This window comes from Microcaecilia unicolor, unplaced genomic scaffold (assembly GCF_901765095.1).
Source record: "Microcaecilia unicolor unplaced genomic scaffold, aMicUni1.1, whole genome shotgun sequence".
NCBI lineage: Eukaryota > Metazoa > Chordata > Amphibia > Gymnophiona > Siphonopidae > Microcaecilia > Microcaecilia unicolor.
This window is the reverse complement of record NW_021963277.1, coordinates 1-72,089: the sequence shown is the minus strand read 5'-3', so window position 1 is coordinate 72,089 and position 72,089 is coordinate 1. Positions and strand designations below refer to the sequence as shown.

General features: G+C 44.9%; 1 protein-coding gene across 1 annotated transcript; it reads right to left on the bottom strand.

Moving 5' to 3' along the window:
• Positions 1 to 28,014: 28,014 nt before the first annotated feature.
• Positions 28,015 to 71,074, bottom strand: LOC115459134 (thymus-specific serine protease-like; the record flags this gene model as incomplete). The annotated part of the gene is made up of 12 exons (XM_030189007.1): positions 28,015 to 28,833; positions 30,203 to 30,348; positions 30,536 to 30,715; positions 35,884 to 36,025; positions 47,809 to 48,078; positions 51,297 to 51,344; positions 54,728 to 54,805; positions 55,280 to 55,403; positions 63,025 to 63,154; positions 63,858 to 63,957; positions 64,361 to 64,548; positions 71,012 to 71,074. Coding segments are annotated over 12 exons (1,532 nt in total), but the record flags the coding sequence as incomplete, so codon positions are not given.
• Between the last annotated feature and the right edge of the window lie 1,015 nt (positions 71,075 to 72,089).

Genomic DNA, 72,089 nt, shown 5'->3' with positions numbered 1-72,089 from the left:
GTGGCAGCTGTTGAAGCAGCTTTGAAGTAATGGTGGGAATTGGGTGACCACATTTATGCACGAACAGCAAAGGTAAGACTGATGGAACCAACGTCTAGGGTGAGAATGTCCATCACTAATATGGGGGGGGGGAATACTCTATTAGTAAAATCTGTATAGCCAGTCTACCACCTTTAAACCTTATTTGCTGTTAAGTTGGCTCAGGACCCCTGAGGATACAGGAAGAAGGTGGGGTCTCCCCACCCCCGAGGCAGAACCAGTGCATGGCGACCAGACACTGTCCTATGCATCATAGCCTGAGGGCTATTCCAGCACAGAGGGGCAGGAGCACATCACAGCACTATGCCTCTGCAGCAGTACTGTTGGGGCCACAAGTTTGCTTGGGAAAGCACTGGAACGTCTTATAATAAATGGCAGATAGACTGGCGTGGCTCAACCAGTCTGCCCAGAAAGGCAGCCAGGGGTTGTACAGTCCTTGCCGTTGCGAGGCCCAATTGACCAATGTTTGTTGTTTTGGTGAGCCTGGATGCTAGGGATTTCCCACTTGTGAGAATAAGCAAGTCTTCTTGTCAGGGGCATAGCCAGACACCCAATTTTGGGTGGGCCTGGGCCCAGGATCGGTGGGCAGAATAACTTTGCCCTGTCCCACAAGTAATTTGGTCTCTCCCTCTCTCGCCTGCATGCCATTTGGTCTCTCAAACATCCTCCCTCCCTCGCATGCAGCAACTAATACACACTGCTCATGTTGGCCCCACAGCCTTCCCTCTGATGCAACTTCCTGTTTCCGCATAGGTGGGAATACATCAGAGGGAAGGCTGTGGGGCTGGTGTGAATAGTATGTATCAGTCGCTGCTCGCTGCAGGTGAAGATCTGGTATTTATAAGGTATGCAGGAGGGACAGTTGTTGGGAGTTTTTGGCTGGTGAGGCTTAGGGATCCCTGCCCCCCTGCCAGCCACATCATAGGTGTGCCGCTACTGGGTGGGCCTGGGCCCATCCAGGCCCACCCTTGGCTACGCCACTGCTTCTTGTCCTCTACTTGATTTTCTGGCTTTTCCTTTAGATTGTAAGCCGCCCTGAAGGCCTCCCATAGGGCAGGATAGCAGAACTATAAAGCGAAGATAACTTATCTGTAGCAGGTATTCTCTAAGTACAGCAGGCTTCTTATTCTCACAGTCCCACCCACCTCCCCTTGGAGTTGTCTATTTGCATGTTTTTAGTTGTTTTTTTTTTGCTTTAGTATTAAACTAAGGCAGGCAGGAATGCACTGGAGTGTGACTCGTGCTCCTAAAAGCTCTAGTTTTTTCTGTGGCAAATTTGCTGGGCCGGACGGCGTCTACCCACTTGTGAGAATAAGAAGCCTGCTGTCCTCGGAGAATACCTGCTACAGGTAAGTATCTTTGCTTTATAGTTCTGCTATCCTGCCCTATGGCAGGCCTTCAGGGTGGCTTACATTCTAAAAATAAAGGAAAAGACAGAAAATCAAGTAGAGGGGGACAGGACCTGACCCACTATAGGGTAGAACTACAATATTAGATAGGATGGGGGGGGGGGGGTCAGAGGAGCAAAGAGTGGTACAAATATCTCCATTCTTCCTACCCCTAGATCCTTCATCTGTCCCTCTCCACCCAGATGTATTATATCTTTCTTTCCAGGGGTCCATTATCTTTCTCTCTTCCTTCCTTCCTTCCTTCCTCTTGTTGTCCATCTCTCCCTCCCTCCCATCACCATGGAATCGCAGGTGGGGGGGGGGGGGGAGATGCTGGATAGCGCTGGGGACAGGGTTTGGGAGTGGAAGAGAGCAGAAGAGATGTTTGGAGGAGACGGGAAATGCTGCACTATGATTCATTTTTTAATTCATGATTAATAATGCATTAATTGCAGTTAGCTGCGATTAACTTACAGCCCTATTAATTCTTACCAAGTACAGGAGGCTCAAATTGCAGGCTTGGGATTTTCTGCAGGTGTTGGGGTCCATGTCAGCAACCCTGGAGGTGTTTCCGTGGGCTTGAACTCATATTCAACCTCTGCAGTGGGTGCTTCTGACCCGTTGGTCTCCACAACCAGATGTGGTGGAGAAAGGAGTTCCTCTGATGGGAGAGGCCTGCACCAGTCTCTAGTGGTGGTTGGAAACCGCCAACTTGATATCAGGTGTGCCTTTAGAAACTCCAGAGGGGGACCATCATGACAACGGATGCCAGTCTCACCAGCTGGGGGACCCATTGTCTGGTGGTTCAGGGGCAGTGGTCGTCTCAAGAGATGCTGTGGTCCATCAGTCACTTTTTAGAGACCAAAGTCTTGCTCTGGCAGCCTTTCAGCCCTTGCTAGTCAGAAAAGCAGTGCGGGTGCTGTCCGACAATGCAACAGTGGTGATGTATGTCAGCAAGGTGGGACTCGTAGTCGGCCGTGGTCGCTTTTGCGCTGGGCAGAACGTCATTTGTCAATGCTGTCTGTAGCCCATGCGCTGTCTGCAGCCCATGTGGCTGGGATAGGCAACATTCAAGCGGACTTTCTGAGCAGGTGTTGGATCCAGGGGTGTGGTCTCTAGCTATGGAGGCCTTCCAGGCAGTGGTCAGTCGCTAGGGGTGCCTGGCGTTTGATCTGATGGCAGCGGTGCGCAATGAGCAAGTTCTGCGGTTTTTCAGTTGGTGGCGGGATTGGAAGTCGGAGGGGATCGATGCTCTGATTCTTCTTTGGCCGTCCGACTGCCTGCTATACATGTTTCTCTATGGCCATTGATCGGTCATGTAATACAATATGTGGAGGCTCATGCTTGCCGGGTGATCCTGATAGCACCAAATTGTCCCCGGGGGCCATGGGATGGGAAAAATGTTCTTCTTCTGGTAGACAATTTCCTTCTTTTGTGGGAGTTCCCCTTCCTTCTGAGTTGAGAGCCCGTGGTGATGCCGGATCCGTCTCCCTTCTCACTTGCCTCATGGCTCTTGAATGGGCGCGGTTGAGGAAGAAAGGGTACTTTGTGCAGATGATTTCTACTATTTTAGGCTCGCTGAAGCGGTCCACATCCTTGGCATATATTAGAGTGTGACGCATGTTTGAGGCTTGGTTTGCGCAGGTGGTTTTGTCACCTCTTCTGGCTTCAGTTCCAGCCATCTTGGATTTTCTCCAGGCGGGCATGGAGAGGGGATTGTCCCTAGCATCTTTAAATGAACAGTTAGTGGCGTTGGCGTGTTTCTGCAGCAAGGTGCAGGTTACGTCCTTGGCTGCTATTCCAGATGTAGTCCATTTTCTCAGTGGGGTTAAGCTGTTGTAGCTCCCACATCACCCACTGGTGCTTCCTTGGGATTTGAATTTGGTCTGGATATAATGGTCTCTACGTTCTTTGAGCCTTTTTCCTCAGCTACCTTGAAGGATATGACTTTGAGCGGTTTTCTTGGTCGCCATATCTTTGGTTCTGAGAATTTCAAAGTTACAGGCTTTGTCATGTGGGTCTCCCTTTGTGGAGTTTTTTGCAGAGAAGGTTACTTTGCGGACTGATCCGTCCTTTGTGTCTAAGGTGGTGCCCGTGTTTCATATGAAGCAGGTCATTTCCTTGTCTGTCTCAGGAGATGTTTCAGAGGACAGAGAGCAGAGGTATCTGGCTCATCTGATTTTAAGTGGGCACTGCAATTCTACTTTCAGAGAATGAAAGAGTTTCATAGATCATAAGTACATAAGTAATGGCACATTGAGAAAAGAACAAGGGTCCATCGAGCCCAGCATCCTGTCCACGACAGCGGCCAATCCAGGCCAAGGGCACCTGGCAAGCTTCCCAAACGTACAAACATTCTATACATGTTAGTCCCGGAATTGTGGATTTTTCCCAAGTCCATTTAGTAGCGGTTTATGGACTTGTCCTTTAGGAAACCGTCTAACCTTTTTTTAAACTCTGCCAAGCTAACCGCCTTCACCATGTTCTCCGGCAACGAATTCCAGAGTTTAATTACGCGTTGGGTGAAGAAACATTTTCTCCGATTTGTTTTAAATTTACTACACTGTAGTTTCATCGCATGCCCCACTGTCTGTGCAGTGTGGTGATCCTAAGAAAGGGGCGGCAGCCTCGAAGACTTCTATTGCTAAATGGATTAAGAAAGGAATTGCCTCCGCCTGCGTGCTGAAAGGCCAGAGCGTGCTGCCGGTGCTGAAGGCTCATTCTACCAGAGGCACGGCAGCTTATTGGGTGGTGAATAGTTTTATTCCCTCTCAGGACCATATGTCAAGCTGCGGTGTGGTCTTCATTGCATTCTTTTGTGAAGCATACAGGTTAGATGCACAGGCATTGCAAGATGCGGTTTTTGGGAGGTACTGATGTTGGGCCTTTTGATGTCCCCACCCTTAGAATTACTGCTTTGGTACTTCCCAAGCATCTTGACCTGTTTGAATTGCTGCCTAAGGATGGAGAAATTAGGTCTTACCTGCTAATTTTCTTTCCTTCAGACATCCACACCGGTCAAGAACCCACCCTCTGTCTTTGTCTTTCAGGTGTGAGAATTTGCTTTTATGGTATGAAGCTACCTTTTCTACTCGAGCCTTTTGGGGTCAATGTTTTTCGCTTTGATCCATTGCTGTGATTTGTGGTTCTTTTTGTAAAGAAAAAAAAACCTGAAAACAGTAACATGCAAGCAGTGAGCCAAGATGTGGAGGATCACCTCAGCATTTTATTTTTCCTGTTCCATAGACTGTAACCAGGTACCTCTCTTGTGCAGCCAAGGATAGAACAATCTCCTCCAGCCACAGGCTCCCAGTACAATGAATAAATAGATGTCCACCAGTAACTTCAATCTAAAGGACTTTTATTCCATGCAGGTTTTTAGTACACAGTTCCAACAGCAGTATAGCACATACCAGGATTCAATACAGGCTTCAGTCTGGGCTCTTTATCCAGTGCACAATAAACAATAATTCAATTCCCCAGACAAACAGTTCTTTCAGTTCAGTCACCAAGCAGCATTTTCTACCTTCTATCCTCTTTACCTTCAGGAGAGTTCAATATTTTAGGGACTCCTTCTACCCAAGGGTTTTCCCCTGCATCACAGTGAATTCAATACTTTTGGGACTTTCTCTCACCCAAGGAATCTCAGCCTGCTTCAGTACTTTAGGGACCTCCCTGCCCAAGGATTTTCAGCCTGTAACTGCCAGTACTTTAGGGACCTCCTTGCCTAAGGGTTTTCAGCCTGCAACTCCTTCTCACCTTCTGCTTCTCTCTCCTGAACTGAACTGACTCCACTCTCCTGGGACTCCTTCCCACCTGCCTAATCAATCCCTGGCTTCAGCTACCACAACCAATCATTCTCCTTCCCTTAGCTTCCTCACACCCAAACCAGCTGAGTTAAGCATTAGACTAATGAGACCAATGATGAGCTCCTGCACACAGGGTTTCCTCACTCTCTTTCCGCCCAGTGGCAGCCACTCTACACAACCTGCCAGCTTACACCCATGTCTTCCCTGATTGCAGCTAAGAGTCCAGTCCGGGTTCTTCATCTCCCCCTCTGGCTCCTTGCCTGCAATGCCTTCTGGGATTTATATTTCAGACTGAAACTGCCTTAACCCAACTATCCTGGAGGTGACTTTATCACAAGACTTGTCACAGGATTGGAGTCTTGTTGTGGCATTTGGAAGTGGCATTCATTTTTGCCTCTTCTGGTGCCTTTCATGTAGCTCCACGGTGTGGAGTGCTGTTTGGGATGAGACAGAGGGGTGGTGAATTTGGGTGTCTTTCATCTGCTTTATTAGTGAAAATAGTGGTTGCCTGGCTGGAAACTGCATATACAATTCTCAGTCATTGTTCTCAGTCTCCATCTGCTGGTAGATGTGCATAACCCAAGCGTCATGACCGGTTTGGATGCCTAAAGGAAAGGAAATGACCAGTTAAGACCTAATTTCTCCTTTACTTTCAAGCAAAATAGCCTCCACACACATGGGACGCAGCTCAGGAAAACTGAAAGGAAAAGCCACAGTGCTTGTACAGTGGCTGACTTTGTGCCACAATCAGAGTGACTTCTGACAACATAACACTGCTTGTAATACTATTATCATGTCTTATCATTATCATGTCACCAAAGATTCTTCTGTAACACTAAATGTCTATTTCTTAATATATTTCCATCACTCATGATGTATTGTAAGCCACATTGAGCCTGCAAAGAGGTGGGAAAATGTGGGATACAAATGCAATAAATAAATAAATAAAAATAACTCCACAGAGAGGCTAATTCCTAAGGAACTTATCATCCCAAATTTAAAGCCTTAATTATTGCTGACATTTTTTTTATCATAAACATTTATTTGGAGCACTCTTTTTACCATATAAACTATTGTGCAAGATCATAACTGCATTACTTTTATTTAGTATTTATTTATTTACTAGACTTTGAGCCCGTAAAAACGGGCTATTATAGGAAGGGGGGGTTGAAAGGCCCGCCCCCACCGCCGAGTTCGCCGCTGCCCCTCCCCCTCCGAGTTCACGCCCCCCCCACCGAGCCGTCACCACCCACCTTCCACCCGGCCGGGCCCTCGCTCCGCTATTGAAACAGCGAGGGTCCGGGAACGCAGCACTGAGCTCTGCTGAGCTGTCGACGTCAGCCTTCGTTCTTCTTCTCTGCCTGTCCCGCCCTCGTGTGACGTAACGTCGTCGAGGGCGGGACAGAGGCAGAGAAGAAGAAGGAAGGGCGATGTCGGCAGCTCAGCAGAGCTCAGTGCTGCGTTCCCGGACCCTCGCTGTTTCAATAGCGGAGTGAGGGCCCGACCGGGTAGATGGTGGGTGGCGGCGGCGACTCGGGTGGGGGAGCGTTAGATGGCGGTGTCCCTCCCTCAGCATTAATGCGCAGTACAGACCCTCTGTGTTTCGCCTCCCGTCATCACGTATTGACGTGGGGGCGGGGCAGAGAAGGTCTCTACTGCGCATTTGCGAGTGAGTACGGTCACTCGCCGTTTATATGTTTGATTGCATTTGTATCCCACATTTTCCCACCTATTTGCAGGCTCAACGTGGCTTACATAGTTTTGTTATGACATTGTCATTCCAGAATATCAGATACAATTAGTAATGTGCAGAGATTGAGTAAGGGAAGAAAGAGGAAGTGATTAGGCAGGTGATCGTAGAGGTGGATTTTCATAGCTGGTTTCAATTACAGTACAAAAAAAAAAAAAAGAAAAAAAGAAATTTATAAAGTGTAGCACCCTCCCCCACCACTACCAGGACTACCTTATAATCTGTGATGGTCTAGTGGGTACAGTCAGGGCAGGAGCGATGCCTCAATCACAGTGGCCATGTTGGGAGCAGAGTTGGAATGGGCAGGAGTAACAGGGGATCACTCCTGCCCCAGCTACACCCCTAGACCACCAGGGAATGTAAGATGGGTGGGGGCAGGAGGGAGGGACAAAGGAGTTTGGGGTGGGGCAGAAAGGGAGACAAATTAAGGAGAAAGCACAAATTTTTGACTTCCACCAAAAACACATGGTCATTTTCTGCCAAAAAAGAAAATAATCATTTGGCCAAAACTGGGCAGAAAAAGGATCTGGGACCAGTTTCGGTGCTGTAATCAAAATTTGGTCAGCCTCTGGTGTAGTCCCTTGTCACAGAACAGGGATTATACCATATAACCTCTGCGTAGTTGATAAATCTGGTAGATATACTGTTATTAGATTTAGCCCACACTTACGCTCATTTTGAGTGTTTGCTTGAAGAATAATTGTTTAATTTTTGTTTTCAGTCTAATTACAGCCAGAACTATAACCAGACACCCTATGGTCAGAGCAGTGGAGGCGGTAGCTACAATCAAAGCGGCGGCGGTAGCTACAATCAAAACAGCAGTGGGGGGGGGGGGTGGCGGCGGCTACAATCAGAGCGGTGATGGCGGCAGCTACAATCAGAGCGGTGGTGGCGGCGGCGGTGGCTACAATCAGAGCGATGGCAGCAGCGGCTACAATCAGAGTGGCGGTAGTGACAGCAGCTACAATCAGAACGGTGGTGGTGGTGGCAGCTACAGTCAGAGCAGCGGTTGGTAGGGTTACCATACGGCTCCAGATCAGTGGTGGCGGCAGCTACAGCCAGAGCATCGGTGACAGCAGCAGCTGTAATCAGAACTACATTTATGGGACCTACCGTGGATACAATCAGAGCTATAGTCAGCCTCAGACTGCTCCTGCTGCACCAGCTCCTGCTCCTGTACCAGCTCCAGCCTCTGCCCTTGCTCCAGTACAGAGCTACAGTCAGCCCAACTATAGCCAATATCAACAGGTAAATGACAGGACAAGAGGAGCCGTATGCTAAAATTTTGCTTTTTCCTAGTTACTTCTCCATAGTATTTCACACTGCTGTGCAACAGAATAGCTTTTCTGATTCTGACCATCTAACCCCTGGACACAGGATTAGGCTAAGAAACTCATTTTGAGCACTTTAGTAAATGATTTGGAGGTGGGACAGGGCAAGTAGGGGTTGTTTACTGAGGTAGATAGCAGATTCTCCAGGTGTCCTAAGTCAGCAGTACCTTTTTTTCTTTTTCTTTTTACCCAGCATTTTCATCCTCTACCTTCCAACTGTGAACTAGAGCTTATTTCTGGTACAATTAGCCTTCATTTGCAACTGCCTGCAGGGTGGTTTTTGTTTTGTTTTTTTTGCTCCTCTTTAGTATCACTGCAACAATATTCCTCAGCTGAGGCTATGTATTGAGGCTCCTTCAAAACTTGATCTGGAAATTGAATGCTGGTACTCTACTAGGGAGGCTTCAGGCTAGCTTTAAATTTTTTCTCCAAGGACAGGTGAGCTTTTCCATATCAAACCAGTTGCAGAACAAGTGGGTGTTGTCCATTGACCAGTGGATGGAGACAGAGAAAGGGCACCATGCAGGCATAGAATGTTCAGTATTTTTCTGTCTCCAGTGGATGGTGACAAGTATACCATGAAGATGTTTGGCTACACAGTCCCATATAAGCATAGGCAGATAGACATATGGTCTATCTAGTCTGCCCATCCATTCCATCTACTCGACATAGGATCTCTAAGGGAGTGATAGGGAGAGTAGATGGAAGCTCTCTTGAATTCAGATACTGTATTCATCTCCACCACTTCCACTGGGAGGGTTGTTCCACAAATTGCCACCCTTTCCATGAAGCAGTATTTCCTCAGGTTACTTCCGAGTCTATCCCCTTACACCTTCATCCTGTTCCCCCTCATTCCAGAGCTTCCTGTCAATTGAAAGAGACTAGCCTCCTGTGCATTTATGCCACTCAGGTATTTAAATGTCTCTACTACTACTACTACTATTTAGCATTTCTATATGCTAAATAGTAGTAGTAGTAGAGACATTTAAATACCTGAGTATTTAAATGTCTTTATCATATCTCCCCACTCCTGCCTTTCTTCCAAATTACACATATTGAGATCTTTGTCACCATATGCTTTATGATGACCACTGACCATTTTAGTAACTGCCCTCTGGACCGACTCCATCCTGTTTACCGTATTTTTCGGACTATAAGGCTCACTTTTTTCCCTCCAAATTTGGGGGGGAAATTGTTGGATTATTTGTAGTAAATAATTAGCAGATTTTATACACACAGCTTCAGCTTTAGAAATGTTAATTTCTTTTCTTCATCTCTCTCACATACACCCCAGAATAATTCACTGCTGAGTCACTTTAAAGTTGAAGTAACAAAACATCTGTTTACTCACAGTTTTAGTCAGATTGATATTCAGACAGGCTTATATAAACATAATACTATACATTTGGATTATCAGCTCTTTCCATGTGCTTAGATGGTAATGGATGCTCACACCATAGATCCTCAGGTTAGGAGAGATCATGAGCTCCATGTGCTGTGCCTAACCCCCACAGGAAGTTGCATGGCTGTGACCTCTCTAGGTAATTCACATCAGAGGTCACAGAGTAATCACAGAGAAAAAAATTGCTGACAGACAATGCATGTAAAATACAATACATTATTCCAACAAACCCCTTCTCATGCATAACTGTCATGCAATTATTAATTCATACAAAGTCCAAGCTTTATTCGCAGATTCTCAAAACATTCTCTGGGTAACGGTTTGGTCATGATGTCAGCTGTCATCTCACTGGTGTGACAATAGTCTAGACTGATGACCCCTTCTTTCGCCAGCTCTCGCACGTTGTGATATTTCGTTGCGATGTGCTTGGTGCGTGACTGAACCTTGTCATTCTGTGACAGTCTGATGCAGCTCTGATTATCTTCCATTATCTGGATTGGTCTCTGTTCAGCTATTCCAAAATCCAGCAAAAGTTTTTCAATCCACATCAGTTCTCTGCATGCTTCTGATACAGCCACATATTCAGCTTCTGTAGAAGACAGACTCACAATACTTTGTTTATGACTGGCCCAAGAAATTTGTACATTTCCATACATAAACACATATCCACTTGTGGATTTATAATCAGAATGATCCCCTGCCCAATCTGAATCACAGTAACATATTAGTTTTGGATTACTATTGGCTGAAATCTTTAATTTACAATCAATGGTACCCTTTAAATACCTTACCATCCTTTTAACTGCAGTCCAATCTGATTTGGTAGGTGAGCTGACCCTTCTGCTCAAAATTCCTACTGCATTTGCTATATCAGCCCTGTATGTGGTAGTCAGATATAAAAGCTTACCTATGGCTGATCTATATTGGATGTTATCTGGTAAAGGTTCTCTTACTGTTTCATCCTTCAGAAAATCAGTGATCATGGGAGTGCTTACAACTTGGGCATCTTGCATACCTAAACTTTCAATAAGCTCATTTATTTTCTGCTTCTGGCTTAGAAGATAAGAACCATCATTTTGTTTCTCAATTTCTATACCAAGATAGTATGACACATTACCAAGTTCTTTTATCTCAACATTCAGGTTTAAATATTTACAATGTCCTTGTACTCTTGCTCACTTTCGCTTGCAATGAGCAGATCATCAACAAAAGCTAAAATATATGCATATTGTCCATTTCTGCACCTAGTGTACAAGCATTTATCTGCTTCACCTTGCTTAAATCCTAAATTTGTCAATATTTCATGCAATTTGTCATTCCAACATTTTGCACTTTGCTTTAATCCATAAAGACCTTTGTTTAATTTACACACTAGCTGTCTTTGTTTGTATTTATGAAACCTGTTGGCTGTTCCATGTACAAGTCTTCAGTTATATCTCCATGAAGAAATGCTGTTTTCACATCAATGTGGTTGACTTGCATGCCTTTTGAGACTGCAATGCTCAGAAGTGTTCTAATTGTCGTGTGTTTCACTACAGGTGCAAACACTTCATCAAAATCTTCTCCATATTTTTGAAGATATCCCTTTGCGACTAATCTGGCTTTATTCCTTTCCACTTTTCCTTTTGCATTCCTTTTTAACTTGAATACCCATTTGCATCCTATAGCTTTCTTGCCAGGAGGTAATTTTGTAAGAATCCAAGTTTTATTTTTATGCAATGCATCAATTTCTTCTTGTGCAGCTTTACGCCATTCAGCAGCTTCTGCTGGCATTTTCTCAATCTCATTCCATGTTAAGGGCTCTTGAGCTTCTGCTGACTTTGTTAGGTAAGACAGTCTTGGGGGTGGAACACCTTTGTTTTCCCTGGATGAGCGTCTGACAACAGGTTGGTCTGACCTTTCCGCATCCTCTAAATCTGAGAGTCCTTCTCCAATTGATTCCCCTTCTCCAACTGTACTGTCTCCTGCAATGATCCTTTCTGTGTCTGCTTCCTCTGCCTGTTCCTCGTTAGATACAGATGAGTTGCTTTCAGACATCTGCCTTGGTATGGCATTTATATACACTGGCATGTCTATTATGGTTCTAGTTTCATATTCTGGATGATAAGGCTCATCTGGGATAATCCAGCCTTTATCAACCCTTTTGTTTTCATCAAAATATGTAACATGTCTTATGCCAACAATGCCAGTTTTCAGATTCAAAATTCTATATCCTTTGTGTCCTGGAGCATAGCCAACTAAAATGCCCCTTTCTGTTGTGGAATCCAGCTTATGCCTTCTTTGCTTTGGTACATGAGCATATGCTGTACTTCCAAATGTTCTTATGTGTGACAGGTTTGGCTTCCTACCATGCCATGTCTCATGTGGTGTGCGCTCAGCGCCTTTAGTTGGCATTCTGTTTTGTAGGTACACTGCTGTGAGAATGGCTTCCCCCCATAGTCTTTTAGGGAGATTGCTATCTGACAGCATACACCTGGTCATTTCCACAAGTGACCTAAATTTTCTCTCTGCAACAGAATTTTGCTCTGGTGTATAAGCTACTGTTGTGATATGCTGAATGCCTTCTTGTTCTAGAAATGTGCGCATGCTTTGTGAAGTGAACTAACCACCATTGTCGGTCTGAAGAACCTTTGGTTTTCTTTCAAATTTATTGCTCACCATGGCTACGTATTTCTTCAGCATGTCTGTGACTTGACTTTTTTCTTTCAGCAAATAGGCCACACAATATCTAGAGAAATCATCCAAGAATATTAGCACAAATCTGTTATTTCCCAATGATGGGATATTAAACGGTCCACATAAGTCACTGTGTATTAAGTCCAGTACTTTATTACTCCTATTTCCTGTGTATGCAGGAAATGAGGGTCTCACACCTTTTTGAGTAACACAGTCTATGCATTTCTCCATTTTACCAGTATCTGCACTTATTTGAATGCCTGTGGCAAGTTGCTTACTGTGAAGATCCTGGATCACCTTAAAATCACGATGTCCCAGGCGGCGGTGCCAGATTTCCAGACTACATTTACCATCATTCTTCCTTACTTGCGCCAGATGTGAGGCTTCACCTGAAATGCTCAGTTTATAAACATCATTATGCATAAAAGCTTCAGCATACACTTCATCATTTTTAGAGATTGTGCACTTATTGTTTTCAAAATGAATCACAAATCCCTTCTTATCTAATGTAGATACACTAAGCATATTGCAAACTGCTTGGGGAATATACAAGACATCACTTACAGGAATTTCTTTAACTTCATTAGACACTTTGCATTTTAAGAATCCAATGCCTTTTGCTTGGATCTGAGTAGTCCCTGCGTTTGCAGTTTGAAGAATACCTTCTTCTGGACTCATTTCCTGAAAGAAATCCTTACAATTGGTTAAATGGCATGTGCTCCCCGAATCCAAAATCCAAGTACTTTCATTTGAATTATTATTTACCATAGTCAAAGATTTTTCTACCATTAGAAAGCCCTTATGTTTATCATTGTCTTTCATACATTTTCTGCTTGGAAAATTCTTTTGTTCCATTGGCTTAGGTGAGCTAGAGGGAGTGTTTTGTGTTTCCTTACACCATTTAGATACATGTCCCTCCTTTCCACATGAATAGCAAATCAGCTTGCCCTTGGGTGGAGTTTTCCCATAGCTCTGCCTTCCTCTATTCTTTGCCAAGAAATTTGTTTCATTTCTCTCTGACTTTCTTTGAGAACACATCTCCTCAGAATCATTAATTATGCATTCCTGCCTCAGTTTTGATGCTGCCTGTTCAAAAGATTGCCCTTCAATGGCTTCATTTACAGACCTAAAAACATCAAACTTCTTTGATAGTGAGGTAAAAAGAAATGCTCTTTTCAATGCATCACACATGGGAATTCCAGAAAGTTCTAGTTTTTGAAATGAAGACATAAGATGCATAATGTGATCATTACACTTACTTTTATCCCTTAATTTGGTTTCATTCAACTCTGCTAACCAAATTGGTTGCTGTTTTGCATATGTAGTTGCATACATAGTTCTCAGTTTATCTAAAATTTCGTTTGCTGTATCTTTTGCCTCCACTAATATGGCTTGTTTTTCTGAGAGAGCTTCCAAAAACATGCACTTCACATAATAGTTTGCATTGTCCCATTCAGCCATATTTTCAGCTGTTCTGTTTTGGTCTAAACATATACTTAATTTCTTTGCTTGAAGGAGACATCTGAATCTTAGTTCCCACTGCTGATAATTAAATTCAGTTAATTTAGGCACCTTGAGAGAGTAGAAAAATGGTGAATTTCCTCCCTCAGCCATTTCTTAGCCTTGCCTTCTGTTTGGTGTGTGGGGGGGAGAGAGAGACAGACTGAATCTTTCTTTTAAAACTTAAGAGAAAAATTTGGCTTTTTCACTGCCTGGTAATATTTCTCCCTTTTCAATTCCTGGGCTGGGCCCATAACCCTTTTGTTGGATTATTTGTAGTAAATAATTAGCAGATTTTATACACACAGCTTCAGCTTTAGAAATGTTAATTTCTTTTCTTCATCTCTCTCACATACACCCCAGAATAATTCACTGCTGAGTCACTTTAAAGTTGAAGTAACAAAACATCTGTTTACTCACAGTTTTAGTCAGATTGATATTCAGACAGGCTTATATAAACATAATACTATACATTTGGATTATCAGCTCTTTCCATGTGCTTAGATGGTAATGGATGCTCACACCATAGATCCTCAGGTTAGGAGAGATCATGAGCTCCATGTGCTGTGCCTAACCCCCACAGGAAGTTGCATGGCTGTGACCTCTCTAGGTAATTCACATCAGAGGTCACAGAGTAATCACAGAGAAAAAAATTGCTGACAGACAATGCATGTAAAATACAATACATTATTCCAACAGAAATGTGGGTGCGTCTTATAGTCAGAATGTGGAGCAGAGAGGCAGGAGCAGGGTCACCGCGGCAGGAGTGGGGCAATGCTGCGGGCCCTGGGATGGGAGGAGGGGGTGTCCCGGCAGTGCGAGTCCCACCCCCCCTCCGAATTTTAAGTCATCTTTCCTCATTGGGGTTACGGCGGCAGCGGCAGTGAAAAGCGTGCAGCCCTTCCCTTCTCTCTCTCTCAGCACTGGTCCACATGGAATGCTGCTGTAACCCTGACGAGGTAAGGTGACTTAAAGTTCGGAGGGAGGGGGGCCCTGGAACTGGGAGGGAGGGAGGGGAGCCCTGGAACTCGGAGGGAGGGAAATTCGCTACATTCGGACAAGACACACCGGACCATAAGACGCACCTAGGTTTTAGAGGAGGAAAAAAGTGTGTCTTATAGTCCAAAAAATTTTTTTTCCTATTTTCCTCCTCTAAAACCTAGGTGCGTCTTATAGTCCGAAAAATACGGTGTATCTTTATGAAGGTGCAGTCTCCAGAATTGTACATAGTATTCACCAGAGTCTTCTTATACAGGGGCATCATCAGAAGCTACATTTTTAGGGGCCTAATAGTAGCCCTTTTTAAGGCTGTCTGATAATCTTCTTTCCAACAAGGATTTATTAGTAACAGTGACAATAGGCTATTGCTGTTACAATTGTGCCCCTGTGTCAGGCTCTCATTCATTTCGCCACCTGGTGGTCAGACCCAGTGGCTGCAATGGACTGTTTGGTTGCTGTTTCCCATGTTCCAGAAGTCATGACGGTCCAGTCTGGATCTTCCAGCCTCCCAGATTGTCTTGGGAGTTTTGGAACTTAGCAGCACCCTTACCTGGTGAACTCCCTTGTATGTGGCCTTTATTAGTCACCTGGAAGCTTCTGCCTTTGCCTTTGCATTGCCCAAGGCCCTGGTTTGTTGGTGCTTGTGCACTTCTGCCTTGTCCAGTGTTTGATCTGAGATTCTTGCCTGATTTCTAGTTAGTCTGTGTGTAGTTTAGTTTAGGTTCATTGTTTGTTTCCTAGTCTTGGTTCTGGTTTGTTTTTCTGTGTGTAGTCTTTGGGTGGTCTGTGTTTCCTGTGTCAGTGGCTACTTGCAGCTTTCAGTTCATGTCCTTTAGCTTGTCTGTTCCCTGCCTTGCTGCCCAGGTTTATTCCTGTCCTCTCTGACCCGCAGTCCCTGTTCAGCTTTGCTGGTATCCAGTCCCTGCCCTGTTCAGTAAGTCCTGCCGGCCACCTGCAGCCAGGGGCTCAACTCCTGGGTGTTGCCTGTGAGGTCTTCCAAGTGTAGGATACCCCCCTCGGTAGATCTCTTTGCAGCTCAATCTTCGTTGGTGAGGCCCCACTTGGAGTATTGTGGTCAGTTTTGGAGGCATCTTGCTAAAGATGTAAAAAGACTGGAAGCGGTGCAAAGAAAAGTTACGACAATGGTATGGGATTTGCGTTGCAAACCGTACAAGGAGAGACTTGTTGACCTGAACATGTATACCTTGAAGGAAAGGAGAAACGGGTGACATGATACACAGGTTCAAATATTTGAAAGGTGTTAATCCGCAAATGAACCTTTTCCGGAGACGGGAAAGCGGTAGAACTAGAGGACATGAATTGATGTTGAAGGGGGGCATACTCAGGAGTAATATCAGGAGGTATTTTTTCAAGGAGTGGGTGGTGGATATCTGGAATGCCCTCCCGCAGGAGGTGGTGGAGATGAAAACGGTATTGGAATTCAAACATGCGTGGGATAAACTCAAAGGAATCCTGTTTAGAAGGAATGGATCTGCAGAATCTTAGCAGAGATTAGGTGGCGATGCCGGTAATTGGGAAGCAAAACCAGTGCTGGGCAGACTTCTACAGTCTACGCCCTGATCGTGACTGAATAGATATGGATGGACTGGAGTGTAAATTTTAAGGGGTTTCAACGTTAGCTTCAGAACTTAGTACAAGAACAGTGCTGGGCAGACTTCTACGGTCTGTGCCCTGAGAATGGCAAGGACAAATCAAACTCGGGTATAAAGTATCACATACCATGTAAAATGAGTTTATCTTGTTGGGCAGACTGGATGGACCGTACAGGTCTTTATCTGCCGTCATTTACTTTGTTACTATGGGACTTGGGATAGTTTAAAACGAAACCTAGTAGCTCTAACAGGCATGGACCCCTGAGCACCATCCTTTGACATGTTGTTCACTAGCCAATCATCGAGATAGGGGTACACATGGACTACCAGTCTGCTTAGCGATGCTGCAACTATAGCAAGACACTTTGTGAAAACCCGTGGAGCTGACACAAGGCTAGAAAGCAACACGTGGTACTGGAAGTGATGTGTCCTGAGCTGGAATTATCTGGAAGCGAGTGTAAGCATCCTTTAAATCCAGAGAGCATAGACAATTATTTTTCTGAATTATGGGGGGAAGGGTGCCCAGGGAAACCATTCTGAACTTTTCTTTGACCAGGAATTTGTTCAGGGCCCTTAGGTTTAGGATGAGACACATCCCCACATCCCCCACCCGTCTTCTTTTGCACAAGGAAGTACCTGAAATTGAATTCCTTCCCTTCTTCCCCTGGAACGGGCTTGACCACATGGACCTTTAGAAGGGTGGAGAGTTCCTCTGTAAGTACCTGCTTATGCTGAGAGCTGAAGTGATTTGCTGTCGGGCAATCTGGCGGTCTCTCTCGCCAATACAGGGTGTAATCCAAACGGACTATTTGTAGAACCCATTGGTCGGAGGTTACAAGGGGCAACCTTTTTTTGAAAAAACTTCAGCCTCCCCCTGACCGGCAAGTCATCTGGGACAGTCACTTTTACAGTGGTTATGCTGTGCTGGAGCCAGTCAAAGGCTCGCCTCCTGCTTTGACTGGGGAGCTGTCTGGGTCTTAGGCACATGCTGTTTACAAGAACAAACGCTGGGGTTGAGCCTGCTGAGGTTAGCGAGAAGTAGTGTACCTATGCTTCTGTGAGTAGTAAGTACTCTGACTTGCCGAAAAACCCCCGTAGATGAGGAGGTAGTTGCAGAAGGCGCCCGGCGACGGAGAGTATCGATGGTATCAGTGTGCTTCTTGATGTCAATGACCTCTTCCACCTTCTCTCCAAAAAGATTTTAAAAACCCTCCCTCCGACACGTAGCATCCTCTAACCTCGGTTGGACTGCTGGGTCCAAGTCAGAGACACATAGCCATGAGAATCTGTGCATTGCTATACTCTGAGCATAGATCCTGGACACTACATCAAAAGTGTTGTAGGCGCCCCTGACCAAGAACGTACAACACACCTTCTGGTGAACAGATTCAGCCTGCTGTGGTGGGAGAGAGTCTGCTCAATCAGGCATACTACGCACCATGGACCGCAAGTACAGGCTCGTGCAGAGCTGGTACGATTGGATACAGAGATGAGCATAGAATCTCTCGGTGCCCCAGAGCTCCCAGCACCATACGTCAAGGGCGATCGATTCGATGCCTTCTATCAGCTATCCCACAGTGTCAGTGGACCTAAATATCATTTTAATCATTTGAGCCACTAGATATTTGCCACCTGAAGTACCTGGCCTAGAATGTCCTGTTTTGCTGTCATTGAGCTCCAGGCCCTAGTATCTGATCCACAATTTTTATTTTTTATTATTTTTTTCAATAATAATGTGGTTTTGCATACTCATCTTTAGTTCCTCCCAAAAGTGGTGTTGGAATTCTGTCATAACTAGTCAATTGTTGTACCAAGTGTCTTTTTCCCAAAACCCATGCACACAAAGATGGAAATGCAGTTCGCACTTTGCACTGCAAAAGAGCCTTGGCCTTCTATCTGGAGTGGACTAAAGCCCATAGAAAGTCCACCTAGCTTTTTGTTTCTTTTGATCCAAACAGAATGGGGGGGGGGGGGGGGGGGGGGGGGGGGGGGGGCTGCCCTCTGCAAGTACAGTCTTTCTGATTGGCTAGAAGACTCCATTTCCTTCATTTATGTCCAAGTTGGGCTGTCTATGGAGGGGTCATATTTCAGCTCATAATTTTAGTGCTATGGCTACATCAGTAGCCTACTTGAGATCAACCTCCATAGAGTAAATTGGCAGAGTTACAATGTGGTCTTTGGTCCGTACATTCACTTTACTATTCAGATTTGGCAATCGGTTTGCCCAGACGGGCCTTTCAGAATCTAGAATCCAATTCCTCCATCCCCCAAGGCCTGTTTATTTCAGTTCCAGGCTGCCTTAAAAAATGTTTATATGTATAGATATGGACACATTTACACACATGAGTTACTTGTTCAGTTTCAAAATTCTAGGACCTTGCCTGTGGTAAGGTTGATTAGTTATTCTCTATTTTTCATTAAAGGCAGTTGGTAGCTAGAGTCCTGCATGTAAGACTATTGTGGCCTGATTATTATTGGAGTAAACAAAGTTACTTAGCTGTAATAAGTATTTTTCCAAAGACAGCAGGATTTGTAGTCTTTGCATACCTTTCCTTCTCCCCTTTGGACATGAATTCTATAAGCTAGAACTGTGATTGGCTAGGTTCCGCACGAGTCATGTGCATGTGTGGCATTCTAAAAGGTTCTTGTAAAAAAGCTGGAGAGTGTTCCCATATGGGCTCCATTGGATGATGACATCACACACATGTATGCATCCTTAGAGAACAATTGCTCCAACTAAGTAACTGTGCAGTGACTTTTAGAAATAGAATTCTTTGTGACTTCCTCTGAAGATATGTATTGAAGGAAAGAAAGTCTTTCCAGTACTGCTGTATGCATGTTTTTGGGGGGGTTTTTTTGGAGGGGGGGTCTTGGTTCAACAGGTTTTTTTTTTTCTTTTGATACTTTGAGCTTTCAGCTCAGTTGGAACAAGAGCTGGAATATGGAATATAGGCTCAATAAGCCTTCATTCACAGGTACCTCAGGGTTATTCCCCTACTTTTTAACCCCATCATACCTAGTCTGGCCATGGCACTGTTCTGTTTGGTCTCTGCACCAGCATGTGCTCATGTGAACTCTGCCATCATGAGTCCTAAATTCAGCCACTAGTTGCTGCCCTTGAGCAATGACGGACTCCTATTCTCTCAGGCTATGAACACAACCTCCAGAGAAACCTATAACCTGGGGAACAGAATATCCAACACAGGGCTCAAACTAGGTACTACGTGCATAGCAGATTGGAACTGGCTTATATTTCATTTTTACATGGTATGTTTTAGCTGCAAGAATGCTTTACAAGTAAAACATGAGGTCCATGTACAATCCCTCCATGCCAGTGGCGTAGCCAAGGGTGGGCCCAGGCCCACCCACTTTAGGTTCAGGCCCACCAAGTAGCAGCACTCCTATAATGTGGTTGGCAGGGACCCCAAGCCCCACCAGCCAAAAACTCCCAACAACTTTTTGCTGCCGGTGAAAATCTGCTATTTAAAAGGTATAGGGGGGAGAGGGGATGTTTGAAAGACCATATGGCATGCAGGCGAGAGGTAGAAACCAAATCACTTGTAGGACAAGGCGGGAGTTCTGCCCACCCACCTTGGGTCTAGGCCCACCCAAACTTGGGTGTCTGGCTACGCCCCTGCTCCATGCATGCTGTCTCATAAGTACTTTTAGTAAAAAGGTGCGTATATTTGTTGTTTTTCAGTATGCACAGCAGTGGAATCAGTACTATCAGAACCAGAGTCAGTGGAACCCAAGCTACGACTACGGGAGCAATTCAGGCAGCTCACAGGGAGGCTCCAGCACTCAGTGAAGCAGCGTGAATGGAGACAACATGGGACATTGTAGCAGATAGCTGAAAACAAGTGTATACCTTGCTTTTGTCCATTTTCTTTTTCACCGTGTATGCATGCCCTTTACCATCTCCCATTGAAAAACAAATACAGCATTTTGTGACTGATACCACCATTTCCAAGTAAAATAAAATGTTTCTAGAATATCGGTAAGGTTCATCTTTCCTCACCCACACCACCCCCTTTTTTTCCCTTTTCTTTCTCTGGTTATAAGTTTAGTTGTTTTCCCTCTCCCAATTCCCCCAATCTAAAATAGCTACAAGCCAAATCTGGCATATATGTGAGTTCCTCCTGCCTTCCTGTTTTCTCTCTAAGTTCTGTGTAAATTCTACATGCAAATGTTCTGTCCTTTACTTCATTTAAGGAAATAAGATAGCGGAAAGATATGTTTTATGGTAATTATGATTTTTTAAAGGAATTTTATGTAACTTTTTACTGTGGGTTTAGCCGCTGTTAATATTTCATCAGGATAAATGATTCCTTTGCTTAATACAGGGGAAAGATAATCTAAAGTGTGTAACTTTTATACAATGTCCAAGTTCTGTAAACTTCGCACATGCTTATTGTGTTAAGTTGTAACAGCTTTTTTGTATTTGGAAAAAGTGAATATTGGAACTTTAAAAAAAAATCACTTATGTATTATGAATTCTATTTTCTTTGACATTGCAAAACAATTGCCTTGCTTGTTTTCTTAGTAGTTGTTTTGGTCTTATTTCTAGATTTCCCTTTGTTTTGATCTTAAAAAGTGATTGCATTTGCCTTTAACCAACGATCTCTCTCTCTCTCTCTCTCTCTCCCTCCCCCCCCCCCCCCCCCCCCCCCCCACCAAAAAAACCTTATGGTTCTGTTAGATGCCATGGTTATAGGCTGAACAGAAATGGCCAGCTTTCGCCGATAATTGAAAAAAAATAGCCATTTTCAGCGAGCATTTAGGTCACTTTTTTGGACCCTTTTTTTTTCCACAAACAAGTCCCAAAAAAGTGCCCTAAATGACCACCGGAGGGAATTGGGGATGACCTCCCCGTACTCCCCCAGTGGTCACTAACCCCCTCCCACACTAAAAAAATAAAAATAAAACACTTTTTTGCCAGCCTCAAATGTCAAAGGGCTATGGTAATGGTGTAGAATTGTGGAGAGTGGGTTTTGGGGGGCTCAGCACCCAAGGGAAGGGAGCCATGCACCTCGGAGGTATTGTAAATTCTTTTCTTGCTTTTTAGAAGTGCCCCCTAGGGTGCCCAGTTGGTGTCCTGGCATGTCAGGGGAACTAGTGCACAACAAATGCTGGCTCCTCCCACGACCAAATACCGGCTCCTTGCATTTGGCCGGGTTTGAGATCGCCGGCATTGGTTTCCATTATCAGCGGAAATCAATGCCGGCCATATCTAAAACCGGCCAAAATGCTGAGATTTGGGCAGGTCCTGGCGTATTATCAAAATGAAAGATGGCTGGCCATTTCCTTTCGAAAATACAGTTTGCTCCTCCATTCACGGCGCTGGCCATAGTGATGGCCGGCCATCTATTTGGCCAGTGCCGTTCGATTATGCCCCTCTATGTAAACCATGATGCGTGTAGTTGCAAAAACCACAGAAAGGCATCACATCCCATTCCCTTTCCACTCCTTTTTTTGTTTTGTTTACTCTTAAAGTCTCAAGACATTTTCAGAGTGGACATGTGATCATCATTGCTTTCATTTGTGTAGACTTGTCAGGATGTGGCCGTTGGGGCTAGTGTATTGAAAGCAGGCTTGTCTGGACTCTTCCCTCAATAGGTACTATCTGGGCTGGAGAGAAGAAGAGAGGAGAAATCAGATCTTACCTGCAAATTTTCTTTTCTTGAGTCCCTGCAGACCAGTCCAGAACCTGCCTGTATTCTGGAGAAGGATGGTTGTAGAAGGAACATACCTTGCAAGTCTCTCTTTTTTTCTTCAGCCTGTAGTAGGACTATTCTTTTGTTAAGGGATTTGAATGTGGGTTATCTCTTGTTTCTTGCCCCTTGGTTGCGAGGAAAAAATTAATTACATGTTTGCTTTGTTATGGAAGTGCTAATTGGTCTGCATAGGACCCTTTATAGCAGAATTTACCAAACTATTCCCCCTGTTTACTAAAGCTTAGCTCGAGTTATCTGCAGCAGGGCCCATTTTATTTCTATGGGCCATGCTGCAGATAACTCGAGCTAAGCTTTAGTAAACAATCCCCTATGTGTCATGATCCCAAATGGGATTGCAACATCCAAGTTTGGGATAGTGACCCAGGTGGGCACTCCATCAGATATCCTTAGTCTACATTACCTGGGATTTGCATGCTTTCTGTGGCTGTGCAAATTGGGGTTCTGTGGTCACCGCAGAATGTCTACCTACATGTATAGACTGGTCTGAAGGGATTCAAGAAAGAAAATCAGGCAATATAATCTGATTTCTCCATTTAACCCCCCCCCCCCCCCCCCTCCTCGCGCCCGGTTCCAAAATGTCAAGCATTAGCAAGAACTTGGAGCCATTGTGCAAAACCTGTTTATTCATATGGCTTGTTATTAAATTATGCATGTACAATTATATTAAATGCTTTTAATAAACATATCCAAAGAGCAAATGTAGGGAAAGAAGGCTTACCATTGTGAAAGGAGTAAGATTAGGTAGTCTATAAAACCAACCTAGTTTGAAAAATGTACAAGATTATCACTCACCTAAAGCTGCTTGTCAATCTGAAAACAACTGCATCAGGGAAGAGACATTTAAAAAAATTAAAAGTGGGGGTAAATCAGAGGAACAGCAGCACTAATCTAATTCCTTTGATTGACTGTATCTGTAAATGGTAGCAATATTTTTCTCTTTTTATCACAACTCTGCCTCTGACCTCCGCTCGGACCGCTCCTGAAGTCCTCCTGATCCCGCTCCCGCCACAGACGCCCACCCTGCCCGCCGCTGAGCCCGTCAGCTCCCCGGACCCCGACAGTTGCAGGCAGTGGCAGCGACGCGAAGGCCCCGAGCCCCAGCCCGACAAGACAGTTACAGCGACGGCTCACCGGCTCCAGCTTTTCACTTCCCGCTCAATGTCCCGCCTTCTGATGAGGTATTTCCTGTTTCTTCGCAGGCGGGAGTCACTGAGCGCAGTGTTGCCAGGTGGGTGGTTTTCCGCGACCCGCCGCGGGAAATTTTTGTCCGCGGCGGGTTGCGGTTTTTTGGGCTTCTTTTTTGTCTTTTGGGCGGTTTTTTTGGCCACGGGGGCGGGGTTAGTGATGGTTTGGGCGGGGTTAGTGACGTTCTGGGTGGGGCCAATGACAGGGGAGGCGGGGCCGATGACGGCAGGGGCGGGGTTGATGACAGCGGGGGTGGGGGTGTCAGGGGCGGGGTTTGAGTTTGGGCGGGTTTGGGGCTGGATTTAGGCTGGTTTGGGTGGGAAAAAAATTTTCCACCTGGCAACCCTGACTGAGCGGGATGGGAAAAGCTGGAGCCTGGTCGTGGTCGGAGGTGAGCCATCACTGTGCGACATGAGTGCGACTTAAAATAAATAGAGCGGCTAAGAAATCTTAAGGATATTTATCTGGGCTATTATGCCCATAGTCTGTATCCTTGTGTATTTTTTAAATGGCATTTATTTTAATAAGATTGAAACCTATTAATTGTGATTGAGGAGTGCAGCTGTTAATTTGGGACCATTTATATTAGGAGCATCTGAACAGTGAGCAGTGCACCCTGAAGGACAGATGACAGTGTGAAAGAGCAGAAGGGTTAATCTGTTTGATCTTTGTTTTAAGATGTATTCCTAATAAATGTTTGTGTTTTAGAAGCATGAATGCCACCATGCATATTTTTTAATCTGAATATTTTATAGATTATATCCATTTTTTGAGTCCCATACTTGCAATCATATTAAGGCACAGTGAGGTGTTTGGGGGGGGGGGGGGGGGAGGTTCTTCTTTAGATTAATTCAAGGAATTTTTTTTCTAATTAGTTATGGTGTGTGGAGGGGTAATTTTATAACAGGACACCTATGTAAGAAGTCCAAAAAGACGCCTTTACTGATATGGTAGTAAAAAAAATTACAATTTAATCAGAATACAGCAACTGTATATAATTAGGTCTGCCTCACCCATTTGGGCAGCGGAAGCCATGGGCTCTCTGTACTATCCTAGAGAGAACTGCAAATCCCCTCTAGATGCTTAATTACCCCAACCTGGTATCTGCTCATGACAGTGTTACTCGGTCAAGGCAGTATAGACCCTAGTAATTAGAAAGGAACCCAGTATGTAGTAGATATAATAAGATAGTTTATTACAATCTTACCAATGGCAGTACAGGCAAGTCAAGCATTTACATAATGGAACAGCATATCATGGCATGTCCTCTCTTTCTCTAGCCTTCTGGAGTCTTCCTTCTCTGTTCTTCTCCTCCTCTTGTCTGATCTAATACCCCTCAAACTGCTGCTTATATACAATTTTGGCCCTATTCATTTCAATGGACCCCAGTCTCTCTCACCAGGGCTCTTGGTTCTTATCAGTTGATCAGAATGACTTCATATGTTCCCAAACCTTCCTCTAGCCCCCCCCCCCCCTTTGGATGTTCTCACCCGGGGTGCAGCTGACCCAGTACTATCTCTACATAACCATAGCAACTCTTACTCATGACGTCTTGCATGTGCCAGTCCCAGAGCAAATGCCCCCCCTCCTTTGCCAGCTCAGCACTTGCTACAGTGAAATGTAACTGTGTCAAAGGTGATCTCTGATTCTTACAAGCTAGCTCTCTTTTGTATCAGAGATGAGTTTGATTTTAAGAAGCCTAGCTCTTATTATGAGCCATTGGCCTGTATTTTACTGAGAGCAAGGGCTACTATAACTCTTCACAACATGATTAATTTTCAAAAAGTTTGATCATTCATTGCCTTTTTAAAGGGTAAATCTAGGAATGGAATGGATAGAGAAGGGCTGTTGTGTCTAGTCTATCCCACAGAAGTATATAATTAAGTTTGAAGCTTGATGACTGACTGTGGGCCCTCTCCCTCTTCTGAAACTGGAGAAAGGATAGGGACAGGGCTACAGATGGTAGACAGGACACATAAGGACATAGGAGGATGGTGGACATGATGAGAGAAAAAATATCAAATGGAAAGAAGACACTGCATAAAACAGAAGACACTGGGACCAAAGCAAATAGAAAAACTAAATGATCAGACAACAAAGGTAGAAAAAAGTATTTTATTCAGAATTTATTAACTGGAATATGTCAGCTTTTGGAAATGTGCATCTGTGATATTTTGCATGTAAGTTTCAATTATTCTAGTATTGCTGCATGCTGAGTCTGACTTCTTGAGGTAACTTTCCAGTTCAGTATTTTGCCTTCATATCTGTTGTGTCTTGTGTTTTTCATGTGTGATCAAGGTGCAGTATTCTGCTAGAGTGTAGTATTTGCAGCCCTTTTTGTTTTGTTTTTTTCCACTAGGTTGTGTACTGGTGTTTTAGAGCCCGGTGTAATTACAGTGCTGCCTTTCTACACATAAGGTTGTAGCTCATCCTGTCCTTGGAATTAGTGCTGTTATGGTTTGTTAAGGTTACGAGTGTGTTTTTGCACAAGTTTGTGTATAGTGTTTTGCAGTGGAGAGATTGTGTGTTGGCCTTACTAAAGTGGCATCAAAACATCAGAAAGGGTATAGAGCCTAAATCATGACACACTACCTCTAAAAGGGTGTTTCATGGCTCTACATGAGAATTGTGATATTATGATCCCTTGCTAGATTCATATTGTTGACAATCTGCATTTTCCGTATGACTGGTATATTGGTGTATAAGGTATTAATTATGACTATTTTATTTTTACTGAAAGCCAGCGAGAACCATCCGTGGTAGTCCTTTTTTCACTAGACACACTAATGGGTATTTTTTTTTTCAATAACAGTCCTTCAGATGTTGCTCAATTTACATGGTCATATGCTGGTTGAGGAAATGGAAGCACAAAAGTCAATTTTTCCTTCTTCACGGAAGATTCGCGGCAGCAGGGGGAGCTGATTTCAAAGCAGCACACCCAGCAGCAGGAGGACTAGACTTAGGACAGTCAGTCAGTCTATCTGTAATGTAGCGGATATATGGAAATATTTGGTACTGTAAATGTGTTGTGGTTTTGTCTTTAATGGGAACCTTGCACTTACTTACATCTTTTTTGGCTACCTGCCTCTCCGGTTTGATGGGTTACAGAGTAATAGGGGAATTTGAAAGTACTGGATCTTTTCTTAATTAATGTTTTTCCTTTATTCTCCTTTGTTATGAGAATTGGAACTACTAATTGTAGTGGACTTGAACGGAATAATTTCTGGGGAGGGGGGTTTCATGATAGCATTGTGCTTATTATTTCAATCAGTTGTTTTGTACAAGTTTAGCTTCATTTGTCTTTATTTGAAATTTCATAAACAAAAAGTTTTCTAAAAATTCAATAATCTTATAAATGGGGTGGAGCTAGGGCGGGGTGGGGCTCGGATGGGGCCCCACCAAACTGGTCTGCACAGGGCCCCGCACTTGCTAAGACCGGCCCTGCCAACAGGACCTATACATATGTCCCTGCAGCATAACACCCACAGTCTTACACGTAGAACTCAGGAGAGGCGTGTACTGCAGAATACCCTTTTTTATTTTAATGATGTTCTTGTTTTGTATATTCTGCCAGTAAAGAATGTGCTAGCAAGTTCTTTTTAATGGCAAGAGCTACAGAGAGGGTTTATGTGGACTCTAGAACAACTGTGGTCCTTGGCAGTTCCTTGCATATTAATCCAATCTATCCATTTCTGTTCCATGGGGACATAATACAATCGGTGGCTGAAGGAGCCAAAACCCTGGGAGAGGGATCTGAATAACATAAGGAAGGTGGGAGATGAGCACTGACTCAGTTATACCTGCAAGAGCACTATAGATAGGCAGGGTGGGCAGACCACAAGCCACATGGTCCTCATCTGTGGACGTTCATGTCTCTATAAAAACTGAGGCTCAGAATATTCCACATTTCATAACACAAAGAGGAATGCACTCTGCAAGTATTTCTCAAACCTTATGGACCTGACTGACATCTTTATTCAGACATCCCATCTTTCACTGATAAAATGAATTTCAGATAGTGTGGTGTTATTTATTCATAAAAGGTAACTTTAAGAAACTATGTACAAACGCTTCCAACTATGGGGAGGGGGATGAGGAATAAAATGGAAACAGTTCGCCCACATCAAGTTTCTTTTTAAAAACCCCAAACTTGAAAAATTAAAAATACAATAAAATGAAAAGTAATTTTCTTCTAAAAAGTTAGGGTCATTTCCCACTGAATGCTGTCATGCGCTGTAAATCCTTCTAGTGATGCAGAAGGGTATGAACCCCTATGATGTCCAGAAGAGAGCTGCACCAACTCAGAGGAGGTTCCAGAATGCTCTGAGCATCTGATCACTGGTGTTCGAAAAGGGACATCAAGATTGGGGGGGGGGGGGGGGGGGGGGGGGAGACACACACCTGGTCAGAGGAAGTTACTATAGAGTCTTGAGACAAATCTAGAATTCTCCCAGAGGCACAGGTGTACTACAAAGCATTCATTTTCATTTTGAAAAATACAAAATAAAAACATTTTTTAACAAAAGAAAAGATGACAAAGTCTTTGCATCTTGGAACTTCTACACAAAATGGAAGGCATTAAAAGTAAGATATTTGGCTTCAGTCTCTAGGAGGAAGGGTTTTCAAAGCCACTTAACTCAGGTAAAGTGACTCTCAGAAAAAGGACCCTTACTCAGTCTGGCTATACTGACATGTAGGGGGCTTCATCAAGACTGAGGGGGATGGGCATTCCTAGGGGCAAGTTTAGGGAGGCATCAGAACGCAATTTATCTAGCTGGGTTTTCAAATTGCCAGCAAAAATCTGCTCCCAGAAAAGGAGGTGCGAAGCTTGCAATCAATCTTACCCCCGGGCTTTTTATGGGGAAGCATGTGCAAGATCTGTGGGCACTCTGTATCTAGGCTGACTTGAAAAATTGACCCTTAAATGTTTCAGTTGAATGTAAAAATGCACTTCCTGGGGGCATTTCATTTCCCCAAGCAGGAACTACGAGGCCCAGTATGAACTTGAAATGAATAACATACCCTAAAAACAAAACAAAACCTGGAGCCAGCTGATCATCCTGGAAAGATCTGGAGCCATTTCAGTCTATGGAACCTAAGACCAGGCAATTAAAAAAAATAAAAAATAAAAACCCCAAGGGGTGGGGGGAGAGAAGAGACAGATAACGCCAGAGCTCACAGCTGATTGGCTCCTGTTGGAAAAGATCTTGTAACAGCTGACTGGTTCCCATCAAAGCAGTGGATTCTCTTAAAGCAGGCTCAGATTTCCATTTGCTTGATCAATAATTTCTTCCTTTTCTGGTGCCCTGTTCAGCACCGTCTGTCTTTTCTCATGCTGCCCAGTCAGTCTTCCAAATGCTGTTTTTTAGCTGCTTTTAACCACTCACCAATGTAATGGGCGATTTTCTGTATGACAGACAGAGACCAAAGAAAGAAATACAAAGTAATGCACGCGTCAACCTTTCCCTACTTGAGCACACAATTCTGGAATGCGCTGCCGCGCAACTTAAAATCGATCTATGACCCAACTAACTTCCGCAAACTATTGAAGACCCATCTCTTTGGCAAGGCATACCACAAAGACCAACAAATATGAACTCCTTCATACATACCCAGAACTGTCTTTCTATTTATTAGTTATATTAACAACATGCTTTATCACTATCATGTTACCCAAGAGCCTTCTGTAATACTAAATGTTTATTTCTCATATATCTCTACTATTCATGATGTATTGTAAGCCACATTGAGCCTGCAAAGAGGTGGGAAAATGTGGGACACAAATGCAATAAATACTACTACTACTACTATTTAGCATTTCTATAGCGCTACAAGGCGTACGCAGCGTTGCACAAACATAGAAGAAAGACAGTCCCTGCTCAAAGAGCTTACAATCTAATAGACAAAAAAATAAAGTAAGCAAATCAAATCAATTAATGTGTACAGGAAGGAGGAGAGGAGGGTAGGTGGAGGCGAGTGGTTACAAGTGGTTACGAGTCAAAAGCAATGTTAAAGAGGTGGGCTTTCAGTCTAGATTTAAAGGTGGCCAAGGATGGGGCAAGACGTAGGGGCTCAGGAAGTTTATTCCAGGCGTAGGGTGCAGCGAGACAGAAGGCGCGAAGTCTGGAGTTGGCAGTAGTGGAGAAGGGAACAGATAAGAAGGATTTATCCATGGAGCGGAGTGCACGGGAAGGGGTGTAGGGAAGGACGAGTGTGGAGAGATAAGGGGAGCAGCAGAGTGAGTACATTTATAGGTTAGTAGAAGAAGTTTGAACAGGATGCGAAAACGGATAGGGAGCCAGTGAAGCGACTTGAGGAGAGGGGTAGTATGAGTAAAGCGACCCTGGCGGAAGACGAGACGGGTAGCAGAGTTTTGAACCGATTGGAGAGGGTAGAGGTGACTAAGTGGGAGGCCAGCAAGAAGCAGATTGCAGTAGTCTAAACGAGAGGTGACAACGGTGTGGATGAGGGTTTTGGTAGAGTGCTCGGAAAGAAAGGGGCGGATTTTACGGATGTTGTAAAGAAAGAAACGACAGGTCTTGGCGATCTTCTGGATATGAGCAGAGAAGAAGAGAGAAGAGTCAAAGATGACCCCAAAGTTTCAAGCTGAGGAGACAGGAAGAATGAGAGAGCCATCAACAGAAATAGAAAACGGGGGGGGGGGGGGGGGAGTGAGGAGGAGCACTCAAAATTATCAGAGCAGGAAGAAACACAGCCTGGGCTTAGCAATCCATTTCCATCACAATGAGAGGTTTGGACTTTGCATATTTCTCACCTCCTTGGCCTGCTTCAGGGCAGGGGGATCCAGCGGCTTTGAGGAGCCCATATTGGCACAGTGGGCAGTGCCATTGATGTAAATCGCCAGCTCAGAATGAGATTGGTTGTGTAGGACACTCAGGGCATGCCAGGGATCAATGTCACCTGCAAAATTAGGGAAGACAAGAGGGAACAGTATAGAAACATAAAGAATTCTGAAAAGTAAAGCAGCCAGTAAACCTCCAAGGCCATTCTCTGTCCCCTATCACTCATTTGCTCCCTTCTTCAGCCCTCTTCCCCCCCCCTCCCCTTCTCTTACTCCATCCATCCCTGCCTCTCTCTCTTTCCATACCGTTTACAAAGAGAACTCTGCTAGCTTTGGGTCGGTCTGCTCCGTAGTATTCGTTAGTGAACAGTACAGCTTCTTGAACATGTTCCGCCAAAATCCCAAAGAGCTGCAGGCAGAGATCCAGCTGGGAGCGTAAGGTTAGGAGTCTCGAGAAGGGGCAGCTCCCACCCTCGCAAGTCTGATCTAGAAAGGGAACCAGGAAAACAGCACAATGTTAAATCCAAACCTGAGACCAAAGGGTCTCTTCTCTTCGGTGGTTAAACAGCAGTGAAGACTGGATGGAGTTTAAGTGGCGAGTGAGAGATGTTTTCTTGTAGGATAGATATTCAGTCAGCGGTGATCTGTGGGTGTTTTGGCTGCTGCCAGCTTCACCCCCAGATACTCAATGCTGGGCTATGTCCGGACCCTGGAACTGAATATCCAGGCATATGTGGCCGGCTAACACTTTTGCGTTTAAGTGCAACATTCAGCACTTAACCACATAAGACTCATAAGTCTCATATTCCGCCAGAACCGATATACTCATATCACCCCTCTCCTCAGGTCACTTCACTGGCTTCCGATCAGATACCGCATTCAATTCAAGCTTCTCCTTCTTACCTACAAATGCACTCAGTCTGCTGCCCCTCACTATCTTTCTACCCTAATCTCCCCTTACATTCCCGCCCGTAACCTCCGTTCACAGGATAAATCCCTCCTCTCAGTACCCTTCTCCACCACCGCCAACTCCAGACTCCGCTCATTCTGCCTCGCCTCACCCTATGCTTGGAACAACCTTCCTGAGCCCTTACGCCAAGCCCCCTCCCTGCCCGTCTTCAAGTCTTTGCTTAAAGCCCACCTCTTCAATGCTGCGTTCGGCACCTAACCCTTACCGTTCAGTGAATCCAGACTGCCCCAATTTGACTGCCCCTATCGGACCGACCGTTCACTTGTCTATTAGATTGTAAGCTCTTTGAGCAGGGACTGTCTCTCTTTGTTAAATTGTACAGCGCTGCGTAACCCTAGTAGCGCTCTAGAAATGTTAAGTAGTAGTAGTAGTAATAAGACAGGACTGTGTTTTAAGCGGCCTTATTTATGCGGTTAAGCGCTGAATATTGGCAACTCCACTCCCTGCCCACAAAAAGCTGGTGCCAGCTAAGGCGTTAACTGGGCACATTCAACAGCTCTGTCCAGTGCAACCAAATATGCCTAGTTAGCCCCAGACAAGCAACATTAAACAGTCGTTTAAATCGCTTTGAACATCAACTCGTGTGTGTGTGTGTGTGTGTATTTTTTGGGGAACACAGTGCCTGTGCAGACAGGTAAGCGCTGCAAGAAGTCACCTACATCCTTGAGACGGGTTTGGATGTAATCCCTCCGGTAAGCAGCCATTAATATATTCTTTTTATATGTTAAATTATATTATAGGGATTATTTGTATTATTTGTACTCCGTGGTTTGCTTGCGTGATGAGTGGATCTTTTGATGTTTTTATATGCTCCTCCTGAAGAAGCCGTTGCAAAATGCAGCCCCCGCATTGGGGAGCAGCGGAGGATTTTACAACAGTTGAATGTTAAAGCTGTTGGAGCCACATATCCTGAGAAGTGATGAACAATGTTTTTGTGATTTAAGACAGCCTACAGATGAATACACTAAAGTGCATTGACTGATGTCATAATATACGCCTTTCAGAGGGGAAAGTTTCAGCGGTTTAAACAATTACATTTAAGCGATATTCCAGCTGTGGCTTCCTTGAATAAGAACTGCTGTTTACTGTGGTCCCTTTATGGTCTTTATGAACATGTTAAGTGGCTCTTTGAGGCCATCTATCTGGTTCATTTATTGTCAACATCAATATAATGGGGACATTTTATTTACAGGTTTATACGGTCTGACTGGGCGAGTGGATAGTGTGAGTGTGTTTGGTGTGATTTGTTCATTTCATAAGAAATATGTAATAAAATGATTATTTTGCAAAAACTCCAGAGTATTTAGTTTTGAAAGCGACATTAGTTTTGCTCTGGTTTGTTTTGCGAATATCCCCTGATTTTCAAGTAATTACATTTTAACTGCCAGAACCTTGACCGTTCTTCTAATGTTTTATGATTCCCTTCTCATGGTTTCTACTCCCTCCAGGTTATCCACTCTATTGGCTATCTTCATGTCATCTGCAAAAAGAGAAACCTTTCTTTCTAATCCTTCAGTGAGGTTGGAAGGAAAGATTTGCATGGCTGCTATTTGCTATCTAGATATGCATGTAAAATTTTCAGTTTTGAAAAATTGCTTACAACTATTTGGGTCTCATATTTGTTGAGTTTATTTCACCTTACACATAAAAAATTATTAGCCAGGTAGACTTGAGAGCACCATTAATCATCCCTTTGAAAATGAATTATGGGAAATAGATCCACTTTTTTGGGGAATCGGCTGGGTACTTGGAACCTCATCTGCCCACTGTCAGACAGGATGCCAAGCTCAGTGGTACCTTGACCTGACTCAGCATGGCTTTTCTTATGTTCTTATGACTGGGAGCATCACTCAGAAGGTGCAGAGAAGGGTGACGAAAATGATAAAAGGGATGGAACGACTTCCCTATGAGGAAAGGCTAAGACAGTTAGGGCTCTTCAACTTGCAGAAAAGGCGGCTGAGGGGTGATATGACAGAAGTCTACAAGATAATGAGCGGAGTAGAGTGGACAGATGTGAAGCGTTTGTTTACACTTTCAAAAAATAATAGAACCAGGGGACACAAGATGAAGCTAGAATATGGTAGATTTAAAACAAACAGTGTGTAGTTGGACTCTGGAACACGTTACCGGAGAATGTAGTGACAGTAGCTGGCCTTACGGAGTTTAAGGGGAGTTTGGACAGATTCCTGAAGGAAATGTCCATTGAACATTATTAAATACTAGTAAAAAAGGCCCGTTTCTGTTTTAAAGGAAACGGGCGCTAGCAAGGTTTTCCTCGGAGTGTGTATGTTTGAGAGAGTGTGAATGTGCGAGTGTGTGTAACAGAGAGAGAGAGTGAGACTGGGTACAAGTGTGTGTGTGAGAATGAGAGTATGTGCCAGGGTCCCCCCTCTCTCCCAGTTCCAGGGTCGTTCCCCCCCCCCCCCCCCGGTATGTCTCCCATTTGCAGGGGTGTCCCTCCTCCCTTCTTTTCTCCCAGTTGCAGGGTCCCCCCTCCATCCCTTCCTCCTTTTTTCCCAGTTACAGGGTCCCCCCTCCCCCTCCCTTTTTCCCAGTTGCAGGGTCTGTGTGTCTCCCCCCTCCTTTTGTCCAGTGGAAACAGCTGTAAAAACGGCAATGAGAAACAGCTCCTAGGTTTCCTTTTTTTTTTTTGAGTGTATAGGAATGACGGCTGCTTTGGGGAGAGGAATCAGAGATTAACCAATGGGCTTCCTTGCTTACCCTAGACTTGCTTTGTTCACTTCCACTCCTGTCTATTGAACGTCCTGCAGCATGTCATAGCAGCCAATCAGTGGCACTTCAGGAATGACATCACTTTTATCTACTCCACTTTCCTGAGCAGCTCTGGCTGAAAACCACGGTTCCAGGCAGCCTCAGAACGTTGGAGGTGAGAATTATTATATAGGATATATTTTTTTTTTTTTTGGGGGGGGGGGGGGGGGGGGGAGTTGCCAGGTTCTTGAAGCCCGGATTGGCCGCTGTCGGAGACAGGATGCTGGGCTTGATGAACCCTTGGTCTTTTCCCAGTATGGCGGTGCTTATGTGCTTTTACTATGCTGCGGTAAAAAGTGGCCTGTGACAGTGTAGGCACGTGTATTAGGCACATGCTGGCAGTTTTTACTGCATCTGCAAAAAAGGGCTTCTTTTTTTTTTAAGTGACAGGAAAATGGCATGTGGTAAACCTGAAACCAGCGTGCGTCTAAAATTGGCATGAGCTTTAAACGCCACCCATTGATCTAGCAGTAAGGGGTCATGCCGCCAACTGCCAATTACCGCTGGAAACGGAGCACATGGGAGGAAATAAATAATTTATCCACATGTTATGGGCATGTGCCAAATTACCGTCAGGGAGCGCGCTGGCCAGGTGGTAGTCTCATTTGGGCGCACACATGTAGAGCCTACCGCAGCTTAGTAAATGGGCCCCTCAGTGACTCTGCATGTATATGTAGAAAATGTATCAAAGCTCTATCCTGCTTTTTTTCCCTATAAAAGTTTCTTCACTTTTATGATTACTCATCTCTTGATATATCGCTCAATACAACGCAATAACTAAACAGCTAAAATAAAAGAGAAATACAATGACTAATAGGAAAACAAGGAGGACCTTAAAATAGGACAGAAGGAAAAAAAAAAATCAAGTTGCAACAAACACATCCTGAACTAGGAACGCCTTTAGTTTCTTTTTCAGTGTCTCCAAGAAGTGCTACAATCTGAGGGAAACAGGAAGAGAAGTTCAGAGCGATGGGGCTGCCATACTAAAAATGTTTAACTCAGCGGTTCCCAAACTGTGTGCCACAGCGAACTCTCAGGGGTCCCGCAGTGCATCACTCCCTACTTTCTCCTCCTGCAGGTCCAGCATCTGCCTCTTCCTGCTTCTTCCCCCGCCACCGCTGCAGTGCTTGCAGCTTGGTAGGAGCGATGCTGGATTTGGGGAAGGTGTGCTGGTGTGAGAAGAGGGGGCTACAAGGAAAGGGAAAGGGAGACCTATGTGGTGGTGGAGGAGGGGATCTTGGACCTGCAGGAAGGAAAGTAGGAGCGATGCTGGATTTGGGGAAGGTGTGCTGGTGTGAGAGGAGGGGGCTGCAGGGAAAGGGAGACCTATGTGGCACTGGGGGGATCCTGGACCTGCAGGAAGGAAGGAAGGAAGGAAGAAAGGAAGGTAGGAGAAATGCTGGATTTGGGGAAGATATGCTGGTGTGAGAGGAGGGAGCTGCAGGAAAAGGGAGACCTATGTGGCAGGGAGGGTGGAGACCTATGTGGTGGTGGGGGGGGGGGGGGGTGCAGAGACCCACGTGGCCGGGGGAGGGGGGTTTGCGGAGATCCATGCGGCTGGGTCAGGGGGCTGTGCAGAGACCCATGAGGCCAGGGGGGTACAACGGAGATCCGTGTGGCTTGGTGTGTGTGTGTGTGGGGGGGGGGGGGGCTGCGAACCAAAAAGGTTTGGGAACCCATGGTTTAACCTGATAGTATCCAAGCAGATAACATGAAAAGATGGTGCCACTAACTGATGTTGCAAGTAAGGAGCGCAATGACCTAGTGGGAACAGAGGGAGTCAACAATCGCAACAGATACTACGGGAAACCGGAACGATAAACCTTGTGAACTAACAAAAGAATCTTAAAATGCTATTCTTTGATTGTCCGACAACTAATGCTCCTCACGCCCCAAAGATGCAGCTACTTACAGTATCCAAACTCAGTGCAGGTCTGGAAGATCCACTGTCGCTCCCCAACCCCCACCAGGGACAGACTGGTGTTCCTGAGCTCCTCTAGAGTTTTCTGGTAAGAGTTCTGCACACATGGTTGAGCCATACTCTGTAGGTATTCCTGCAAAGAAACCACAAGACAAGTCAGTGGGAGTTCAGCCCTGGAAGGTGTGGGACAGGTAGTACGGGGTGAATTCTATATATGGCACTGAAAAGGAATTACATTTAGTCCTATCCTATAAACCTTGCCTAAAGTTAGACACGGTTTTATAGAATTCGCATAGTGCCCGTTTCCTTGACTATCTATCTATCTACTTACTACTTATCCCCTTACGTTCCCGCCCGTAACCTCCGTTCACAGGATAAATCCCTCCTCCACCACCGCCAACTCCAGGCTCCGCTCATTCTGCCTCGCCTCACCCTATGCTTGGAACAACCTTCCTGAGCCCTTACGCCAAGCCCCCTCCCTGCCCGTCTTCAAGTCTTTGCTTAAAGCCCACCTCTTCAATGCTGCGTTCGGCACCTAGCCCTTACCGTTCAGTGAATCCAGACTGCCCCAATTTGACCGACCGTTCACTTGTCTATTAGATTGTAAGCTCTTTGAGCAGGGACTGTCTCTCTTTGTTAAATTGTACAGCGCTGCTTAACCCTAGTAGCGCTCTAGAAATGTTAAGTAGTAGTAGTAGTAGTACTTATCATTTCTATAGCGCTACAAGGCATACGCAGCGCTATACATCATACACGAAAAAGACAGTCCCTGCTCAAAGAGCTTACAATCTAAATAAGACAGGTAAACAGACAGAAACAACTAAGAGGCAAGGGAATAAAGAGGTGGTGATAAAAGGACCGGGCAAGTGAGTAGTGGTTAGGAGTTAAAAGCAGCGTCAAAGAGGTGGGCTTTCAGTTTGGACTTGAAAACGGCCAAAGACTGGGCCAGACGTACAGGCTCGGGAAGTCTATTCCAGGCGTGTGGTGCAGCGAGATAGAAGGAACGGAGTCTGGAATTAGCAGTAGAGGAGAAGGGGACAGAAAAGAGAGATTTATCCAAAGAACAGAATACCCGAGATGGGGGGGGGGGGGGGCGTAGGGAGAGACATGAGTGGAGAGGTACTGGGGAGCGGCAGAGTGAATGCACTTATAGGTCAAAAAGAGAAGTCTGAATTGAATGCGGAAACGGATAGGGAGCCAGTCAAGTGACTTAAGGAGAGGGCTAATGTGAGCATAGTGACTTTGGCGGACAATGAGTCGCACAGCAGAGTTTTGGACTGATTGAAGAGGAGAGATTTGGCTAAGTGGGAGGCCTGTGAGAAGCAGGCTGCAATAATCAAGGCGAGAGGTGATAAGAGTGCGGATAAGGGTTCTGGTAGAGTGCTCAGAGATTAAGGGACGGATTTTGCTGATGTTATAGAGAAAGAAACGATAGGTTTAGGCAATCTCCTGTGGTGTGGATCGGACATATTCTGTAACAGCGAGTGTAATTTTTAGGAATGCCCATGCCCCTCACATGGCCACACCCCCTTTTGAGATCCGCGTGTTAGAATTTACACACACCACTTTACAGAAAACTCTTTGAAAGTTTCAGGCATAAATTCTAATTAGTGCCAATAATCATTTGTTAGTGGCCAATTATCGGCAACAATTGGCTTGTTAACCAATTAAGTAGCCTGCACAATTTGGCCACACTGCCAACATTCGCACACACAACTTTTAGGCACCATATATAGAATCTGGGGGTGAGCGTGCCACCCTGAGGTGAGTGGGACAGACAGTCCTGTGGGACAGGCAACTAGTGTATCGCTTTTGGGGAGGGCTATAGAAACATAGAAACATGACAGCAGATAAAGGCCATATGACCCATCCAGGCTGCCCATCCTCTGTAACCCCTAATTCTTCCTGTTCCTAAGCGATCCCACATGCTTATCCCATGCCTTTTTAAAATTCTGGAACGTGTAATTAAACTCTGGAATTCGTTGCCAGATAATGTGATAAAGGTGGTTAGCTTAGCAGAGTTTAAAAAGGGTTTGGAGAGCTTCCTAAAGGAAAAGTCCATAGACCATTATTAAATGGACTTGGGGAAAATCCACTATTTCTGGGATAAGCAGTATAAAATGTTTTGTACTTTTTTGGGCTCTTGCCAGGTATTTGTGACCTGGATTGGCCATTGTTGGAAACAGGATGCTGGGCTTGATGGACCTTTGGTCTTTCCTAGTATGGCAATACTTATGACACCTATCCAAGTAATGTATAATAAGCAACTCACCACCTTGGTTCAGAACTACACTCACACCGTCCACCTCACCTAAACAATGTCGCCATCACCTAGCAATTATTGCCATGATACGTGCAGACACCATTTTGCTTTAAACATAAACAATTACCATGGGTCATGGTCTTACCATGGCTCCTGAATCGTGTCATCCCTGCACACTGCTAGCTGCCACCTATGAGCCATCCTCACTGAAGAGACACCACTTCCCTAAGGCACACACACCTCAGCCTTTTACTTATTGGGTTTGTGGCGGGAACTATGGGAGGACGCAGCAGGATGACGTCATGACCCTAGACGTACTTAACCACAACCCGAGACCTGCTTCTTTGTCTTTGCGTCTACTGCACCTGTTCCAGAGAGTGTGTTCCTGAGATGCCTTAGTGCTGGTTTCAGACTGTAGCTCCTCAGATGCCACAGCACTTGTTCAAGCGAGTGAAGTACTTGAGACGTTACAGCTCTTATACCTGTATGAGTTCCTGAGATGCCTAAGCGTCTGTTCCAGAAAGTAGCTCCTGAGATGCCACAGTGCTTGTTCCAGAGAGTGACATTCCTGAGATTCTTCAGCGCTTGTACCTGATTGAGTCCTGAGACACCACAGCACTTTTACCTAAAAATGTTCCTGAGATACCATAGCGTGTGTTCCAGAGATACTACCACGCTTGTTCCTAGAGTGACCCTGAGACACTACTACAGTTGTTCGTGAAAGAGTTCCTGAGAGGGATCCCGAGAGAGTTCCTGTGAGTGGTCCTGTTTTGTAGCGACTCGTCAGCCACAGTCTGGTCTTCCACGGCGGTCCAAGGGCTCACACTTCCAGCCTTAACACCATGGTTTTCCGTCAGGAGGATCTTATCCTTGTTATAAATTTGTACCTGGAGAAAGGTTCTAGCTCTCATTGACTGCTGCAAGAGTTTCCAGAAAAGAGATGGAAGAGGGTAAACGTAGAATATGTTTTGAAGAAATTGCAAGGAACGGGCTCAACTGATCACCAGTCAGGAAGTGGCCGGGCCCAACCAGTTCGCACTGAAGAAAACATCACAACAGCTGAAGAAGCAGGTAGTGAAGCAACATAGTTTAGGTGAGGTGGTTGGCATGAATGTAGGCTTATTGCAAATGTATCCTGGATGATATATCCCAAATTTAAATTGGTCAAGTTTTGACAGAGTTATGCAGAAAACAAGCTTTGTATAGTTCTTTTGTTTGAAACACAGGACCAGATTCTATATATGGCACTACGAGTTACACAAGTTAAATTGGGCATGCACTCAATTTAATTCCCATAACTTGAGTAACAAGCCAATCAGTGTTGATAATTGGGTGATAACAACCTCAGCACTAATTGGCAATTAGGATTTATATAACGATGTGCGCATAAATCTTAACATGCATACATATTTGGGGTCGTGGATAGGGGCGTTTCCGGGGACACTCCCAATGTAATGCGCATTGATATTTATTTATTTTTGTTACATTTGTACCCCGCACTTTTCCACTCATGGCAGGCTCAATGCGGCTTACATGGGGCAATGGAGGGTTAAGTGACTTGCCCAGAGTCACAAGGAGCTTCCTGTGCCGGGAATTGAACTCAGTTCCTCAGTTCCCCAGGACCAAAGTTCACCACCCTAACCACTAGGCCACTCCTTATAGCAGGAGCTCACAGTTAGGCGCGGTTTATGCCCTAAGTGTGATTCTATAAAGGATGCATCCTTCTTATAGAATCACGCTGAGGGCTAGATTCTCTATATGGCGCCTGAAAAATTGGCACAGAAGAAGTTTCCGCTTAAGTGTATTTTGTAAGCGGCACCTAGATTTAGGCACGGTATATAGAATACGTTTAGTTGATATCCCAGTGCCTAGAACTATGCACATCCATTTACACCAAGGGAAATGTAGTGTAAACATCGGCGCATAGATTTAGGCGAAGAGGGGCATATTCTAACACAGTGCGTGTAAATTTTGAAATGCCCACGAAACACCCACTTCCCTGCCCACAACCACGCCCTTTTGGCTGCACACATTAGAATTTAGGCGCTCTGCGTTACAGAATATGCTTAGCGAGTTATGCGTGTAAATTCAAATTATTTCCAATTAGTGCTCATTATTGCTTGTTAAATGCAGTTAAAAATGCTTATTAGATTGTTAAGCTAACTTAAGTTACTACCGTTGTTATAGACTACGCTTAGATTTCAGCGCAGAACTCTAGGCACAATATATAGAATAATACAAAATAGACACTACAGCCTAAATAATTAGTGTTGTGTTGGTGTTAACAGAGAAAAAGCCCTCAGAAACCGTTGGCAAAAAATGTCTGCGGTTTAGTGCAAGGTTATGTTTGATTCAATTCATAGCTCTTGCAGCGTTTCTATCATTGGGCAAAAAACTCTGTGACCACAGGGCTATATTTATAAGCCTCAAGTGAAAATAAGGCTGACTAACAGCAATGATTTTTAAATCGTCCGGTCCCACTACTGTCCCGAAACACACATCAGCAAATCAGCAAAAAGAACTTAACTTTTAGAACTGAAATCAAGCACTCGTCTTTTTCCGTTCGACGGGGATCACCGTTTCACCTAAGAACGCGGCTTCATCAGGAACGGAGTGCTAGTATGCTGAAATCTGAAACACAAATTGCATGTAGTCATAAATGTTGTCTGAAAAATATGAAACACAAAGAAAATCACACCATGAACAGACGTACTAAGTTGAAGGCACAAACTCTTTCAAAAATGGCGCCTCGGCGTTAGCGCTCAAACAGCTGATTGAAATACTATCATCATCATGACGTATAAAACGTCAGTAGAAATTGAACCAATCAATTGAGTTGTTTAGCCCATTGGGCTCTAAAGTGCCCCATTCAAAAATCCACTTCGCTTCTTTCCTTGCTAATATTAGCTTGCGGTTGCCACCTCGATGTGGCAATTTGATCCAGTCAATTGCGACGCATTGTAAATCCTCAAATTTGTGTTTAAATTGAATACAATGCTCAACAATAGGTTCTTTAATCGCTGACCTTCTGAGATTGGACCGATGTTCAAGAATTCTAACCTTTAAAGGTCTCGTAGTCATCCCTATGTATTTCTTGTTACAAGGGCACGTCAGACAGTATACTACATGATCAGAAAGGCAGTTAGTGAAATGCATTAGATCTTGAATTTTTTTGGTTTTTGGATTCATAATTTGTTTGGTTTGAGTGGTGATACTGCAAATCTGACAGCGGCCACACTTAAAGTGACCGCGTATTTTAGTTGAGTCTTTATAAATTGGTGGTCTAATGTCTGCAGGGCTAAGGATCTCTTTGATGTTTCTCGTTCTCGAGAAGGCTACCCGCAAGTCTAAATTTTCAAATGGCTTGGTGGTCTTCATAATTTCCCATCTCTGTTTAATCATTGTTGCTAGATGTTCACTGTGCTCACTGTGTTGCATTACCATAGTGAATTTCCCATTATCTTGATGTTTCATCTGCTTAGAGAGAAGCAAACTTCTATTGTTGTATTTTGCCCTACGATATGCTTTTTTCAAAATAGATCTACTATAGCCTCTATCTTGTAGATTTGACATAAGGTTGTTAGCTTGAATTTTGAAAGTGTGGAAATCCGAACAAATACGTCTAATCCTCAGCATTTGTGAGAAAGGAAGGCTATCTTTCAAATGTGTAGGGTGACAGCTGGAGCTGTGTAGAAAAGTGTTCTTGTCTGTCTCCTTTTTGTAAACTTTGGTAACAAATCCATCTGATGTATTGTTGATTTCTACATCTAAATAATGGATACTTACAAATGAATGTTGTTCAGTGAACTGAATATTGTCATCACAGCTATTGAGCCATGACATAAATTTGTGTAGGTCTGTTGTGGTACCTGTCCAGATCATGAAGATATCATCAATATATCTCCACCACTGTGCAATAACCTCCTGAAATGGAGATTTCTCAATCCAAGTTGCCTCAAACTGGGACATGTATAGATTGGCGATAGATGGGGCGAATGTGGCCCCCATTGCTACACCGCTCGTTTGCAAGTAAAATTTATCCAGAAAAAGAAAGTAATTCTCTTTCATTGCAATCCTTGCAAGCGTAAGAAGAAAATCTGTGGGTATGCAATGCGGTCTTAGTCTATTGTCAAGAATGTTCCTGATGTTGTTCAATGCATCTTCTTGAGGAATGGATGTGTATAGTGAACACACGTCCAGGGTGACCATGAGAGCATCTCGATATTCAGATTCAAACTCTCCAATTTTTTCAAGAAAGTGAGTAGTGTCTCTGATATATGATGGATATTTGGACACTTCAGGTCTTAAAAAAGTGTCAATGAAGGAGGATAACGGTTCTAGAACCGAATTTTTTCCGGAGAGAATAGGTCTCCCTGGTGGATTGGTAAGACTCTTATGTACCTTTGGTAAAAAGTACATAACTGGAATGGTTGGAGAACTGCGGCATAAAAATTTTTTGTCTTTGGGGGTGATGAAACCTTCTTCCAAAGCTTTTGTGGTGATGCGGTTAATGAGGGATTTAAGTCTGTGTGTTGGATTCAGCATCAGCCTTTTATATGATTTGCTGTCATTCAGTTGTCTCAAAGCCTCATTGATATAATCACCATGATTTAGTACCACAATGCCGCCACCCTTGTCTGCCTTCCTGATAATGATATCCTTATCGTCTTTCAGTAATTTAAGTGCTTGCATTTCTTCTTTTGTGGTATTGAATTTTTTGAATTGCAAAAAACTATGATTATGTTTATGTTTTTCCAAATCGTTAAGGATCATGGTTTTAAATGTGTGTAATGCTGGAATTGGTGGGACAGGGGGTCTCCAAATACTCTTGGGTTTAATAATGGTCCTATCAAATAAGGCCTCCTGGTTATCAAAAAACAATTTGATTTCTATTTTTCTGAAAAATTTCTCTAAATCAACATGGAACTGAAAATCATTGAAATGCGTTGAGGGGACAAAAGACAGACCCTTTAATAATACAGTTTTTTCAACGGGAGTTAATATCCTGGTAGATAGATTGATGACGGCAGAATTTATTTCTGAGACCGTGTTCGTGGTCTGTTCCGTTGTCCCGTATTTCCTCTTCTGTTTGTTCTTCCCTGTCTGTTTCCTAAAAAAGTCTTCTGCCTGTTCGAATCACTGCCTTCCCCACTGCTGTTGGATGACGAAGAGTCATAAAATGTGGTGCGCTTTTTATTGGAAGATGATTCTAAGTCATCAGTTTGCATCCAGGGATATACTTTATTAGTTGTATAGTCTTTCTCGTCTCTGATTAATTTTTTAACTTTAGATTTTTTGATGTTTTCACGAAACTTGTTCATATTATCTTTAAGAATTAAATGTTGTTTATCAAGGCAGTGATTCGAACAGGCAGAAGACTTTTTTAGGAAACAGACAGGGAAGAACAAACAGAAGAGGAAATACGGGACAACGGAACAGACCACGAACACGGTCTCAGAAATAAATTCTGCCGTCATCAATCTATCTACCAGGATATTAACTCCCGTTGAAAAAACTGTATTATTAAAGGGTCTGTCTTTTGTCCCCTCAACGCATTTCAATGATTTTCAGTTCCATGTTGATTTAGAGAAATTTTTCAGAAAAATAGAAATCAAATTGTTTTTTGATAACCAGGAGGCCTTATTTGATAGGACCATTATTAAACCCAAGAGTATTTGGAGACCCCCTGTCCCACCAATTCCAGCATTACACACATTTAAAACCATGATCCTTAACGATTTGGAAAAACATAAACATAATCATAGTTTTTTGCAATTCAAAAAATTCAATACCACAAAAGAAGAAATGCAAGCACTTAAATTACTGAAAGACGATAAGGATATCATTATCAGGAAGGCAGACAAGGGTGGCGGCATTGTGGTACTAAATCATGGTGATTATATCAATGAGGCTTTGAGACAACTGAATGACAGCAAATCATATAAAAGGCTGATGCTGAATCCAACACACAGACTTAAATCCCTCATTAACCGCATCACCACAAAAGCTTTGGAAGAAGGTTTCATCACCCCCAAAGACAAAAAATTTTTATGCCGCAGTTCTCCAACCATTCCAGTTATGTACTTTTTACCAAAGGTACATAAGAGTCTTACCAATCCACCAGGGAGACCTATTCTCTCCGGAAAAAATTCGGTTCTAGAACCGTTATCCTCCTTCATTGACACTTTTTTAAGACCTGAAGTGTCCAAATATCCATCATATATCAGAGACACTACTCACTTTCTTGAAAAAATTGGAGAGTTTGAATCTGAATATCGAGATGCTCTCATGGTCACCCTGGACGTGTGTTCACTATACACATCCATTCCTCAAGAAGATGCATTGAACAACATCAGGAACATTCTTGACAATAGACTAAGACCGCATTGCATACCCACAGATTTTCTTCTTACGCTTGCAAGGATTGCAATGAAAGAGAATTACTTTCTTTTTCTGGATAAATTTTACTTGCAAACGAGCGGTGTAGCAATGGGGGCCACATTCGCCCCATCTATCGCCAATCTATACATGTCCCAGTTTGAGGCAACTTGGATTGAGAAATCTCCATTTCAGGAGGTTATTGCACAGTGGTGGAGATATATTGATGATATCTTCATGATCTGGACAGGTACCACAACAGACCTACACAAATTTATGTCATGGCTCAATAGCTGTGATGACAATATTCAGTTCACTGAACAACATTCATTTGTAAGTATCCATTATTTAGATGTAGAAATCAACAATACATCAGATGGATTTGTTACCAAAGTTTACAAAAAGGAGACAGACAAGAACACTTTTCTACACAGCTCCAGCTGTCACCCTACACATTTGAAAGATAGCCTTCCTTTCTCACAAATGCTGAGGATTAGACGTATTTGTTCGGATTTCCACACTTTCAAAATTCAAGCTAACAACCTTATGTCAAATCTACAAGATAGAGGCTATAGTAGATCTATTTTGAAAAAAGCATATCGTAGGGCAAAATACAACAATAGAAGTTTGCTTCTCTCTAAGCAGATGAAACATCAAGATAATGGGAAATTCACTATGGTAATGCAACACAGTGAGCACAGTGAACATCTAGCAACAATGATTAAACAGAGATGGGAAATTATGAAGACCACCAAGCCATTTGAAAATTTAGACTTGCGGGTAGCCTTCTCGAGAACGAGAAACATCAAAGAGATCCTTAGCCCTGCAGACATTAGACCACCAATTTATAAAGACTCAACTAAAATACGCGGTCACTTTAAGTGTGGCCGCTGTCAGATTTGCAGTATCACCACTCAAACCAAACAAATTATGAATCCAAAAACCAAAAAAATTCAAGATCTAATGCATTTCACTAACTGCCTTTCTGATCATGTAGTATACTGTCTGACGTGCCCTTGTAACAAGAAATACATAGGGATGACTACGAGACCTTTAAAGGTTAGAATTCTTGAACATCGGTCCAATCTCAGAAGGTCAGCGATTAAAGAACCTATTGTTGAGCATTGTATTCAATTTAAACACAAATTTGAGGATTTACAATGCGTCGCAATTGACTGGATCAAATTGCCACATCGAGGTGGCAACCGCAAGCTAATATTAGCAAGGAAAGAAGCGAAGTGGATTTTTGAATGGGGCACTTTAGAGCCCAATGGGCTAAACAACTCAATTGATTGGTTCAATTTCTACTGACGTTTTATACGTCATGATGATGATAGTATTTCAATCAGCTGTTTGAGCGCTAACGCCGAGGCGCCATTTTTGAAAGAGTTTGTGCCTTCAACTTAGTACGTCTGTTCATGGTGTGATTTTCTTTGTGTTTCATATTTTTCAGACAACATTTATGACTACATGCAATTTGTGTTTCAGATTTCAGCATACTAGCACTCCGTTCCTGATGAAGCCGCGTTCTTAGGTGAAACGGTGATCCCCGTCGAACGGAAAAAGACGAGTGCTTGATTTCAGTTCTAAAAGTTAAGTTCTTTTTGCTGATTTGCTGATGTGTGTTTCGGGACAGTAGTGGGACCGGACGATTTAAAAATCATTGCTGTTAGTCAGCCTTATTTTCACTTGAGGCTTATAAATATAGCCCTGTGGTCACAGAGTTTTTTGCCCAATGATAGAAACGCTGCAAGAGCTATGAATTGAATCAAACATAACCTTGCACTAAACCGCAGACATTTTTTGCCAACGGTTTCTGAGGGCTTTTTCTCTGTTAACACCAACACAACACTAATTATTTAGGCTGTAGTGTCTATTTTGTATTGTTTCATACGTTTTACTACAGCGCACTGCACCTTGTTCGAATTATCATACAATATATAGAATCCATGGGTAAGCGTGTTAAATTTTCAGTGCCGATTTTCAGGCACTACTTACCTCACGTGCATAATGTTAGTGCCCGAATTCTATAGCGTGTATCTGCGAGTGGATACAGGTGAGGCATGCCAAGCACTTATGTGCTAAGCTTTTACAATACTGCAGTTTTGCACAAAACTACTGCAAAACTGCTCCATTTAGGCCTGAGCAGGGCCGCTGAGAGACTGGGCCGGGCCCAGGGCATCCCCCCGCCACCCCCCCCCCCGGGCCGCCGCGCTGCAGTCCACAGTCTCCACCCGCTCACCCCGGCCCGTCGACAGCCCCCCTCTGTCCGCCACTGGGCCGGGCCCCCTGCATTCAAATCACAGCGCCTCACCTCCATGTGAAAGCACAGCAGCGGCACATCGCTTCCCTTGGGCCTTCCCTCCCTGTGTCCCGCCCCCGCGGAAACAGGAAGTTACATCAGATGGCGGCGGGACACAGGGAGGGAAGGCCCGAAAGGAAGCGATCTGCCACTGCTGCGCTTTCATACGGAGGTGAGGCGCTGTGATTTGAATGCAGGGGGCCCGGCCCGGTGGCAGACGGAGGGGGGCTGTCGACGGAGTAGAGGGCGGGCGGGTGAGACCAGGGACTGCGGCGCCGGGCCCCCCTTGGAGGCCCAGGCCTGGGGAATTTTGTCACCCCTGCCCCCCCTCAGCGGCCCTGGGCCTGAGCACCTAAAGTTTTGTGCCTAATATGGACTTATGAGCTTAATTACCACTATAGAATTTGCACTTAGGGCTAGATTCTATATATGGCACCTAAAAAATCCGCGCAGTAAACATTTCTAAGTGTATTCTACAAAGTGGAGCCTAGATTTAGGCGCGGTATATAGAACACACTTAGCTGACATCCCAGGGCCTAAAACTACGCACCTCCATTTACACCAATGAAAACGTGGCGTAAATCTCTGCACATAGATTTACACGTACTGGGCCATACTCTACAATTACGCACATACATTTTGGAACGCCCACAAAATGCACATTTTCCCTCTTGCCACGCCCCTTTTGAATGGCGCTCATTAGAATTTAGACCCTGTTCATTACAGAATACGCTTAGCGAGTTATGCGCATAAATTCTAATTGACAAGTAGTGCTCATTATTGCTTGTTAAGTGCCGTTACCAACGCTGATTAGCTTGTTAAACCAATTAAGTTACGCACATTGTTATAGAATACGCTTGGATTTCAGCGCGGAATGTTAGGCGCAATGTATAGAATTCGGGGGGTTAGCGCACACATTTTAGGAGACCTGCAGAGAATTACCCCTATGGGTCTGTGTGATAAATCCCCTCACCTGATTGATGGTCACAAGACGTCTATAGCTGGACCCCAGGCTGGCATTTGTCATAGTTTCACAGATGCTGCCAATGTTTCTGCTGGAAATCTCTCCATTGTACTGCACGGTGCCCATGAAGATATCTGCCAGGTTACCGACAAACTCCGTGTAGTCCTCAATGCCCTGCAGTGCCTCACAGGAATAGAAGTCCTTCTCCAGCTGGGAGATATTACCGGCCTGCAGCATCTGATCCACGGTGCGGAAACTCTCTGCCACAGCATCCAGACACTAAAATAAGGGGGAACGGGTCAATACCAGGAGGAAGATGGGGGAGGGGACAATGCTTTGGGTGAGAGACAGCTGGTAGGAGTAAGACTCGTTCATTACACTAGTATTAGAACCCCCTCTGTTCACTGTTTTTTTTAATCCATGTTTGCCACTAAAAAGTGAGCCGACTCAAATCTCACATTTTCCATATTTCTTTGTTTTGGTTTTTAACTCTTTCGGAAGGGGGAACAACCTGGAACACAGTTCTGCCAGTTCCTTTCAGACCCCAGAGGCAGAACAGTGTTCTGCTCCAGTACTTCTAGGCAGCTGTTCTGCTCTTTAGTCCACCCTCCCCCTTCTTTTCAGTGAGAAGTGTGGTTCTGTGGCAGTATTAAAGGGGGGAGGAGGACGGGGTTATAGAGTAAAGTCACCACTCCCACCTGTCTCTTATCCTAATCTGTCCTTTTCATCTCTGCCAGACATCCAGAGACGCCAAGAGGGGGGGCAGGGGAGGCAAAATTCCCGGGGCCCGGAACTGGGGGTCTCTCTCTCTCCTTCTCCTGATGGGACTTGTGATCGCGTCCCGACAGGAGGAGTGAGAAAACTCTGGTGCCAGGCCCCCCCTTAGAGGCTGGAGAGGACCTGGCGCTTCCTCTAGTGGTGCTCCTCTGCCGAATTGCTGAGCGGCTGCCTTTCCTCTCAGGCGCGCATTCTCGGGTTTGAAACCGAGCATGCCCTGAGAGGAAAAGTAGCCGCAGGGGCAGGCAGTCAGCGCTGGAGGAAGATATCTTCTGCTGGTGACGCCTCGGGAACCCCACCGGGCCCAGTTCAGTCTCTCAGCGGCCCTGCAGAGATTCCCCTGTTCCTATCCCATACTTTCCTGAAATCTGACTTGTTTTGACTCTGCCACTGTTCCATGGATCTGCCTCCCTTCTCATGAAGAACTCTTTCCTCTAAGTGCTCCCGTGTCGTCCTTCTCTCACCACAACAAAGGAGAGGGACTACAAGGGGATGAAAACAAACAACAAAGCACCATGGACCTCCAAGAGTGGGTTTGCAGACAAGCTTTAATGAGGGACCAGACATGGGCTGTGTTTCAGCAGAACACCTGCGTCAGGAGTCTATTAATAAACCTTTGACGCCATGGGAGCCTACTTTTCAAAATTATTGAGGGTGCTAAGCCCAGTGGAAATAACCCCTCCCTGGACATATACAAGGAATTTCTCAATATTTTTTTGGTACATTTGTACCCCACACTTTCCCACTCATGGCAGGCTCAATGCAGCTTACATGGGGCAATGGAGGGTTAAGTGACTTGCCCAGAGTCACAAGGAGCTACCTGTGCCTGAAGTGGGAATCGAACTCAGTTCCTCAGGACCAAAGTCCACTACCCTAACCATTAGGCCACTCCTCCACTCCCAGAGCCGGCTCTTATGTTTGACACAGACATTCTGCTTAAACATGGCCCATGTCAGGTCCCTCATTAAAGCTTGGCTACAAACCCTCTCTTATAGGCCCATTGCGCTTTGTTGTTTAGCTTCCTCCAGAACTTTGGATGGAGCGGGATATAAATTTGTTAAATAAATAAATGACCCCCATCATTCCCAAGCTTCCTTTTCTTTGAAGCAAGCCCGGCCTCATGTGTACATGTGTGTTTATACCTCTGGAGGAACCTGAAAGTTTCTCACATCTCCTTTTCTCCAGGCTTTATACGCTTAGGACTTTCAGCATCTCTCCAGATGTTACATGAGGAAGCCCACGGATCATTTTAATACCTGCCCTCAGGATCGATTCCGTCCTGCCTATATCTTTTTGCAGCTGTGGTATCCAGAAATTTTTATTTTATTTTAGTTACATTTGTACCCCGCGCTTTCCCACTCATGGCAGGCTCAATGCGGCTTACATGGGGCAATGGAGGGTTAAGTGACTTGCCCAGAGTCACAAGGAGCTGTGCCTGAAGTGGGAATTGAACTCAGTTCCTCAGTTCCCTGGGACCAGAGTCCACCACCCTAACCACTAGGCCACTCCCCCACTCAAATGAAAGAGATTTACGCAGTGGCATTCTCGCCCCTTTACCTGGTCATTCTTCTCCTATGCACATCTGCATTCTCCTGGTTTTCGCCGTAGCCTTATCACACATTTGGCTACCTTTAGATTGTCTTATATTTATAAACCTCCAGATCTCTCTCAATTAGAGCACATCAGAACATCTTCCTTGAGGTTTTTTGCATCAACTGCATGATGTTGAATTGTTTTAATGTAAAATCTTAGTTGCCAAACTCTAGAACCTACAGTCTAGATCATTCTCCAAACTCCCTGAAATAATTTCTCACGGGTTTTTTTTGCTGTGCCTTCTGGGTCTGAAAGCATCTCCATTACATCATATATAATCAGGGCAGCAAAATGCCTTTTTGTTTGGAGAGACCCAAGCTCCACCCCTAACTCCAGCGTTTCCCCTTCCCTTTCTTAGACCATGGTCCAGCATCACCTCCCTATGTGCCCCCTCCTACAGCATTAAGCATCTTTCTCTTTCTGTACCTCCCAAACCCCTCCCCATATTCCATGGTGTCCAGCGTTTCTCTCCTTCCCTACCTCTCAAATCCCTCCATGGTATCCAGCATCTCATTATCTTCCTACTTCCCTCCTCCACTAAAAGGTGTCCAGCTTCTTACCTCCTTTCCCCCAGGGCAGCAACACTACAATCAGTATTACAGAAAATTTGTAGCTGGCCAGGGTGGGCCTTGGCCAGCCTTGTGCATGCACAGATGCTCAACTCCTGCCCCCTTTGAACCTGTAGAGGGGGCAGAAGCCAGCAGACCTTCAGCATGAGCAGAAGCTGAAGGCCCCATACTGGCCAGCTGCAATGCATCTTCTGTAATGCTGATTGTACAGTCACTTTCCCAAGGGAAAGGAGGTAAGAAGTTAAATAGTTTGCAGCCGAGGGAGGGAAGGAAAATTTAGTGGTGCTATGGCACCCGTCCCTCCCCAACCTTTCCAATACCTAGGTAGCCAGCCCCTCTTTCAAATTTCTAACTTTTCACATTTTTTTGTCTACATTATGGTGTATATCCTACATCTATATAGAAATGTTTCTCTCCAACAACTGACTCAGTACTTGTAACAAAAGGAATTTTCCCTAGATTGCCCCCTAAATTAGATTAATATCAGATTCTCCTCCTTGGTGATTCTTCAGCTCGGACAGGAAATAAAAGGCAAATTCACAGCCAAAATGAAGTTACCTTGGGGGATCCACCGACTACTGGATCAGACAAACTCTCTGCCACCACCTGGAAGAATTAAAAAAAAAAAAAAAAAACATTTTTGTAGTTCACACCTTTCTGATATTTCTAAGTCTACCGCTAACTCTAACTATAGTCCAAGTCTTGCTACCAACACCAAAATCTAATGCCTAGTGGTTGATGCAGCAGTCCTTGAGCCTGGGGAACTGGGTTCAATTCCCAATGCAGCTCCTTGTGACTTTGGGCAAGTCACTTAATCCTCCATTGCCCCAGGTACAAAATAAGTGCCTGTATATACTACATAAACCACTTTGAATGTAGTTGCAAAAACCACAGAAAGGCAGTATATCAAGTCCCATTTCCCTTTCTAAACAGACCATATCTGAATCCCACAATGATAAACTGTCACCACTTAGAGAAAAGAGGACACTCTGTTTGCATTTCAAAGCTACCAAATAACCCTGACCTTAACCTCCAACTCTAGGCAAATCCGACTCTATCCCAAACCCTACTCAGCTGTATCCTAAACCCTAATTAATGTAACATTAACCTCCTCCTCAATGTGAATCTTAACTCCTAATCTTAAGATTAGGGTAGGCTTGCTTTATGATTAACTCCTAATATGATTCAAACCTGCATTCTAACTTTTGACTGTGACCCAGTCCTAAATCGAGCTTAACCCTAGACTATCTCTATTTCAGGAAGCAGGTGAAAGCTTGGCTCTTCAACCAGGCCTTTAATGGAAGAAGTAACTAACTTCTTAGTCTCACTCACACACACAAGGAGTGACGTGGGCTGCACATACTGCAGCAGGCCATGTTTATCAACTCCTACCCTAGCTGAGATAATATTTAACCATTTCTCTGACCTTATGTGCAACTTTCTCTAAATCAGTCACCTACTTTTTAACTCTTCTTACTCTCTTACCTATCTATATGTTTCATCTTTGCTTTACCCTTCACTATCAATTATAATGTTCTATTACATATTGTGTTGACATTGTAAGTAGTATACTATGCCATACTTTGTATTGTTATTTGAATATTTTGACTGCTGTAATTGCGTATTGCTCACGCTTGATCAATTCTTACTGTACGTCGCCTTGAGTGAATTCCTTCAAAAAGGCAGTAAATAAATCCTAATAAATAAAATAAACACTAAATTTAATCTCTAACCTTAATCCTTCATCCTGATGAGACACTAATCATAGCTCTAACTCTGCCTTTAACCTAGACTCTTCCATCCCTTTTTTGTATATCTGATTATTATTCAAACGTGTTAAGTGGGAGGAGGGGGGAGGGGGGATTGGAAAAGCTCAGTTGTCTGTAGCACACTGGGGTGACTTTAGCCTATGCCCACAGAAGCAAATTTTCAAAAGGAATCCTAACGCTTAAAAGCCAATCTTCTTACTTGAAATCAGGGCTTTTTTGAGGGGGTACTTGGGGGTACTGAGTACCGGCACCTTTTCCATTGTCTGCTAAAACTGACCCATGGACCCCCAAGTTTTAATGAAAGAGCTCAGGCTCTACACACCAATTCTGCCTTGTCATAGATTCTGTGTGACTAGTTGCAGGGTCCTGGTTATTGTGGGATGGGTCCCTCAGTGATCACCCCACCCCTGAAGGGTGACCTAGCATTTGAGTACTGACACCTTTTTTGCTAGAAAAAACACACTGCATGAAATTCAAATACACTCTTATCCACTCACGTTGACTCACCACATGGGAGAAGGAAAAGACTTCAGTGACTAAATCAGTTTATGATAATTAATGCGAAATAGTCTCACAACATCCTTTGTCTAAAAAACCTCCCCTCGTTTAGTTTAAAGGTGAGACTTTTTTTTCTTCTTATTTTTTTACATTCCCGATAGTATTGAGCACAATGACTCAATTCAGGTACAATGCCCACAAAAATACCTATTTGTTCAGTCCAAGAGGTTTTCAATGCAATACAAATGCGGTGCAAACGTTTCTCAACACTTATCTTTGATGCTGTTCTTGTCTGCTCAACGGAGCTGCCCGTTTCACTGGACGCTTCATCAGGAGCTGCTTCAAAAGAATTGCTGTTTGCACTAGCACCAGCCTCTCCGAAGGAACCGATTCTGTGTTCTTTCGGGTAAAAGGAGCCTCTCTATTCTATATTATTAGATGATTTTACACAGAGAGAGAGAGAGAAGGTACCAGGTACAATCTCACTCATAAGATTGTCGCGCGCGTGTGTGTTTTAAGAGAGGCTGAAGCTTCCTTTGCTTGGCAGTTACACACTATGACACAGTGAGTAAGGAGAAAGGGCTTAGGGGCATGCTGCACAGTGCCTGTTTCCAGCTTGGGATACTCCTGAAATAGATATTTACCCAAGTAAATATTTCTGAAAATTGTGCTAGAATGGCCTGGTCCATTAAGGCTTTTCTCCCACATCTTGATGAATTAGGCTGACAGTTAATCTACTACTAATAATAATCATTTCTGTAGTGCTACTAGACATATGCAGTGCTGTACACATTATATGCAGGTACTTTCTCTGTCCCTAGAGGGCTCACAATCTAAGCTTTTGTACCTGGGGCAATGGAGGGTTAAGTGCAGGGCCGCCGAGAGGCTAAGCCGGGCCCGGGGAAAGGCTGCCCCCCCACCCCCCCGGCACTGCAGTCCCCGGTCTCACCTGCCTGCCTTCGGCTCTGACCGCCACCGGGCCCCCTGCATTAAGATCGGCAGCGCCTCAGCTCTGTTTGAAAAGGCAGATCGCCTCCCTTCGGGACCTACCTGTGTCCCGCCCTCGCGGAAACCGGAAGTTACATCAGACGAGGGCGGGACACAGTGAGGGAAGGCCTGAAGGGAGGCGATCTGCCTTCCCAACAGAGCTGAGGCGCTGCCGACTTTAATGCAGGGGGCCCGGTGGTGGACGGAGCCGAGGGCAGGCAGGTGAGACCGGGAACTGTAGCGCCGGCAGCCTGACCCCGGCACCGGGCCCCCTCTTGGAGGCCCAGGCCCGGGGAATTTTGTCCCCCCCATCCCCCCCTCTCGGCGGCCCTGGTTAAGTGACTTGCCCAAGGTCACAAGGAGCTACAGTAGGAATCAAACCCAGGTTGCCAGGATCAAAGCCCACTGCTCTAACCACTGCATTCCAAGGAATAGTCTATAAATAATTACCCAAGTTATAAATGACAGCTCAGCTGAGCTAAAAGTCCCAACTCACAGGCATGACAGAGGTACTAGAACACAACTAGTGCTCCCTCTGTGCACATGGGTTGGAAAGGGAGCTTACATGCCTATCAACTGTGCACACAATGTTTTTGCAGGCTTTTTTTATTGTGAACATAGGTTATACTGTACGCTGAATTGAGGCTTAAAATGTGCACACAAAATGTTTTTTTTATAAGCACATGGGCAGCAAAAATTAGAGAGAACATTGGACATAACTAGCATGCATGTTACCTTATTGTAGCCCACAAAGTCAAGCTCGGCTCTCACTGGGGCTGATGAGGCCACTGCAGCAAAAACGAGGTGCGGAAACTGGAACGAAAAAAGGCAGGGAGTCAGGGAAGGATAGGAGAGAGCAGGAAATGAGGGAAGAGAGGACAAGGAGTCAGGGAAGGATAGGGGAGAGGAGCAAATGAGGGAAGAGAGGACAAGGAGTCGGGGAAGGATAGGGGAGAGGAGCAAATGAGGGAAGAAAGAAGACAGTCAGGGAAAGAGAAGAGCAAACGAAAGAAGAAAGAGAACAGGGAGTCAGGGAAGAATATGGGAGAGGAGCAAATGCAGGAAGAGAGAGGAGTGAACGAAAGAATAGGGAGTCAGGGAAGACAGCAGAGAGGAGAGTAGAAAAAGGGTGGCAGGTATAGGAAGAAGAGATGGATATGTTCAAAAATCCGTATCGCCCGATCACCCCTATCCTCTTAAGCACCACAGTCTTTAAACCCAGGAGGGAATGAGGTGCTACCTCTCCTGTGAAGAGCCCTTCATCTTTTTACTTCCCAGGGCTCTCACCTTCAGTCGGAACCAGGCCGAGAGAGAGCCAGGATAGGAGCCCCCGAAGCAGATCCAGGTGTTGTTTCGGGTTAGGCTGTACTTTTCAGATATGAAGCGGTGGAAGGATGCCAGGTCTGCCAATCTAAGGGGGACAGAAGGGGTATTTGCCACAAATATGTCTTATGCAGTACTGGTACAAGGATCACTGTACTCTTCCCACTTCCCCCTTTCTCCCCCATCCCACTAGTGAGAGCAGCTGCAACCTCTCTCCCAACCACCCGCATCCAGACAGACTGTAGCACCCGGCCAACCACTCACCCTCCCCCAACGAAATGCAGCACCTAGTGATAGGATTGCGCCATACACCCAGGGCTGCCGAGAGGGGGGGGCAGGGGGGACAAAATTCCCCAGGCCGGTGCCGCAGTCCCCTGCACCTGCCCCCCACCACTGGGCTGGGCCCCCTTGAATTCAAATCATAGCGCCTCACCTCAACCTCACTCCGTGTGAAAGAAGCGCAGCAGCGGCAGTCTGCAGATCGCCTCCCTTTGGGCCTTCCCTCCCTGTGTCCTGCCCTCGCGCAAGTTATGTCAGATGAGGGCGGGACACAGGGAGGGAAGGCCCGAAGGGAGGCGATCTGCAGACTGCCGCTGCTGCGTTTCTTTCACACGGAGCAAGGTCGAGGTGAGGCGCTATGATTTGAATTCAGGGGGCCTGGCCCGGTGGTGGACGGAGGGGGGGGGGGGGGCGGCGGGGCTGACCTTGTCCCGGGCCCAGCCCAGTCTCTCGGCGGCCCTGCATACACCCTCCCACTCTCCTTTACCAACAAGATAGCAAGTCCCCATTATCCTCTCTTTTGTTTTACTAGTGTATATTGCTTTCCTACTAAGCCTGTTACCTATGTGTATGTATTTTCTTCTTAGAATTTGGAGTGCTTGAATGATCTTGGAAGGGCTACACTCTAGACTTGGTGACGATGCAGAGCCGTCACGTGACCGCCACAAGTTGTCTCCTATAAAAGAAAGAATGGTTGCAGCCTTTACACCGTGGGCACGTGCCCAAGGAGCTGGTCTTGCTCCTTGGACTTGCTCCGGGTGTGAGCGACAGTTATCATTCTTAACGCAGGTTAGACGGTGGTTTTTATTTTTATTTTTTTTGCTGGGATATTTTATTGCTGGTTGTATTATGTGGAGTGTGGATAGAGTAGTGGGTTTGGGGGGAAAGAGCTATTATGAATAGACTAATGCAACCAGTTTCTATTCCGGTTCTTACTCGAGGGAGGGAGGGAGGGAGGATTATTTTAGGGGGCATAAGCATTTGGGAGTACTGAAACTTTGGGTGATTTAGGAAAGATTGGAAGTGAAGGGTTTTTCTGCCACTGTTTATTATTAAACTAGTAAAAATGGCCCGTTTCTCACACAAATTAAACGGGCTCTAGCAAGGTTCTCATGTAATGGCAATTATGTTTTTAAGGGAACTGTTAGGAGAAATGTTCTGTCATGGGAAGGGTGTATAATGAGTAGTATACTCCAGGGGTATGAGATACAGATTGTTTTATCTATGTTTTTTTTTTGTTTTAATCTTTCTTTTTTTGTGATTTTTATTTATAGTATTTTTTAAAAGATAAAGAGTACGCAGACTCCATCCATGTCCAGCATTTCTCCTCTCTTCCCTCCCCTCCCCTCAATCCATCCATGTCCAGCATCGCTCCATTCTCCCCTGCCCCCATTCATCCACCCATATCCAGCAAATTTCCTCTCTCCCCTGCCCCCATTCATCCATCCATGTCCAGCAATTCTCCTCTCTCCCCTGCCCTCTCCTCCATCCATCCATATCCAGCAAATTTGCTCTCTCCCCTGCCCCCTCCATCCATCCATGTCCAGCAATTCTCCTCTTTCCCCTGCTCTCCCCGCCAGCAATCTCTTCTCTCCCCCTGCCCTCCCCTCCTGCGATCTCTTCTCCCCCTGCCCTCCTCCAATCCAGCCATCTCTTCTCCCTCTGCCCTCCTCTCCAGTCCAGCCATCTCTTCTCCCCCTGCCCTCCTCTCCAATTCCAGCCATCTCTTCTCCCCCTCCCATCCATGTCCAGCAATTCTCCCTGCCCTCCCTCAGTTCCATGACAGCCCTCCTCTCCGTTCCTTCCCCCCGCGCGTTTAACCCTTTTACTTTCAGGCGCAGCGTGCCAATGAAGAGGACAACACAGCTTCTCCCTTCCCTCACACAGTGTCCCATCCTCGCGGAAACAGAAAATGCATCATCGCAGAAAGTGGGACACTGTGTGAGGGAAGTGAGAAGCTGGAGGCGAGCCCACTGTGTCACGGTTGGGCTGGAGAGGCTTAGCCTCTTATATGGGGCGCCTATGACTGTCCTCCCATCCCATCCCTTTCCATCAATTCTCCTCTGCCCTGCCCTCCCCTTCTCTTCCTCCCTCCCTCCCCTCCATGTACCGCGATTTTCTCCTCCTGACATCATTTCGCCTCCAGTGTTCCTTTCCCCCTCATTGTTCTGCCCTCTGACGTCATTACGTTTTGACACAAGGGCAGGGCAATGAGTGGGAATGGATGTTACGAACCCAGGAATCCAGACGTAGAATGTTGGAGGTGCAAATTATTAGATATGATTCTAGGTCGCTGAAGAAGAAAGGTGAACCATTGGGTGTGGTAATTGAAGACAACTCGCTTAAGATATGGCTGAAAGGGGGGGGGGGGGGTTAGGAATTTTATTTAGTTCAGGCTCTCCCTGCATCTTTTTCTTTGGTACTACGGGTCAAGAGAATAGAAGGGGATGGAGGTTGGCGATTGTAGTAACTGGTCATTAGTGTAGTTATAGACCTGTAGGTTTTCTTATACTGAAATATTGTTGGTGCGAGTCGAAGGACCTGCAAGGTTCATGTGGCTTTGGATTCTTCAAAACGCTGGGTCAAACTGAATTGGTGATAGCTTACGCGGATGTTTTGCTTTTAGGAGACTTTAATCTTCATTTGGACGATCTTACTGGTTATAGGGTGCAGGAGTTTGGTTCTTTTTATCAGAACCATAACTTGATCCAATGGGTGCATACTGCTATCCATGAAGAAGGGTATATATTGGGTAACTGATTTTCGCTCAATTATTTTCCATTTTGACTATTCAAAGGGTGGTAATTCAGGACTTATCATGGACAGATCATAAGTTATTGGTTAGCTCTGTATGGATCAATAAAGGAATTGTAGTTGATCAGTCTAAGGAGGAAGTGTTTTCTTGATGTTGGGGGGGGGGGGGGGGGTTGGAGTTAGACTCCATGCCTCTCCTTTTTCAAACCTTTCCCCGCGGATTTTGGAGAATTGACTTTAGAACAAAAAACAGGAAGTATTGACTGGAGTGTTGAATGACTTGGCCCCTTATCGGGCGGTTAGGGTATGCAGGGATAGGCATGGAGCCTGGTACCATTCAGGTTTGCATCTTTTGAAGCAGCAGGTGAGACACTGAGCGGTTGTGGAGGAAGAAAGGCACATCGGAGTTAAAAATCCATTGTAAGTTGTTTCAGAATCAATATAATATGGCAGTGCAGAAGGCAAAAAAGGCATATTTTAGTGAGCTTATAGTTCAGGACATGGGTCCTCCACGTAAGGTGTATGCTATCGTGCAGGAGTTAAGTGAGGGCCAGGTTCCTACTCCTTCTGTAGAAAATCTGGTCTCATTTTTTGTGAGTAAGGTGACTACTTTAAGAGGAACACTGAGTGCCTCAGGATAGAATGATGGTCCAGTGTGTGTGTGTATGGGGGGGGGGGGGTCATCCGATTGTGTTTTGGGGGTTCCAGACAATGTTGGTTGATCTATCTTTGCTCCATTAACCTTGGATTATTTGAAAAAATGTATTGGGTAGGTCCATAAAGGAAATCCAGTATTGTATTGCTGGTTACTTTGTGATCGTCAAGGGCTGTTACCATTGTTGTTGGCTATGTTTGATCAAAGTTTGACTGAGAGTATTCTACCCCGAGAATGGAAGCATGCTGTAGTTCACCTTATATTGAAGAATAAATCTTTGGGTCCCTTGAAAGTAGAACATTATAGACCAATTACAACCTTGGGATTATTGATGAAATTATTGGAAAAAGTAGTGGTGACTGATTATATGGAAGAGCATGCCTTATTGCGTCCGAGACAGGCAGCATTCCGCAAAGGGTGTAGTACCAAATCTAATTTAGTCACTTTGTTAAGTGAAGTGCAAGGTATTTTGTATTTAGGGGATTTAGTTTTAGTACCGTCATTGGATTTAGCATCAGTTTTTGATGTTATTGACCATTCTCTGTTGTTGACTTGGTTACAGGCGATTGGGTTAGATGCACTGGTTCTGGCTTGGCTTCAGAATTTTTTATATGAATGTCTTTTCTCCTGCAACAATCAATTCCAATTGCTCTTTTCCCCATGCTTTTACTTGCGGGGTACCCCAGGGGTCAAAGTCATCTCCAATTCTTTTAAATATTTTTATTTGGACCCTGGTGGATTTGATTGATCGTTGTGGAGTAAGTTCATATGTTTACGCTGATGATATTTTGTTGGTTGTACAGGCCTCACAGGGAGCTGTTGATTTAATTCCTGTTAAAGATTGTTGGCAGGAAATTTGCCATTGGTTAAAAAGTAAATAAGATGATTCTGAATGTGAAGACGACGGTAGCCTGCTGGATAACAAGTGGGCGAGAGAGACTGGGTACTTCTGTACAGTTGAATGTGGACACTCTACCAATAGTTAAATATTTGGGGGTGTGGCTGGATTATTGATTGGATTTTTTTCAGGACAGATAGACAGATTGGTGGGTCGAGGTTTTAGGACATTGCACAAATTATAGGCTATAAAAGGATATGTGGATGAGAGGGTTTTTCCTTGTTTGCTTTATGCTCTGTTTATATCACAATGCAGTTTTAGTTGGGTTACCTCAATACCATCTGAAGAAGCTTCAGACATTGCAAAATGTGGCTATTCGGGTGATAGGGAGAGTGGCCTCTGTGTTGGAGTATAATACTTATGATATGATACGGATGCTGACCCAGAATATTTATGATATGATCAGGGGCGTATCTGGAATCTGGCGGTAGGGGGGGCCAGAGCCAGAGAGGGGGGGCATATTTTTGCCTCCCCCCCCCCCCCCCCCCCGCCGCCGCCTCTCTCCACCCCCTCCCCGCCGTCAACCCTCCCCCGCTGCTTACTTTTGCTGGCGGGGGGCCCCAACCCCCGCCAGCCGAGGTCCGACCCGCAATCTCCATATTTCGTCTTCCGAAGTTCCTCCGTGGCCATGTGCTTCAAGGAAGTAACGCTGCAGTGCTGATTGGTCGCAGCACGTCAGACGCCGAACTGGATTCAACCAATCAGCACTGCAGCGTTACTTCCTTGAAGCACATGGCCACGGAGGAACTTCGGAAGACGAAATATGGAGATTGCGGGTCGGACCTTGGCTGGCGGGGGTTGGGGCCCCCCGCCAGCAAAAGTAAGCAGCGGGGGAGGGTTGACGGCGGGGAGGGGGGCCAGGGCGAAATCTGCGGGGGCCCAGGCCCCTGTGGCCCCACGCAGATACGCCCCTGGATATACTTATGCTGACCCAGAATGTTTGTTTTCTGACATGCAGAATGTTTGTTTTGACCTGTTGCTACCAGAATATTTGTTTGACAGGTTGCTACCACAACGCTCCGTTGCGGTGGGTAACTCACTACAGGACTGTGCTGAGAAACAAGTCCAAAGGCTGGTGTTTTCATCAGAGGGTGCCTGGGAGAGAGGAATGCAGATTGGCCACTCATTGTTCTGTTCTAGGCACACTTGTTTGTGAGCTCTGTACCTGGTTGAGGGACGCCTCGCTAGTGCTGGAATTTTTCCCGCAGATCTCTGGGCGGTCATCGGTGCTTCCCCGATTGATGTTGCAGCTCAGATGAAGGCTACAATCCTGTGGTGATGTATGTATACTGCATAAGAGTGTTATGTAATATGTGGGTGCCTATTGATGTGTGAATAAACAATCTTTAAAGCAATATCCGAACCCTTGAATTTGCTACAGTCTCTCAGGAGCATGTTACTCCACTTTATGTTCAATATCATTGGTTGCCCATATATTACAGAGTTCAATTTAAAATGTTAGTTTTGACCCATAAGGCTTATTATGTACATTCCCCATTACCAATTGCGTCATCAATCCAAACCTATGTCCCAAGCAGGAAGTTACATTCTGGGGAGTCTTTTCTTTTAGTAGTACCGGGGGTTAAAGAAGCTCAGTTATGCGTAAATGGGCCTTTTTTGTAGCTGCCCCTGATTTTTGGAATAGGATTCCTATAGCCTTAAAGGCAGAGCGAAGCCCTCAATGGTTTAAATATCCGTTAAAAGCATATTTGTTTGCTAATGTGTTTTCGGGCGATTGGTTTGGGAGAAGTTGTTGTTATTACCTATGATTTTTCTTTGAGTGCTCTGGAGTGTTGTGAGCTTTCCTATAACCATTATAGTTCAATTTTTTTATTTTTTTTTTTATTTAGTTGTATCCTATATAATAATTCTCACCTCCAACAGGATGTGCTTGGGACCGTGCCTGCCGGAAGTGGTCTGCTAGGCAGGCAAGCACTGACCTCAGTGACAGACAATTTGGCAAAGCAAAACAATCTGAGTGCTGGCCATTAGGACACAGGGTTGATAGGAGAGTTTTAAAAGACTGAAGGAACCGAAAGTGTTAAATGGGGGGAGGGGGGAGTTCTCAACCACTGAAAGACATGAACATTTGGGAAAGGAAAACAATCTGAATGCTGGCCATTAGGACACAGGGTAGAGTTTTAAAAGACTGAAGGAAATGAAAGTGTTAAACTGGAGAAGGGGGGGGGCAGTTGTGAATGACTGAAAGACATGCAAATTTGGGACAGGAAAAGAATCTCAATGCTGGTCATTAGCATACAGGGTACATAGGACAGTTTTAAAAGACTGAAGGAACCAAAAGTGTTCGGGGGGGGGGGGGGGGGGGGGGGTGGAGTTCTGAATGAATGAATGAAATAAATGAAAATTTACGAGAGGAACACAATCTGAATGCCGGGCATTTGTACACAGGGTAGATAGGACACTTAAAAAAAAAATGAAGGACGTGAAAGTATTATATCTTGGGGGAGGGGTGAGGAAAGCAGTGGGGTATCCGGATACTGGGCGTTAGGGCCACGGGGGTACATAGACTTTTGAAAGCCTTAAGGAACCCAAAGTGTGGGAAGGAGGAGGAAAAGGAGGGGAGGGAACGGGGTGAGGGGCATTAGGAACAGTGGAGGGGGCCCTGTCACACACTCTCATTCTCACACACACACTGTCACACAGACAGTCTCACTCTGTCACACACCCGCACATTCACTCTGGCTCTCTCTCTCTCTCAAACATACACACTCCCAGGAAAACCTTGCTAGCGCCCGTTTCATTCGTTCCAGAAACGGGCCTTTTTTACTAGTTTTATTATAAACCATTTTGATATAAAATGTATGTAATGCAGTATATTACGTTCAATAAAACTGTACATTTCCTCCCTCACCCCAACAACCTTAAGCACTCATTCCCCTTCCGTTCCACCCACCACCAGTGCTCCAACACAAGAGGCGGCAGCTCTAGCCAGTCAGATTTTTAAAGGTTTCTAAATCCCGTCCTGCAGCCTCAATGCCAGAGCCCCAGTGATCCCACAGTCCTATACCCTTGATAACCGGGTCCTGGTAACCTCACATTGCAAGGTCCTTATACTCCGACTGTCTGTGCCCTGGTACCATCAGGCTGAGCCCCTGTACTCACGCTTGCTGGCTGGAAAGGAAGCGGATCCCCTCATTTGTGAGCCCGTCCTTGTTGATGCTGTTCCCATAGTAACGATGTTCCAGTGCCACCAGCAGCGCACCATGGCTTTGTGCCAGTTCCACGTGTTCCCCTGAAACAGGGCAACATGCTCAGTAGCTCAATCACAGCTCCCTTCCCCGCATGCAACAGGAAAAATCCAGGCCTGGATCAGCCAGTCTTAAGTAACACGGACTCCTCTAATGAGGCAGAGTTATAACAGAGCAGCCACCTTGTGTGTGTGCCCTGGAGAAGAGGTAGCTGAGGGGAGATATGATAGAGGTCTATAAAATACTGAGTAAAGTGAACAGGTAGACGTGAATCGTTAGTGCACTCTTTCAAAAAAATACAAGGACAAGGGGGAACGCAATGAAGCTACTATCAGAGAAAATATTTCTTCACTCAGTGTGTAATTAAACTCTGAAATTTGTTGCTAGAGAATGTGGTAAAAAGTGGTTAGCTTAGCAGGGTTCAAAAAAAAGGGTTGGACATGCTCATAAAAGAAAAGTCCATATGCTATTATTAAGATGGACTCGGGAAGATGGACTCTGAATGGGATGTGTTGGCATTGCCATACATCAGCCGCTAGCACAGCTTAGTAAACAGAAGGGTTAGTGTGCTGCTTGTAATACTGCCATTCCTGCCTCTCATGTCTAACATTAAGCCGCAGAGATATTTTTTTTCATAGTGCGCTATCCTGACAATCTTTCTTCAGGCCTCATTTGATCATTAAGCCAGCGTCTCCTCCTAGCAGAATCAACTCGCTGTGGCTGCCGTAGACTGGTAATCTCACTTACCTGCCCGGACGGAAAACTCAGACAAAGAACTCTCTCCACCAATATATAGGAAGACAGGGCCCTGGGGATGCTTCCAGTGCTCTTCATTAACCCAGTACCTCTGTGGAGGCAAAAGAGAGCAGCTTCGAGTACAACAGTAATTTTTAAGCTCCTCCCCTCCCCCCAGTTAGTCTGGTTTTCAGGAGGCAGTGCATAACCAGACAGGCTAGGGGGTACTCCAGACTCCAGGGATGACTTAAAAACAGTGGGGTACAGGATGGGGTCCTTATTTCCTTCCTTAGAAAAGGACAGGCAACTGGTGCTTCAGAAAGGCGTACTGTGTGTGAACTGGTTCCCACCAGGAGTAAGGTAAGAACAGTCTCAATGGGTGCTACAGGTGCAGGTTAAGAAAAGAGGCATGCTGGGTACTTCAGGAACAGGGTAAGGACAGGTTGACACTGGGAACCACAGGATTGCAGTAAGAGTAAGGTGGCACTGGGAGTTGCAGGAGCAGGGTATCTCACCTGATTGTATGTGGCGTTGTTCTGACGATTAAAATGATCCAGAGGTTGTCTGATATAACTCTCAGTGGGACGATTCCAGCCCACTGCAGCCTCCCCCCAGTGCATCTTCCTCTGGACATAAAAGTCCTTCATAGCCTGGACTTCCCGGTACTGCAGGACTTTTCTCTTTAGCATTTGGAAATTCCTGCCTGACAATATAAAAAATTAAATAAAATAAAAATCACAACCCGATTACTTAGCGAGAATGATAAAAACCTTTAGCTTGGTAAAGAGAGAACCGAGGGGGAATACGATAGAGGTCTACACGATCCCGAGTGAAGTAGAACAGACAAACGTTAATCGATTGTTTAATCTTTCAAAAACGACAAAGACTAGGAGACACTCGATAAAGTTACACTTTTAAAATGAATAGGAGAAAATATTTCTTTCACTCAATGAATATTTAAGCTCTGGAACTCATTGCTGGAGGATGTGGTAACAGCGGTTAGCGTATCTGGCTCTTTAAAAAAAAAGTCTGGACAAGTTCCTGGAGGAAAAGTCCACAATCTGCTATTAAGGTAAACATGGGGAAAGCCACTACTTATCTCCAGGATCAGTAGAATGGAATGTTGCTACTATTTAGGTTTCCGCCAGGTACTTGTGACCTGGATTGGCCATTGTTGGAAACAGCATACTGGGTACTATTGTGATCCATGATATGAAACCTTCCATAGTCAAGTTCAAATCCACCCTGAAAACACAACTTGTATCCCACCTAACACTAAGCGGCTTACAATAAAAACATACAAAATATTTTAAAATCAGACAAAAGCATCAACTAACGAAGAAAGTCTGAAAAAGAAACCTGCATCTTGCTAAACTCAGGCAATTAAATACTAAGGAAAGCCTGCAGGAGCAAGTGTCTCTTCCATATTTTCTTAAACTGTTGAAAACTAGAACAAAAATGATTAATAAAGGACCTACTACAGAAAAGACACATTTTGTTGTCTATGCACAGTGAATTTTATTCAAAACTGGTACAAAAAGACATCTGCCATTCTCAGATCTTAATTGACACAATGGTCTGTACAGTTGTATTACTTGTTTCAAATACCATGAGGCAGATTGATACAAACTTTGGTAAATCAATGTCAAAACCTTAAACCTACTACCCCCATAAACTATTCTGGCTGCTGAATTTTGGATCACTTGTAATGCTCTACTATGCAACTTATCAAACAAAAAAGTGAGGCGAAAACCAGGATATCCAACATGCAAGGACCTTTATTATAGCAATGAGGCCAGACACGGCCGTGTTTCGGCACACGGGCCTGCCTCAGGGGTCAACAAGCCTGTTTTGGCTGATGTTGGTAAACAGGAAACTTGAATCCGAAGCTTTGTTTAGTTTGGGTTTTTGTTTTTTTTTTTTGCATGTATTATGTCACTAGTTTTCCGGAGAGATTTTTGCATGGCAGAGCAGTAACGTTTGTTTCTAACTTGGAAGGCACAATGATCTGCACAGCAAAGGACAGGAAAACCTTCGGATTCAAGTTTCCTTTTTACCAACATCAGCCAGACAGGCTTGTTGACCCCTGAGGCAGGCCCATGTGCTGAAACACGGCCGTGTTGGGTCCCATTATGCGATTGCTACAATTAAGGTCCTTGCATGTTGGATATCCTCCTGATTTTCGCTTCACTTTTTTGTTTGATGCTGAACCGTGAGGACTTTGTCCCCTCCTCATCATCATTTTTTCTCCTACTACGCAACTTATTCATTCCTACATACAGAGCATTACGGAAATCCAATCTCATCAATATTATACATTGTACCGCTATTCAAAAATTGTAGGTACTTAGCATAGTTTTCAACTTGCAAGCTGGAGAAACTTGATCTCACAACCTGTCCTACTTGCTCCTGAGAGCATAGGAGCCAACTTTTCAAAATTATTGGGAGTGCTGAGCCCAATGGAAATAACACCCCCCCCCCCCCCCGGATAGATATAAACAATTTGCTCAGTATTGGGGGTGCTCAAGCACCCACAAAGTTGGCTCCTATGCCCCGAGAATCCAGGATTCTAAACTTTTCATTTGCTGCTTCACAGGTACAGCTACAGATAAGCACCCAACAAAGGGTGACGGATTCATTTGATTCCCTATCATCACAATTTCAGTTTCCATCAAGTTCAGTAACAACTTATTTGGCATAAAGTATTAGGTCACGAGTTACATGTCAGCAGGTTACATCATACATCACAAGACACGAACAATAGATACTTATTGGTTGAGAGTACATTCAGCTTTATCAGCATTCTAGAGAGCAAAAGTCAAAACAGCAGCTAGCTATTTTGGTAAAACTTATTACCATATTGGGAACAAGAAACTCGTAAGCAAAAAGTATATATATATTTTCAGTATACATCTGATTGCTCAAAATATGCAAGCTACTAATGTACATTACTTTTGGTTCCTCTGTGTATGCTTAGTGGTTTTTCCTAGCATCTGGGCAGACATTTATCACTACAGCAAGTTTGTCAACTTAAAAATGTGTCAGTCTAAAACTAGTTAAATGCATCTGTCCTGCTCTATCTTCAAATTGATTTTATTTTCACAATTTAATGCTTAACTCTTGATATTCCTTTCTGAGCTGGGGGGGGGGGGGGTGCTATCATGTTCATAATGCATCCATAATATCATCATAAATTAATGTCAGATTCCAGACAACTGTGGTAAAGAGCAAGTAAAAATACTGCTGAAATGGTTTACTCACCTGTGTCTTCCTGGGTCTATGTTTTTATTTTACCTTTACTACTAATTTCTATAGGGCTACTAGACCTACACAGCACTGTACACATTATAAGCAGGTACTTTCTCTATCCCTAGAGGGCTCACAATGTAGGTTTTTGGTACCTGGGGCAATGGAAGGGTTAAGTGACTTGTTCAAGGTCACAAGGCACTGAAGTGGGAATTGAACCCAGTTCCCCAGGATCAAAGTCCGCTGCATTAACCACTAGGCTACTCCTCCATTCACTGCACTCTTGCACATTCACATTTTTTTAAAATTTTTATTACATTTGTACCCTGCGCTTTCCCACTCATGGCAGGCTCAATGCGGCGGGCAATAGAGGGTTAAGTGACTTGCCCAGAGTCACAAGGAGCTGCCTGTGCCGGGAATCGAACTCAGTTCCTCAGTTCCCCAGGACCAAAGTCCACCACCCTAACCACTAGGCCACTCCAGTATTAAAGATAGGCTATCACAGCAAGTTTGTTTTTACTGTTTCAGAGGGACCCAGGAAGACACACATGTGAGTAAACCATTTCAGCGGTATTTTTACTTGCTCTTTACCACAGTCTTGAATCTGACCAGATTTTGGGTTTAGATGTTTGGCTGAAAGAGATCCTATCATTTCCTTACAGTGACCTAGGTTGGTGTAGTATTTAGGTTTGCACGAACTGGGTAAGCCACTATCTATCCAGTTACTGTGTCACTTTTAATATTCACATTTTTAGTGCAGGCGCACTATGTTAAGAAGTGATGTTACGGTACTATATTAAACTTTTATTTTAACTTTCATTTAGCACCGAGTAAGCTTTTACATAGATGAACACATGCTTTGTTCATTTATGTATTTATATGTGATTGGTTGAACCTTTTACTGATTTATTTTTATGTGTTTGTCACAGTTTTTTTATGCCCCTGATGCAGCCTAGGCAAAACGTGGCCATGTCGGACATCTGTGAATCCTGGGAGCATTATTAAAGACCGCATTTCTTCAGCAAGGTCTGCTTCCTGTCTTTTAGCATGCAACCTGCCAAAGGCACTTTGATGTTAACAATGCAGATGACAGACTAAGCGAGACTTCTGCGCTCTGCCTCTGATCATCTTTTATGTATCCCCTCCCCTATCGCTCTTCACCTGATGATCACTTGTGACACAGCTTTTAGCTACTTGGGCTCGAAGCTTTGAAATTCTCTTCTTCCCCCTACTCCGGTCTACCCCCTGTCTTTCATTTAAAGTCCTTCTTATGACGCACCTTTTCTCCCTGGCCTTTGAGCCCCCCATCCCTCCTAATGCCTCCCCTCTTACTTTGGCTAACACCTTCATCTGCTTTGTACTATTAATAATTTTTTTTTTTCTGTTAACTGCGTAGTTGCCTGTTTGGATCTATTTTGTGGTATATCAAGTCTGAATAAAATAAGTACTCTCATCTTCCATCCCCTCTCTGTAGTCCATTTGTGGGGTCCAGAGCCCAAGGTGGAGGGAGGCACACACAGTTTGACCTGCTGCAAAAGCACATACCTTGGCTGGCGGGATTTATAGCGCCTCATCCTGCTCATTGAAATCAGTGCGGCAAGTCCTATAACGCACCAGGATTGAGTGGTCAAAAGTCCATGACTGTCCCTAAATCTCCAGCCTGGAACTGGGTAACTTGGCATCTCTGGGAGAAGTCTGCTCCTCATGACAGGAAGCCAGTTACTAACCCTGCTTCCAACCCGTGAAGCCAGTAAGTGACTCGATTTAGTCCATCCCTTGCATGAACAGAGATGTCTCCCCAGTATGATAAATAACAGTGTACCTGCACCAATTTAAAGCAGCCTTCAGCCCACTGCAGATGACCAAATGGACAAATAAGAAAAGCGGGAACTACAAGATCCAGCATGCAGTGGGGTGGTAAAATCCAGACTGCGGCCAAAATCCCAGGGACTTAGAAAAAGATCATTAAAAAAATCAGGGCTGGCTCAATGAGTCTCATGTTTAGGATAACCAACCAGACAAATAAAAGCGGGAACTACAAGATCCAGCATGTAGTGGGGTTGTAAAATCCAGACTAGCCCACCCTGCTCGGCACAACTGGAGCTGCTAAAGCTCTTCTACGGGGGGGGGGGGGGGGGGGGGGGAGCGTGCAGAACACTGCCTGGGAATCTGATTACCCAGGAGGGGGAGCAGTACTTATGCATCAGGGTCCCAATTTATTATTATTTTTGTTACATTTGTACCCTGCGCTTTCCCACGGCACTCATGCGGCTTACAATTATATACAGGTACTTATTTGTACCTGGGGCAATGGAGGGTTAAGTGACTTGCCCAGAGTCTACATGGAATGTTGCTACTATTGAGATTCTGTTGCTACTATTGGAGATTCTACATGGAATGTTGCTACTATTGAGATTCTGTTGCTACTATTGGAGATTCTACACGGAATGTTGCTATTCCACTAGCAACATTCCATGTAGAAGGCTGCGCAGGCTTCTTGGCCACCTTTAAATCTAGACTGAAAACCCACCTCTTTAACATTGCTTTTGACTCGTAACCACTTGTAACCACTCGCCTCCACCTACCCTCCTCTCTTCCTTCCCGTTCACATTAATTGATTTGATTTGCTTACTTTATTTATTTTTTGTCTATTAGATTGTAAGCTCTTTGAGCAGGGACTGTCTTTCTTCTATGTTTGTACAGCGCTGCGTATGCCTTGTAGCGCTATAGAAATGCTAAATAGTAGTAGTAGTTGTAGTCACAAGGAGCTGCCTGTGCCTGCAGTAGGAATCGAACCCAGTTCCCCCGGACCAAAGTCCACCACCCTAACCACTAGGCCACTCCTCCACTGTTGCTACTATTTGAGATTCTACATGGAATGTTGCTATTCCACTAGCAACATTCCATGTAGAAGTCGGCCCTTGCAGATCACCAATGTGGCCGCGCAGACTCACAGAAACAGAAGCCTGCGCAGCCTTCTACATGGAATGTTGCTAGTGGAATAGCAACATTCCGTGTAGAATCTCCAATAGTATCTATTTTATTTTTGTTACATTTGTACCCCGCGCTTTCCCACTCATGGCAGGCTCAGTGTGGCTTACATGGGGCAATGGAGGGTTAAGTGACTTGCCCAGAGTCACGAGGAGCTGCCTGTGCCTGCAGTGGAAATGGAACCCGGTTCTCCCCAGGACCAAAGTCCACGCCTCCACTCACGGTCGGCGTCTGGGTGGGCAGGGACTGGGCTGTGTGCCCAGAGGAGAGAGGAAGCAGCGTCTGCCGCCGAGAATCAAGCTTGGAAGCTTCCCAGCTGGGATGTGACCGGGTGGGGGTGGAGGGAGGATCTCAGCGTTTGCTCCAGCCGACGTGGAGGCTGAGCTCGGAGTCTCCGACCAATAGTCAACTTCATATGATCATTAAGGTCCGCCATAGTTCTGTATACGGCGGCAAGTCACGTGCTCAGAAGGATCCCAGCTTCAAATTCAAAGCTATTACACAGTCTGTGTCTGTGCAAGAGAATGAGGATCTTGTTCAGGGTCACACCGAGCAGAAATGGACGTCAAAGTTCGAAAGAGTCCAATTTACCCTCAGCTGTCCCAGGGCAGAGAGAAAGTAAAGTTGGGTCCGGGAAATGCTGCGGACCGTAGAGTTTCCCCTTCTCTGTAAAAAAAAGTACCATCATCTCGCGCCTATCCAACCCCACACAAACGCTAAGGAGCCAACGTTTCAAAATTATTGGGGGTGCTAAGTCCAATGGAAATAATCCCTCCCTGGACCCATACAAGGAATTTTTCCAATATTTGGGGGGTGCTGTCTAGAGTGCTCCTTTCTTTTCCAGTGCATCCCTTCCCCATCGCTATCTCCCAGTCAGAAGCCACAACCAACTGCAAAGTAGCCAAAGCCACAGAAGAACCCCAACTTACCCCCATCTATCAGCCCCAACAGGGGCAGGAGGAGAAGGAAAGCCAGAGCGAAAGTTGAGCCCGCTTCATGATTTCACCCAGGACAGTAGCCCAAGGTGTGCTGCAGTCACACACTCTTTCAGTTTTCGAATGGCTTTTCTCTGGGCTTCCTGCTCACTTCACATGACTCCCCCACCCCCCCTGCATTACTTTCACTTTCACTTTTCTCTGTGGCCGGCCGCCTCAAGGGTTCCTCATCCGGTCACAGTCATGAAAGTTTTAGTCTGACCGATAATCCATGTGATGCCAAAGAGTAACTACATAAAATAGCTATAGGGAAATAATACAAATACAGATCATTGCTACCTCATGCTGGTGCCGGTTAATATTTGTTTCTGGTGGGAGAGCGGGGGGAAACAGATTTTTTTTTAAGATGATAAAAAAGCTTTTTAATTGGATTCCTAAAGCATCTGTTGAAGTGCCTTGTCCCAGGTTATACAACTGCAAATAGAAGAAGCAGGATTACTCAGGATCCCAGATCATTGCTCTAATCTCTCAGAACACTTTGAAAAACAGATTTAAAAACAAAAAAAAACCAAGAGGCTTGGAGTTATTTGGTAAAACGGATCTGTGGGATCCGTGGACTACCGAGCAGTGCCGTAGCGAGGGCAGCTGACACCCGGGGCAGGTCACCGCTGCGCACCCCCCCCCCGGATGCAGCCCGGCACCCCCCCTCGGCGCGCACCCCCCCCCCCCCCCCGGAGCGCATTCTTACATTGAACTAGGAAGCGAGGGGCGGGCGAGAGGGCCGATCCGCCCCCAAGTGCACGTCCCTGGGAGCTGCGTCAGCTCCGCTGGTTCCCTGCTCTCTCTGCCCCGGAACAGGAAGTAACCTGTTCCGGGGCAGAGGGAGCAGGGAACCAGCGGAGCCGACATCCCCCCCCCCCAGCGGCGTGCACCCGGGGCGGACCGCCCCACCCCCCCCTTCCTACGCCACTGCTACCGAGCTCTTCTCTATACGGGGTAATCCGTCGTTTACCCCCCGGTTCGGATAACAAAACTTTTAAAAGTTGGGAACAGGAGGGAATTAGTAGAGTGG